General features: G+C 50.5%; 3 protein-coding genes across 7 annotated transcripts; 2 read left to right on the plus strand and 1 right to left on the minus strand.

Moving 5' to 3' along the window:
* Window positions 1-972: 972 nt before the first annotated feature.
* On the minus strand, window positions 973-15,101 carry LOC120763178 (protein argonaute-4). Its single transcript, XM_040086312.2, has 18 exons — window positions 15,059-15,101; window positions 12,376-12,541; window positions 11,597-11,717; window positions 10,466-10,647; window positions 9,924-10,060; window positions 9,709-9,843; window positions 9,456-9,543; window positions 8,878-9,025; window positions 8,682-8,801; window positions 8,337-8,465; window positions 8,053-8,186; window positions 7,398-7,582; window positions 6,987-7,146; window positions 5,699-6,014; window positions 5,020-5,154; window positions 4,166-4,267; window positions 3,752-3,951; window positions 973-3,659 (listed from the first exon to the last, which is right to left on the minus strand). The coding sequence occupies exons 1-18, from the start codon at window positions 15,075-15,077 to the stop codon at window positions 3,551-3,553; spliced, it is 2,586 nt and encodes an 861-aa protein (XP_039942246.1). The 5' UTR covers window positions 15,078-15,101; the 3' UTR covers window positions 973-3,550.
* Window positions 15,102-19,424: 4,323 nt separating this feature from the next.
* Window positions 19,425-33,147, plus strand: CLSPN (claspin). 4 transcript variants are annotated; one of them, XM_058423558.1, is made up of 26 exons: window positions 19,425-19,522; window positions 20,288-20,417; window positions 20,917-21,365; window positions 21,680-21,847; window positions 22,464-22,553; window positions 22,775-22,847; window positions 23,103-23,211; window positions 23,749-24,302; window positions 24,750-24,941; window positions 25,363-25,565; window positions 25,941-26,143; window positions 26,302-26,366; window positions 26,730-26,935; window positions 27,455-27,615; window positions 27,713-27,939; window positions 28,135-28,249; window positions 28,911-28,998; window positions 29,306-29,400; window positions 29,979-30,143; window positions 30,238-30,359; window positions 30,630-30,757; window positions 31,061-31,163; window positions 31,244-31,326; window positions 31,500-31,661; window positions 31,865-32,000; window positions 32,742-33,147. In XM_058423558.1, the coding sequence occupies exons 1-25, from the start codon at window positions 19,484-19,486 to the stop codon at window positions 31,976-31,978; spliced, it is 4,044 nt and encodes a 1,347-aa protein (XP_058279541.1). In that variant the 5' UTR covers window positions 19,425-19,483; the 3' UTR covers window positions 31,979-32,000; window positions 32,742-33,147. The 4 variants fall into 4 exon arrangements, with proteins under 4 accessions (XP_058279541.1, XP_039942061.1, XP_039942063.1 ...); XM_040086127.2 differs by having other exon boundaries at window positions 31,865-33,147; XM_040086129.1 differs by having other exon boundaries at window positions 28,917-28,998; window positions 31,865-33,147.
* Window positions 33,148-47,751: 14,604 nt separating this feature from the next.
* C25H1orf216 (chromosome 25 C1orf216 homolog) lies at window positions 47,752-51,339 on the plus strand. Of its 2 annotated transcripts, XM_040086272.2 has the most exons (3): window positions 47,829-47,845; window positions 48,859-48,912; window positions 49,013-51,339. In XM_040086272.2, the coding sequence occupies exon 3, from the start codon at window positions 49,029-49,031 to the stop codon at window positions 49,836-49,838; it is 810 nt and encodes a 269-aa protein (XP_039942206.1). In that variant the 5' UTR covers window positions 47,829-47,845; window positions 48,859-48,912; window positions 49,013-49,028; the 3' UTR covers window positions 49,839-51,339. The 2 variants fall into 2 exon arrangements, with proteins under 2 accessions (XP_039942205.1, XP_039942206.1); XM_040086271.2 differs by lacking the exon at window positions 48,859-48,912 and having other exon boundaries at window positions 47,752-47,845.
* The last annotated feature ends 8,216 nt before the right edge of the window (window positions 51,340-59,555 follow it).

Raw genomic sequence — 59,555 nt, forward strand, 5'->3', positions numbered from 1 at the left:
CAAGTTTTAATTAAAAGTTAAATAGTTTAAGACATTTGTTTACAGGCAACAGTATTGGTTGCTCACTCTGTACATTGCATTTATTGGACAGCAATAAGGAAAAACAGAACATTTGGCACGAGAATGCCAGGGTTTTTTTATTATTATTATTATTTTTGGACACATGAACACAAAATATCCCTGCAGGCTAAAAAAAAAAAAACAAAATACATTGCAATTGTACACGACCAGCATCTTATTTTGACACGGGGCTGTGAGCCCCAGGACAGTTTAGAAAGTACCTCGTATTGCTAGAGACATACATCCAGTCCAAAGTTAATAAAATACCATTTGAAACATTACAAGTCTAACAATATAGAAACCAAAAAATTACATCAGAAGTCAAACTGAACAAATGCAAACATTTTACACTGAAGTTGCAGCCTCTAGACATAGAAATATGAAAACGTCAATAGCAAGGTCTAAGAAAATCTGTAAGTGATATTTAGTGCAAGACCTTTCCTCCAGTGCACAGGGAAAGAGCCTCGCAGTGGATCAGGATCGGGATGGATCCAACGCCCTCCAGCCCTGCCTTCTGAAAATGAAAGCAGAGTACACTCCCTCGCTATTGAGCAAGAAAACTCCTACAGCACATCCACAAAGGGGTCGGGGGTGTCAGACACCAGCTCTGAAGCAGGGCCCTTCCCCAGCCGCAGGGCCGAGCGAGGGTGGGCACAGGACATCCCGTGCACCGACCTCTGCGCCCTTGGCATGGAGCTCCGGGCGAGCCTGGGGAGCTCACAGCAACACAGGAGCCACACTGGTGGAGACAGGCTGACCAGGGATTGCCAGAGCTTGCTCAGAACTCAGCAGGGACAAAGCAAGCAGAACCGGGTGGAAAACAGGATTTCTGCCCCCTCCTCCCCCCTTTTTTTTTAATATATATATATTTTTTTATATATATCAACCACCCCCCCCCCCCCCATCCCCAACTCTTTGAACTTTGCTACATTTAAAATCTTTCACACCACAGAGCTAAACAGTGGCCAACAGGCTTTATTTATAAAAAAACCCCAAAAAACCAAAAAAAATCAAAACACCCTAAAACTACAGCTACAGAATGCACATCTTCCCATTGATTGACACATGCAGAACGAGTCACTCAGGCCCACAGGGCTCACCCAGGTCCTCAAGTCCTCCAGACTTGGGCTCAGACCTGCCTAGGGCAGCACTGCTGCAACTTGGATCCTGAACTTCAGTGCTTTTCCCCCAAAACTCCAGCCCTGTGCCCGGGGTGGGCTCACACCAGCCCCGCTCGAGTGCTGGCTCAGGGCTCACCAGGATGCTCCACCTGGTCTGAGGTCAAATATCCAGTCACAGGCAAACCAAGGAGAGGCTCTCCCTTCCCTCAGTCTCAACCAGGAGTGCTTGGCACTGGACAACGAATTGGTGATAAAAGTTCATTTTTATGCACCCTTGTTAAACCAGCCCCATTCCTAGTGCACAAACTCAAATCAGGGATCTTGGATCCTACCACCTCCAACAGGTGCTCAGGTGCTTTTCAAGGTGCCAAAGTTCTCCGTGTGTGTTGGGTCAGTCAAGAGTTCACTCTAAAAAGGGTTTTTGTGTCTTCTCCCTGAACGAGTACTGAGAAAAGCAGCGGTCAGTCTCCCACCCACATGTCCTGATTTTATTACACAAGTGAGGTATTCTTTAAAAAAAAAGTTAAAAAACTTAAAAGAATCTTTTTTTTTTCAATCTAAACCTGCCCTGGCACGTGCCAGGAGCAGGGTTCACTTCAGTCCCATTTTCAACAGAAATGAAAAGAGGTTAAACTTAATTTATGAGACGTACTACTGGCAAGGAGGTTATAAAACTGTTTGAAGATGTTCAGTGTACTGTGGTACAACTGAAAACAACAGCATTTAGAAATGTAAACTTTCATTTATTTACAAGCTTAAAGTCTGAAGGAAACAGCATTTCCTATTGCTGAAATTTGGAGGGGGCTGGTTCCTAAGCTTTGGGACAGCAGACAACTTAGCAGCAAACCCCACACGAGTATCAGAGACCACAGTGCAATCCTTGGGCTTCTCAAACTCCTCCTCAGTTTAGGAATAAGCTTTAATCTGCACTACCTCAGGTATACAGTAAGGAATCTAGTCTTAAATTACTACGTTCATGGGTTACAGGAATACCAGGGAAACCAGGTCCCTGTTCTGGATTACAGGTTGCAGCTGAAAAAAGCCAAGCAGATTAAAAACCCTAATTTCTAGGCTGGGACAGAATCAGCATTTGAGACTCACACGGGTTCAACATGCTGTAAATGCAGTTGTGTGGGCAACCCAGATTCCCAGGAAAAAAAAAACAGTTCAAAATGCTGGTAACAAGTCCTCAGGTTGCCTGTCACACAATACATTTCAACTGCACAAGTTGGCCTTTCCTACATGAAACACCCAGTTTCCAAGCTTATAAAAAATGTTGTAGACAGGACACCAACAGTGAATATAAAACAGTTAAAAATAATTCTTAAAAAAAGCATGGAAATGCGTCTTTTCTAATTTGTTTCAGAAACTGCCAAATTGCGTGTTCAGAAAACGACACGAGAATGTTGGTTAAACTCATGCACGATCCTCAGCTAGAAAATTACACTGTTTGGGGGGGCTTAAAAAACAAAGATTTATTGCCAAAGTTAAACCTTCTATGAGAAAAAAGTTTTAAAATCACTTAGATTTATCAAACCACACAGCAGCATAAAGTGGGCACTTTTGTAAAAGTTTGCAAAATACCTAAAAGCTAAATTTTTTTTTGTTTGTTTTATCATTTTTAGAGGGGGGAAATGATGGTTCAGTACTTGTTACGATACCATGGCAGTATTATTTATAACCATTATCATTAAAATCTACTGACAGGCATCACTATTGGTTATATTACACATTCACAGAACAAGAACCACCTATTAACTCGCAGTATAGTGCAATTGCTTTGCAGCCCAAGTCTGCAGAGATTAAAAAGATAATTAGTAAAACTGACAAAAAACTGCAATACCTGTGAAAGTCATGTTTGTTAAAAGGCATTTACAGTAGTGAAGTCTAAAATCTCCATTAAAAAATCTATGGCCCCACACGACAGAAGGATTACAGCGAGCTGGGTAAAACATTTTGCCATCACATCATACTCACGAAGCAGGGCACGGAGACAGAGCAGCAGTCACCGTCAGCTCATGGGATGAGGAGAACTGAAAAACCACAGCTAGCAAAAGATTTGATAGAAACCTTTCGTGCCAAGTCCTTGAAAAATTTCAGGATGATCGGCCTTTGCGCTTTGAGGTAAAAATTCAGTCCAATGCATCAGAAAAGACAAGTCTATGGATTTCTAGTACAGAAAACAATGAAACAAATGGCTCAATTGTGTTGGTGCATCAGACGTTGCAGTGAAGAACAGATTCAGTGCGACTGTCCGGAGCTGCTGGTAACGGGCAGTCCGAAATCCCCCCGCCCTGGACAGAGCAGGAGGCTTCCAAACGCTTCAGGACTGCATGGGTTGTTGTTTTGCCTCATCTCCCCAGGTGCTCTCAAGCGAAATACATGGTGTGCTGGGTGTCGTGGTGGATCTGCACGGCCTTGGCCAGCGCCTGCGGATCGCGGCCGTTGCTCTGCCCCGACACGTGGCTGCCCTCAGCGCTGTGAGCAGACACACACCCGTGAACCACTGGGACAAGCAGCACAGCTCAGCTTCACTACTCGCTTACCAGGATGACGAGGCCTCTCCTTACCTGTCGTGATCCTTGTCCACAAGGTGGTACCTGGCGCGAAAGGCCACCAGCCTGGCGTAGTAGGCGGGCGCGGGGATGGAGACGGAGCGCGTGCAGCGCACGTACGTGTGGCACAGCTGGTACGTCAGCAGCTGCAGCTCGTCCGCCGTGAAGCAGTTGTCATCCCACAACACCTGGTAGTGGGAGGGACGGCTGGTTCCCTGCAGAGAACGGGTGAGCAGTCAGCTGGAGAGCAACAGCAAGGACAGAGGTGGTACCTGCAGGCTGCACCTTCCAGCAGGCGCTGAGGAGTCAGTGCCAAGCAGGCACCGACACACTCTGAGCCTGCCGAGCGACAAACAGAGGTGACATTTCCCATGGGGACAGCTACAAGGATTTAGTCGCACAGCCTGAGCACAGTAGAGCTGACATTACCTGAATTCCTGCATGGCTACAGAGGTAAAAGTCAAATTCAGAGGGATGTGTGATGGTGCTGTCCACAGTAGTGCCTGCTGGTACGTTGCCACTTTTACCCACCTAGTGAGAAAGGTTTATTGTTAGTCCATGGGCTTTTTTGGAAGTGACCCCAAAATGCTTTCAAAGGTAGGCTCTATTGAAAGCTGCTGGAGGATTTACTGCTCAAAAAGGTGAAAAAATATTAAATTCCTTTACACAGGAGGAATGAAAATGTTCTCTGCGAATGCATTTTTAGAAACTTCACCAAATCCAGCTGGTGTGTCATCAGAAGAAAATAAAACCCTTGCCAGCACCATTAAAACTGCAGAGTGGGATAAAGCCTACACAATCTGAAAATGCAGGTTCCTGAGATAAATTTATTTCGTATCCTTGTTTGCTCTCGCGCCCCGGAGATCTGGGTTTTTAAGCAAACCTCAGATCAAGTGCTTCCCTAAAGAAGGTTCCTCAGCTGGCCTGTGGATTTGTGCCACAGGCGCATCTTAGATGCACCTGGAGACAGGACAGGGAACAGAGTGAACAGCCAAGCCAGCTCATCATCAGGAATCCTGGACTATAGAAACCCAGGACACATCTCCAGGTACACAAATACTGAGATACTGAGCACACCTATTCCAAAAGGGGGAACAAGCTGTTCCATCTGATGTAAAGCAATAAAAAAGGGAGGAACTGGTTATTCTGGTAGAGAAAGCCTGTTACCACCCAGTACTGCTGCTGCTTTACAGCTTTAGTGGGCAAGATGGATCCCACCCCACTGAATCAAACAATCCCACTTTCCTGTGCCATCACCTCCCCCTCATGGAGTCAGTACTCACCCTTTCAGTTTTGTCAGCACAGAAGAGCCTGGTGTGATGCCTCTTCTGCACAACAATGTAGGTTATTCCAGGTCTATAATCTTCTTCCAAACTAATGCAGGCCTTCCGGATGGCGATCAGCTCTGGCCAAGCTACCTACAGGCAGAAAATTTAACTATTATGTGATGAATTTAGTAGGTATTTGATTATTTTTTTACCTGTGTACAAACGTCACGTCGTAAGGCACATGATCAGACTGGTAAATGTACATTGTGCTTGCCCAGGACAATACAAGGAAACTGAATTTTTCCAACAACAAATATAATAATTCTCCAGCAACTGATAGAATGAGAGGACACAGTCTAAGCTGTGCCAAGGGAAATACAGGTTGGGTATTAGGAAAAAGTTTTTTACAGAAAGGGTGATAAAATATTGGAATGGTCTGCCTGGGGAGGTGGTGCAGGCACCATCCCTGGATGTGTTTAAAGGAAGATGGGATGTGGCACTGGGTGCCGTGGTTTAGTGCAGGTGTCAGGGCTGGGTTGGACTCGATGGTCTTGGAGGTCTCTTCCAACCCAGCGATTCTGTGATAATCCAGATAAATCAATACATTTTTTCAAGAGCCAATCCCTTATAATCCTATCACATAACTATATATCGACCTCCTTCCACGAGCGACAAAAAAATTATCAGACAATACCTGTTTCATCTGTCCTTCCGACACTCCCCCTCTGTAGTAAATGATCCTGGTGGGCTTGAAACGAGTGGATTTGTAGAACTGGATCAACAGCTCCCTCACCATGTTGGTGAGGTCCTGGATCACCTCCTGGCTGTAGAGCAGCTCCTGGGAGGTCTCCTGGCGCGAGGTCTGCACGCGCACCGTGGCGCAGTAGCGGCTGGGGTGCCCGTCCATGCTGCCCACCACGGCCGCGATGGACGGCTTCTTCCCGTCCCCGGCGGGAGGGTGAGTGACATCTGCTCCCAAAAAGATCACTGGCTGCTGGAACACCGAGGGCCTGTTTGAGAAGATTAAGGTTTATCAGTTGGAATCGCAGAATTTCGGATGGGTTTGGGTTGGAAAAGATCTTAAAAGTCCAGCCAGTTTCACCCCCTGCCCTGGGCAAGGACACCTTCCACTATCCCAAGGTGTTCCAAGCCCTGTCCAGCCTGGTCTTGAACACTACCCAGGGATGGGGCAGCCACAGCTTCTCTGGGCACCCTGTGCCAGGGCCTCAGCACCCTCACAGGGAACAATTTCTCTCTAATCTCAGTGTACTCTCTTTCAGTTTGAAGCCATTACTACAGTCCCATTCCGGCCTCCTTGTTGGCCCCTTCAGACACTGGAAGCTGCTGTGAGGTTTTCATACAACCTTCTCTCCTCCAGGTTAAATAACCCCAACTTCCAACTTCCCTGACTGGAGAGGTGGCCTCTTACTAACTCATAATAATAAATAAGAACAGCAAAAATAAAGTGGGCCAGGAACAACAACAACAACAACAAAAAATTTACAGCTGAGGAAGGTGCATCCAAAGCACTGAACAGAACTAAAACCTGTGAGAGTCTTTAAAGGCAAAATTCTCTGCCTCCAGCACTTACAGTCCAGAAAGAACAGAAAGTGACAAGGACAGTATCAAAGGCAGTCCAAGTTACAAGCATCGATTCCAAGTCACTTCTCCTCGCTCCTTCTCTTTCAATTTGGATGCAAACACAGGATGCTTTTGAAGGTTGCAAGAGGAAAAGGGACATCGAGTGAATCCAAAGGCAGGAAAGAGACAGGAAAAAAACCTTGGTGAGTTTGGTGGCTCTGAACTTCCCTTGGCTCAGGGCTTACTGGGAACACTCCAAATGCAGACATATCCTCCACTGTCCACTCCAAACTGTGGGAATTTCTAAATTGTGTTTTATTTTGAAAAGTATCATTTTAACAAATACAACAAAACAACACCATGTTCCTTGATATTACAAAGAGCTTTTGATTGAATCTCACCTTTGATGAGGTACCAACACATTGTTGATTCCTCCGAGCTTGGCGTTGATCTTCAGACACAGGTTGGACAGCGTTTGTGGTGAGGTTTTGACCACGTTCTTTACCTGAACACACTGTGTGGCCATGCCTAGAAGAGTATCTCCGACCCGCTTGACTTCAGCTGTGACAGAAAATAAGGAAGTGGTTCCTGCTTGCTCTTTTTTTTTTTTTCAATATTACTGTAATTCAGATCCTTGAAACGTAACTGACAGAGATTCAGTTTCCTATTTGGTAATACACAACTTCTCCAACCAGGCCTGACCAACCAGCTCCAAAACACCCTTTTAAAAGACAACCATTGCCTCCTCTGCCTCCTTCCTGCCACCCACTTGCAGTACAACTCCTGATCACTTCACAGTCCCTTCTCCATACCATACACAGGCGTCTTCCCTGGCAGAATCACCACGATGAGCTGCAGGCCGACATAAGTCAGCTTTAAGTGCTTGAACATGGGCTCCACACTGTCTGCACCCTGGGCATACTTGCAGAAGCAGGGCTGGCCCTGGATCGGCATCCCGGCGTCCTTGGAGATCTTGCGCAGCTGGTCTGTGAAACTCCTGAAATAGAAGTGGATTTGTTCTGGCCTTTTCACTACGGTTCACTCATCAGTTTTATCAACCAGATCTAGGCCGTTTCTGCTATTTCACAGCACTACTGTAATTATTTTTTAGCAATTCTATCCCCGTCAGGAACTCGCTAATACGACTGTAATCCTCTCTGAGGAAGGTCATCAGCTTCTGTAATTTTACAAGCCTTACAGAAACAGACATACAGAGATGAACATCCTGAGGCAGACTCCCAAACTAATACTGATTCTCTGGTAAATTTTTACTTATCCACCTAATTTATCTGAGCATTATTGCAACCATGATTTTTACCAATCAGTGCTTCACAGAACCTCTTTCTTTAGGACTCTGTAGAGTAATTTGAAGGGCAGGGGAAAATCAATTTATACCAAACATCACCTTTCAGAAACATGAGATAATACACCTTGAAATAGAACCTGAATAAACAGGAAAATACTTACTTTAGCAAGTCTTCCCTGCATTGTTTTTGAGGAGCAAAACAGGCAACAGCCCAAACTTTAATCTCAATGCCAGCATAGAACTGTTTCCCTCTCATGTCCCACACGCCTTGGTTTGGTGTGGCCACAGTCTTGTTCTAGGTAAAAACCAAAAGCAAATCAGAAATCAAGGGCTGCTCCATTTTGACTGTAGCCCACTAGAGGAGGCCTCATGAGAAGATTCACGAAACACTTCATGAATTTCAATAACCTCAGGATAAGGAGTTTTACAAGACATGGACACTCACCCTGCCTCCATACTGCAGCATTGGGGCTGGCAGAACTCTGCCTGTCAGCTCCGTCATTTCGTTATGGACAACAATTCCAAACTCCTTCAGATACGGATCAGGCCCACCAACCATACTGTTACTCTTCACCTGGGGACAAGACAAGTACTGATGTGACTAGACAAAAGCTTCAGGTGACTCTGCCCTTTGTCATCAATGGCCTTTCTGTTTAGAAGGATTTGTTTCAACCAAGACAGACTTTTGAACTCCTCTCTTAGTCATGCTGCTCAACATCACCTGCTCCAATGCACTGGAAAAGCCATGAGAAGTGACAAACACAGACTATGCAACTGGAAAAACACTCACCAATCTGCTGATCTCCTCCTGCCTGTCTGGGGCAGACCTGGCTGTCGCTTTTATCATGGTCGATGTCTGATTGTCTGTGAGCTTCTTGATGCACCTCTGGCCAGCCACAATGTTACACACCTGCACAGGAGCAGGGGGAGGTGCTGTGACACTGTTTAACAGAGGACACCCCACAGTGCAGGACTCGGATCCTTACCTCCAGCGGCAGGTACGTGTGTTTCTGCTCCTGTCCCACTTGGAGACAGGGCAGGTGGGGGTATTTCAGCTGCAGACTGTACTTCTGCTTAAAATACTGAGCTACTGTGCACTCCATGGCCTGCCCATTCTCCAGCTGCAGAGGGAACCTACAAGTGACATTTGCTCTGGTTAGACTTCATCAGATTTTTTTAAAGGAAAAAATGGTATGAAAAACCTATTCCAGACTACCTTTAGCAGATCTCTTTTTTCCTTAGTTACTGGATCTCTCCTCTATGAAAATATTTTAGACTATATACTGAATTTCTTGTATTTTAGCTGTTTTAAAAATAGGAGCTTTTGATAACTGTATTTAAAAGCCAGGATACAGCTCGGTTTTCCTGGGTGGAAGGAAATAAAACAGTTGTCAAAACCCACACTATTCCTCTACTCCACTAAGACTAAACATTCCTGCAAAGCCACACAGCTGCTTCATCTCCAAAATCAACTATTCCTGCATAAACAATATACCAAATATATCCCAGATATATTTAATAGGTTGAAGATTTTAAGAACTGTCAGGCAGGGCTTGATACATACGTCTGGTGACTGGCTGGTCGCCGGGTAACATTGCAAACTCGGTATTTTCTCTTCATCTGGCCACAGTGGGTAACCTCTACTTTTAGACCTAAAAACCCAACAGAAAATAAATTCAGGGACAGGAATCAACTTCAAAGAGGATGAAGGCAAGAAGAAACAGCCCAGTTCTCCTTGTGCCTTGCAAATTTTCATTACAATATAGTATGGGCAGGTTTCAGTATTTTCTTGCAGCAGCTTTAGGACAAGCTTTTACCTCTGATTTCTTTGGTAAACTTGACACGCTGGGAGTCTGTCAGAGGTTTGCTTTGTTCACTGATGTTCTGGATGTCCAAGACCTCGCACATGAACTCAATGATAGGCTGGGCACGATAGAAAGCAGTCGCTGACACTAAGATAAAAAAGATAGGACAATTAACTGGGAGGCACAAAGAACTCTGTTACATGAGTGAGACAGAATCTCCTACACACCATCGATGTTGAGCATCATGTTCCACATGGCAGGACGGACCGACTGGTGGAAGCCAAACCAGACCTCCCTGCCCCCTCCCAGGGGGTGGTAATAACCTTCAGGAGGGGAGAAAAAGGAGCGACCCACAGGGGTGTACCTGCAAAAAAAAAAAAAAAAAAAAAATTAACACTCTGATCATTTCTTTCTGATGTACTTTTTTACATTCATACCTATGGTGTTTAAAACACATTTCTACAGCGTGTTATAACTGTCAGAGCTGACTTGTGGCAAGCACACAAAGCCTTTTCTGACAGTGCAGCTGGAAAGGGTACAGCAAATTCCTGTTAGAAACATGACCAGCAGACACAAGGCCTTAGTTCAGATCACATTTCCCTATTCTAGTGCAAATTTGTAAGGCAGGAGTTGAATTACATGGCTGTATCCCTCATCCCTTCTACCACGGGAGTGTAATGGGCAGCAGAGCAGCAGCAAGGAAAAATGAACACAAATGTTAAGATGGAGAGGAGACATATCCAGTCAGGAAGGCCCCACAGGTACTCACCTCATGGAGGGAAGGTGCCGTGTGATTACATCCAGTGCCTGTACAGAATCTTCAGGAACTTCATTCAAGTGCCCTGCCAGAGCTTCCAGCAGCATCTGAAGGCTGACGACTGACACCCACTGAATGGAAACCTTAAATGTCTGGTCCTTCCCCTCTCCTGGAAGTGTAACCTCCATATCCACCTGCCACAGGCACAAGCTTTTGTTATGGATTGCAGACAGACACAACACTCAGCAGTGGTACAGTTTTCTCCTAGGTGTCCCTTGAATCTGTATTTTTGATTATTAGCTTGTTCAATGACCTTAAAATATTAGTTCCCTCAAGACTTTGAAAGTTTGTCATTTATTCATCTGAGAAACTACACTGAAGTATTTTTAAATGTAAATTTTAAGCAGTAATTAGTATGGTGACATCAAAGCTCTGGAGAACGGTGAGTCATTTTTTTAAGTCAGCCAATTAATAACAAGATGTTTTATGAATCAAATGGGAAGGCAAGAAAACCTTTTGGTCAAAAAGGAGACTCACTGGGAAACACAAATCTCAGAGTTCTGGCACAGCACTTGGGATGATTCTCACACCCCACAGCGCAGAGGGTAACTGTGAGCTCATCCTGGACATCCCCCAAGGCACAGCAACCACCAGATCCCTTGGGAGATCAGTAGATGGGGTGAAGTTTTGTTTAGAGCACTGGGGACCACATGCAAGGCAGGAACAGCTGATCTGGTTGTTCCCATGGAAGAGGAGGATGCATCTCCACAGCACAACCAAACCCAACCAGAGTCATTGTCAGCTACAACAACTTCATCATTCAGCAACAGAATGAGGGTCAAAACAGGGAAAAGGGAAGTTCCCATCAAGGTGAAAGAAAAATAGTCTCCTTACAGCTGTAAGGGCACAATGTAGTTCTCATGTCTCGTGATATTCTGTAGCTGAAGAATTGGGAATTGGAAACCCAAAGACACAAACTTAAATAAAACACCAGTGAGCTCCTAGAGACCCTGACTGGTCATGTCTGCCATTTCCAAGACTACACCAATAGGTGTGACAGTGTTTTGGGTTTATGTCAATAAAAGAACACTTTTCAAATGACACTGTGAGAGTTTTCCTGTGGAAACTTAAAGCAGCACTTACTCTGTCCCTGCCAATGGGTAAGGGGTGTGCCGTGTACATGTTCCGCTTCCCATCGTACCCAGGCTGCCGATCCCCAAATATCTGCATCTTGAAGTGCCTCACCATTGTATCCACCACCTCCCTAGGCAGTGATTCGTTAAGTGGAAGAACAGAAAATTCAGCAATAGGCTTACACAATTTAAAATTATTTTCTTCACTTTTTTTCTTAAAGGAGCAAGACATGAAAAACAATAATGCACAAAAGCACCACCAGGTCACCCCAGAAGCTGTGAATGTCACCTCCAGGTTAAGACACCCAAGTGGCACACAGAGGTGTCTGTACAGGTATCTGTGCTGTCAGCAGAGCCACAGCCAGAACAAGCAGAGGAACCTGGAGAGTTGTTCAAAAACAGGAGCAGACACAAGCACCCGCCTTGGGGTGGGTGGGAGCGCTCTGTGGATTGATCTACGTGTGGACTCCAAAATCTACAAGCTGAAATGCCTCCCCTCAGCTACTACACATGTTTGTGTAACAGACTGTGGAACAATTACCAGGGACATTGACTTGTAGACTGTAAAATAAAACCAGCTGGAGGTCAATGCTCAGGACATTTCCCAGAGCCTTCCAGATTACAGGCCAATTGCAAGAATATTATAGTTCACTGAAAAGCAGCTGCTGACCACAGTACAAACACAAACGGGCCTTTAGCAGATGGAGAATTCCAAGGATGCAGAGCTTCCTTACATTCAGGTATATACACTCAATTTCAATCAATAAACCTTTATTAAGTAACTCCTACCTGTTGACTCTTCGGGGGCGTTTCTCTGGTTTGATATCGACATCATAGTGATAAACATCAATCTTGGGGATCTGAACCTGGAAGTGGTTGGCCAGGAGCCGGATGGGTTTCCCAACAGTGCCCAGGCCTGGGCGACGGGGTGGCTGGAAAAGGCTTGTTGGGGGCCCTAGGAAAGTCAAATAAATACGTATGAGATGTGACAGCTCACTCCACGCACCCCTCAGGTGTGCTATGGGTGACTTTTGGGCTGGGCAGGAAGAAAAGCTTTCTGAGGGTGCAAACAGAGGCTCAGCCTTCCAGCTGCTCAGAACTTCAAGGTAAAAAAGGTGTTCCCTAAAGCATGTATAGGTAGGTGCCATAAATCATTCTTAAAATTTTAGTGGCATTTATTCATGACTGTGGTTAAGAACTTCACAGAGTCCTGAGAGGGAATGCAACCATACAGATATTATGTATTTTCACGTAATGCAAAGACAAATACATCCCTACCTCCATTTCTCAGAGAAACCAACAGCCACAAAAGCCACATTTTGTCATTGTTTTCATTATAGGCTTAAAGTTCAGATGTCAATGATCCAATTTAAAATTCCAGTGTAAAGACAGGAGTGAGGAAAGGTTTGGGCTTTCCTCCAAGTAGAAGGATAAGGGAGAAAGCATTAGGTATGGACTCCTACAGACATGGAAGTGATATTTTGTTGGGACAAAAGAAGAGCTTTAGGAACAGATCTAAGGAGGAAATTATTAGAGGCCTGGAAGCATTACTCACATGCAAGCTAGTCACTAGGGAAGCCTTTAGTTACCCTCCTCAAAGTGTTAAGATCTGAGATACCACGTTAACGAGATTAAACTGACTATTTTTTAAATCGATCAGAGCCTCAGCTAACACTGCACATAAAGCAAATGACATTGGTATATTTTCATGGGTTTGTCTATATCTGAGCAGGGCTCAATGTGATCAAAGTATCTTCCCTCTGTTGTAGAGTAGCAAAGGAGAGGGCAAGCAGTCTCACTAGAATGCCATAATAAACCTATCATAAAACTTAGGGCAAATTTAGCACTTCAACCTGCCAGCATCCCTGTAAGACAAAGTCTCAGAGTTTGTACCAGGAGGGAGAAGAGGTGGGTGACTCCTATTTGGGCACACTTCAGGGTGCAGCAATAAACTTTAACACAACCACAAACTAAACCCAGGACCAAATCCCAGGAGATTCCATGCCGGATTTAAAAGCCATCCATTGGCTGCTACACTACCAAATAAAATTACCAACCTGAGGACACCACCTCTGGAATATTTTTAAGCACGAGGAACACAGAGCATGTAAGCAGCTGAAGCCCACTGCCATGTCAGCTCTGCAAAGCTGCAGTGGCAGGGGGCTGCTGGGGACAGACACCCCACAGGACACGTTCCTGGCTCTGCACCCACCTGATGGGATCACGCTCTGTCACGCTCAGACCAGTTATGGGGTACAGTTAGTGTTTAAAAAAACTACAGCTGCCTTGACAAGCATGCATCATTGAGGGCAATCAAAGTTTGCTGTGCTTATTTGGATACGAGAGATGATCCATTAATCCTATGCTAATTAGTCTGAAGGAAGTGCAGGCACTGACCTCCTGCAAGAGATTAAATGACAACTATATTTACCCATTTTCCTCCCTTGGTATTGACAAGTTCTGCAAACACTCACAGCAACGCTGCCCTCTGTTCTGACCAAAGGAGACAAACCTTACATCTCCTCCTTCCCAAAGTTATTTCTTAAAGGATTCTAGAAAATCAGCTAAAAATTGTTTCCCCATTCGAAGCCCAGCTGCCCTGGCATCACAGGATTTTTATCTGATCAGTCTGACTAGGGTTGTATGCGCTGTTATATTTTAATTTCTCTTTACCTCACAACCATTATGTACTAAGCATCTCAACCGAATTGCTTCAGACAGGAAGCAGTTTTCAAAACTGAAAGAGGATCTGCTTCTCCAGCTGGAACTCGGGGAGGCCACGATACATCACACACAGCAGGCTCTGAGTCAGCCCTCACTACCTCAAACTCTGGATTCTTCTGGAATTGCACCTTTGTGTCAATAAACGTTTCCTATCACACCAAATTTAACATCACTTCGCTTACACCGATCGTTTGAATGGGAACTTGACGGGTCAGGTGTACAGGCCACTGAGGGCTAGAAATACATCCCGCAGGCATTTGATGGGAGAATAATCATGGAATAAGACACAAGCAGGAAAGCACCACATGAAAAACCCACCAATATTTTAGCGAAGTTTGTTAAAAGAAATAAACAGCCGTATTTTCAGACAGCATCCCCTTAAACTCTCAGAAACGGCTCAATGTCAAATATAAAACTTATCCCTGCACAGGTTGCAGGGCGCGCACCGCTGTGACACGACAGCCCTGCCTGTCCCCGTCCCCGCGCCGTCGCTGTCCCGTTCCCAGCCCCGTCCCGTTCACCCCGGGGAGGGCGAGGCGCGTCCCCCGGCAGCGGCGGGGACCGTGAGGGCATCCGCAACCCCCGCGCAAAGTTTCGCGACCCGCTGCGGCTCCTCCGCACCGGGCAGCGCCGGCGGCTCGCATCGGGCCCCGCCGCTGCCGGGGAGCCCCGCCGGGCCCGCGGCCTCCTTCCCCCGCTGTCACGGCCCGACAGGCCGCGGCCCCCGCGCCCCCCCCGCGGCTCTCACCGGGTCCCAGCGCCTCCATGGCGGCGGTGGCGGCCTCGCTGCTCTCGCCGCCGGCCCCGCCGCCCGCCCCGGGCCCCGCCGCCGGCCCCGCCGCCGCCGCGTAGCGCTTGATCTCGGGAATATTGGCGGCGGGGTGGGGGTCCGGCGCGGACACGAGGGCGGCGGGGCGGGAGGCGGCGGCGGCCGAGGAGGAGGATGAGGAGGAGGCAGCGGGGGCGCGGCGGGGAGCGCTCCCCGCGTTCCGCTTCCCCGAGCGGCGGCGCGAACAATCCCCGCGCTGCGCCCCCGCCGAGCCCGCGCGCGCCCCCGCCGCCGCCAGCACGCGCCCGAGCGCGCTCCCGGGACGGGGATGAGGAGGAGGAGGAGGAGGAGGAAGAGGAGGAAAAGGAGGAGGAGAAGGGAGGGAGGAAGAGGCCGCTCCGCGCTGCCCGGCGCCGCCGGCTCGCGCACGCGCGCCGCCCCCCCCGCCCGCGGGAGCGCGCACGCCGCCCGCGCGACCCCACGGCCGCAACAGGTGACGGCTGTGGATCACGGAATGCCGGAATCCCGGAATATTTAGGGTTTGAAGGGACCTCTGCGAATCATCCAGTCCAACCCAAGGCAGGGTCACCGGAGCAGGTGACAGGAACGTGTCCAGGTGGGTTTGGAATGTCTCCGGATAGGGAGACTCCACAACCTCCCTGGACACCTGTTCCAGTGCTCGGCCACCCTCAACATAAAGGAGTTCTTCCTCATGTTAAGGTGAAATACTGTGGGTTTGTTTATAGCCATTGCTCCTCATCCTGTTGCTGGGCACCACTGAAAAGGATCTTTTTTCTGGTGCCCAGCAACAGGGTGAGGAGCAATGGCCATAAACGAAAACACTTCCTCAGCATAAGGATGAACTTTCCACGAGGGTGGTACTGGAACAGGATGCTCAGGGAGATTATGGAGTCTCCCTGTCCAGAGAGATTCCAAAGTCACCTGGACGCATTCCTGTGGCACCTGCTCTGGGTGACCCTGCCTTAGCAGGGGCGTTGGACTGGATGATCTGCAGAGGCCCCCTCCAACCCCAACAATTTTGTGATTGTCTGGCACCATTCTCTTGGCACCTGACTTTGAGATATTGGCATGGATTGATGGGATCCCCTCTCAGCTGTCCCTTCTCCAGAATAACCAGGCCCTGCTCCCAGTCTCTCCTCAACAGAGACACGCTCCAGATCCATCATCTTTGTGGCCTCTGCTGGACCCCCTCCAGATTTTCTTGTCCTGAGGAGCCCAGAACTGGAGACAGCATTTCAGACAGCCCTCACTAGGGCTGAGTGTCAGAATTCCCTCCCTGACCTGCTGGCTGCTCCCAGGGTGCATCTCAGACATGTTAGAGGAGGGAGCTGCTGCCCCTCGGGCACCAGGAAGGAGGGGATTGTCTGTACCTCTCCTGTTCTGTCCCAAAACCTGACACCTGTTTGCAGGTTTAATAATTAACCCAGAACTCCAGCACGCTCCATAACAGCTACCCTGGTGGTGCCTGCCTGCCCACAGTGGATTCACCAATCCTCCACTGCTCCCCAAAACCAGGGAATTCTCCCTGCTCAGTGAATGACACCCTGAATAACTCCCAGTACCAGCTCAACAGCCTCAGTGGGGTTTAAAACACCTGACAAAACAGGATTTGTACAAGTCAGGTGAGCCACAGCGCTGAACCTCTCAGGGTGGTGACCGCCAGCCCGTGAGGTGCTCTGTGGACACAGAATGGCTGATGATCCATGGGGGAGCTGCCTGGGACAATAAATTTCTCCTCTGTTAGAGGGACGACACTTCCAGCCATGTTCCATTAAATAAAGGGCCTAGGGACTTTTTGCCTTTTTAAGCAGTTTACGCTATTTTAGCGAGCTGCTCCCTTGTGCACCCACTGGGTTCTGTTTAACCAACAGCTCTCTGCTGACTCACCAGAAAATCAGAAGTCAAAACATTTTATAAATAATAAATGCTGAGTCCACTTTATTTGCCTTTTTTAACCTCTGGGGCAGATATTTTCCAAGTTGAAACATCAAAATCTATTTTAAAATGAAATTAAATCTGGGATTCTCATATAGATCTGAGATTCTCTCATAATTCCCCAACAGCAGCTGATGAACACCTGAGGAAAAAAAGTTTTACCAGACCAGTAAAAAACTCCACAGCATCTGGCAACATTTCCACGCTATTATTCAGCATATCTATGTATAAAAACCACGTGTGTAGGGCTACAAAAATAGTACTTTAAAAAAACCAAACCTCCCACCAAAGATACAATCTCTGCCTCAAGAAATCTGCAACACAAAGGCTCAGTCCTGCAAGATGTTGAGTGTGATAACTAAAGCCTTTACCCACTGCATTATAGATTCAATTAACTTGAGAAATATTACACAGATCTTGAGAAATCCCAACTGCCACAGCAGTCAGAACTGTATTTCTCTAGGTTAACCCACCCTTACATTGAAAACAGCCGCATTTCCAGGGACAAGACTGGATTTGGGAATGACAGATCAGAGTTATGCCAGGATTAGTTCTGAGGATTTCCTTCTAAACACCTCATCTGCTACAAGCTGGGAAAGGAACGTGTTGTTTAGTAAAAAACAGATTCCTAAATTAGCTTTTACAACTGTCTCAATATGGAGCTTGATCCAGTGCTAAAAGTCTGTATTACATTTAGAACCTCCTTAATGGTAAACATTTTACCTGTTCCATGGCTGCCTCTGTTCCAGGTATGAGTAACAACCCAGCATCAGAAATTACCTAATAAGGCAAATCCTTTTGCCACCTTTTTCTCGTCAGCTGACTCTGACTCTCACCCTGGTGCAGCAATGAAAGCACAGCCCTGAGGAGGTGTGTTTGTGCAGAGCCAGCATCTGTCCCCCTGTTACTAAACCCTGATTATTAAATTAATTACTGCAGTTCCTGCAGCAGCTAGAAGAAAGCAGAACTGTGGTGTTTGTGTTGGGTTTCATGGACGTTTGCTTTTCTCACTTCCTCTGTTCTCAGGCTTGTTGGCTCCATGTGAACTGTCAAGGTAGATCAGTCCATCTGCCTCTTGTCCCTGACAAAATCATAGCTGGTATCAAACACCCCCAAAACACCAAAACACTCACCCCAGCTCAGGGCTCTCCCTCCAGCTACTTGCAAAAGAACTACAGAAAATAAACGTAGCAAAAATGGATAAAGCAGAATATTTTCATACTTGGATTGACTCTGTACTAGAATATCCCTGTATATTCACCTTCCAGTTGGACTCGATGATCCTTGTGGGTCCCTTCCAACTTAGAATATTCTATGAAATCTCTGAAGTATGAAGACATTTTCATCTGTTGAGTAGTTCTTCATTTGACTTCTGTGTTTTCAGTAAATTTTTCTGGCTTCAGAAGCCTTTCTTTTCTTCCCTTAAGGAGCATTAAGCAGCAAGGTTGAGTAAAGGAGTCATTAAACAACTACATAATGAGACTTGATGACTTATGAGAGGTAGAACTTAAAACCTCTGTAGGTAGAGGAAATTTTCAGAAATTCAAGGGAGAAATTGAAAGAAATTGAAAGAATTTACCCAAAAGGTTCGAGCCTTCATTCATCTAACACGAGTGGGGTTGGCTCAGAGTATGTCTGTACAGCAGCCAATGGAAAATGCGTGTATTTTATTCTGTAAATAGGACACTGCTGACAGTAATAGCTGCGTGTATCTAATAACCATGAGCTCGACTCGTGTGCTCTCACCCGCACGGTCACCCGGAGACACGACATGTAGCGTATCCCAAAGATCAAAATGAAACATAGGCTCTGTTTAACCCATGAAACAACGTGAAATATTTTGGGAGCAGAGCTCCGTCCCCACAATGTCGATAACTGACAGAGCTGTAAATCCCCTCCCAGCCCCTCACTTCTCCTCACGTCCTCTCTCGCTCCCTCATGAACCCTCTTGGTGCTTCACGACGGCTCTCGTGCCCTCACGACTCCTCTCAGTCCCCCACGTCCTCCTCAGCCCCCAGCATCTCCTCGCGTCCCCTCTCGTCCCGTCTCGGTCCCTCACATTCCCCCTCATCCCCTCTCGACCCTTCGTGTCCCCTCATGTCCCCTCATATTCCCTCATGTCCCCTCATATTCCCTCGTGTCCCCTCATATTCCCTCGTGTCCCCTCATATTCCCTCGTGTCCCCTCACGGTCCCGCCTCAGCCCGGGCGCGAGGAGCACCCCGTCCGCCAGGCGGCGCAATCGTGAGCGCGGGCGGCCTGAGAACGGGAGCCGCGATTGGTCCATGCGGAGGGGCGGGGCTCCTCGGAACCCCGCCCAACAAGCGGGCCGGGGCGGGGCTCACGGCTCTGTTCTGGGCAGCCATTGGGTAATGTCGGGGCGGGGCGGGGCCAGGTCAGCGCGCGAAGGCTCGAAGCGGTCCCCGGGCGGCGGGAGCGCGGGTGGGCCATGGCGGCGGTATCGGTAACAACGGAGGGTCCCATTGAGGTGAGTCCTGCCGCTCCCCTCCGTTCGGCATGACCGGCAGGCTGCTGACGGCGGAGACAGCTCGCGGCTGCCTGCGGCCTTGCCGTTCCTCGGGCTGCGGCGGGGTGGAAGGCCCGGGAGGGACAGCGAGGGAGATGGCGGTTCCAATAACCCTTCTGCTACGGTGCCTTTTCCGGTCGCAGTGCCGGTGGCGATGCCAGTAGCCACCAGCCACCCGTGCCCGCCGCCCTTGATCGCGGGCTGTCCCGCGCCGTCACCTGGCTCGCCCCTCCTGGCAGACTACAGCTCCCAGCATTCCCCTTGTCCGCCCTGCCGGCCGCGGGGCACGCTGGGAAGGCCGCGCTCAGCCGGCCTCCGCGGATGCGGTGCATGCCGGGAGGGCTGCTGGACCCGCGGTGACGGGTCTGAATAAAAACAATAATTAAAAAAAAATAATAAAACAACGAGTTATGGTCGTTCGTTCTGAATACAGTCACGTCAAGCAATGTCAGTTGTGCTTTTGATGTGCAAACTCGCAAACTACCCTATAGGAGGATAGTCATTTGTATTGATAAATATGGTAAATATCAATAATAATAACAAATATTAATAAATATGCAAATATCAACATTGATAGTTAGACTATAAGGCGAATGCATGAATATGAGGCGGACTTCATTGTGTGTGAGGGCTTAGCCAAGGTTTTGGAATGAACTTAGATGCCAGCAGTCAGGATTCCATTAAAAATATTTACCCCATTTAGAAAAATCCTATTTTACTTCGTAGCTTCCCCTGCCGGATTTGAACCCAGACTTGCAGAAACCCCTGGACAGCGACTCTGACAGTGGCCAGGGCAGCTGTGAGACAGCCTCCCCAGGTCCCCTTGGCAAGAGCACAGCATCCTTTGAGGACAGAGGTCTGTAACACTTCCATGAATTGTTTTCTCCCAACACTACATTTTTTTGTTTCATAAATACTTTTTAGGAGGTTGTCACTGCTGCAGGAATCCGAACTCTTGTTGTTGCTTGGAATGTGGACAGGCATCTTTAAACCTCGGAAGAGTGTTTTTTGAACCACAGAAAGAAAAAGACTGAATGGGATGTGTCTTAATTACTTATTCACTTTTTTTCCTGTTTTGTTTAATCTATGTAGTGTAGTTTTTATTACTATTTCAAGGCAGGACACTACAGTGAAGGGGTTTCATCTTTCCCTTTTTTTTTTTTAAGGTTAAAAACATTTCACATCAATTTGGGTTAATTAAATGCTGTTCTCTGGGGAGAAGTGGATTTTGAAAAGTCGAGTTCAAGCTCATTTGCTGTAGATGGTGACATATGTCAAATTTAACCGATGTAAATCTGGTTGTTTGTTAATTAACTGGTGGCGCCTCCCTTTTTTATTTTCACGTGTTTCGCCAGATTCAGAAGAAGAAATTTTTGTGCGTAAGAGAGCAAAAAACAAGAAGGTGCTTCAGGACAGCGAGAGCGAAGAGGGGGAGGATGGAGGCTCATCTGTGCAGGAGGATGCTTTGGGTGGAGACAAGGAAAATGGGGAGGAAAAGGAGAACGTTGCTGCTGAAAAGAACAAGAAATCCCATCGTATCCGCCCAGCTCTGCTGGACAGTGATGACAGTGACACTGGTGACCGGTTGCAGATTGAAAACCTTGAAACAGGCAGGAGGTCTGGCTTGCTAGAAGAGGAGAGACCTCTAAAATCTGTGAAAAAGTACAGGAAACATAAACATAAACATGACGTTGAGGAGGAGCCAGCAAAAGAACCTGTAGCAAAATCCAGAAGAAGGAAGCAGAAGGAGAAAATTATGGAGTCCATTAAACAGCTGAGAAAAGAAAAGAAACCTGTGGCAGAGGTGGGTATTTTGGCAGAAAACCTCAGATAATTTCTCAGCTAAGTTCAGTTTATTATTGCTTGTGGTTATTTCCAAAGCTTCAGTGTTGTGTCCTCATTCCTGCAGCAGGTTTGAGATCCACAGGGATCCATGGAACATCATGCAAGCCTAACCTGCAAAGTCTGCAGATTCATTTCAGTTAAATTACATTAAATTTGCAGTTTAAGGAAGTACAACACCTAATGCTTGATGACTTAGTGCCATTTCAAGTTAATGTCAAAGAACCAAAGGGACCTTCTGAAGGGAATCACATGAATGTTTTATTCTTCTGGAAGCAGGTGGATGGTGGTGAGAGGCTTCCCTTCAATGACAGTGGATGTCTTCTGGATGACAAGGACCTCTTTGATAATGGCTTGGAAGAGGAGAATGATCAACCCCTTGAGGATGAAGAGTCTCTAGAATCCATACGAGCAGCCATGAAAAACAAAATAAAACAATACAAGGTACCAATTGACTGTGGTGCAAAATTATTGTAAATGTACTCTCTTTCAAACTGATAGAGAATAGGTTTAGATTAGATATTAAGAAGAAATTGTTCCCTGTGAGGGTGGGGAGGCCCTGGCACAGGGTGCCCAGAGAAGCTGTGGCTGCCCCATCCCTGGAAGTGTCCAAGGCCAGGTTGGACATTGGGACTTGGAGCAGCCTGGGACAGTGGAAGTGTCCCTGTCCATGGCAGGGGCTGGAATGGGATGATCTTTAAGGTCTTTTGCAACCCAAGTCATTCCATGATTACTGGATTTTGTAGGAATTTGTATCTGAGCAGGTTCTAAAACTCTCTTTGACCATGGTGGAGCTGTAGTGCTGTGGCAGAAGAGAGGAGAGCCTTCTGGGGTTTTTTGTTTTTAAAGATGAAGGGATGTTGTCCTGGCAAGTTAAAAAGATGGTGCTGGAGTAGGAGCTTTGGAATCTGCCCTGGTGTAGGGTTTGTGCTGATTTATGAGTACATTTGCTGGATTTTCTGACCTGTGCTAGTTCTGTACAGTTATTTGTGATGTGTTTGCCCTTGATAGCACCAGTGTATTGAATAGAAATCATTTAATTTCTTCTTATGCTCCACAGAACAAAGAACGTTTTCCTGACAGTGAAGGCTACAAACATGTATTTGATGAGGAGAATGAGGAGCCTGTATTAAAGGAGCCAAAAAGAAAGGTGAAGTCTTCATCTTTTTAAAGCTCTGTACTGTTGTTTGTCGTGACTAAAATGGTTTTGTATGCACAGTGTGGTTTTGTTGTTTTTGGTGGGCTTTTTTAACTGGATGATTTATTCTGACTCCTTTCTGTTTGAAAGGGGAAAAACAATCTATTTAAGAAGTAGACAGAGCACCATGTTTTGTTTCCTGGCTTCAGAAGCCTTTCTTTTCTCCCCTTAAGGAGCGGAAAGCAGCAAGGTTAAGTAAAGAAGCCATTAAACAACTACACAGCGAGACTCAACGACTTATTAGAGGTAAAACTTAAATTCTTTATGTGTAAAGGGGTATAAACTGTTCAGAAATTCAGAGGAGAAATCAAAATATTTACCCAGAAGGTTAGAGCCTTCTTTGACATAACCTGACTTATTGAGGGTTGAAGGGTGCAAGATCATTTGTATTGAAGGACCTGTTAAAGGTATTTTTGTAACTAATGAAAATAAAGATACTTGTTATCAAATAAAGGGCTCAGATGATGTTTTAAATCTTCTCTCACCATCTTTCTCTGGCAGAATCATCTGTGTCACTCCCATATCATGTGCCTGAAGCTAAAAGTGTTCACGACTTCTTCAAGAGCAGACCTCGACCAGCATGTCAAGGAAATGCCATGGCCCTGCTGAAGTAAGGGCTTAAACCTTCCTCATGCAATTTTTTCATAAACTTTAAGCATCTCTAGCTTTTCCTTTGAGGATAACTAGACTTTCTTAGGCTCCTTTAAATCCATAAAAGCAGGAAATGAGGAGAATGTCATTGCTAGCACCAAGCAATGCTGCTCTCCTGACAGAGTCATACTATTGATGTGGTCAGGGCCAGGAGTAACTCATGAAGGAACTTGCTGGTGCAGAGTTACTTTAATGGGATTTAGGCTGAACTCCAATATTTTCCTTGGTCTGTTTCTTCTCTGAGTAATGTGTAGTAAAATACTGAAGCTACATTAGTCACAAAATCCCTCAGGAATTTCATACTGTGAGACTGTAACCAGTACAAAGCTTTTACACTTCCTTAGGTTCTCATGATTAAGTTTTCCAGATTTCTGTCCTTCACCTCTTTGTACACATTAATGACAATAATTAGGAAATGGTTTCTTCCACTCAGTTTGTCTTCAGCCTAACCCCATTTTCACACTAACCATGGGTGATGTGTTTCTGCCTTTGTTAGGTCCTCTAAATACCAGCTGCCCCTAAATGAAGGATCTGCAGCCATTGGGAACTTGAGCAAGGATTGCAAAGATGGGCCAGTGGAAGGTGATCAATCAGCAGCTGCTGAACCAGAAGTGAACCTGGGCAGAGATGTTGATGCTTCTGTGACTGAGCCTCTCGCTGCTGAAGGGAAGGACTTGCCAGACGATTGTGCTGAGCAGCCCAGGCAGGACAGGGAGGATTCTCATGCAGTTACAGGGACTGTAACTGGTGATAACACAGAGGAACAGCAGCTCTCCAACTGCCTGAGCGCTGACTGTGGTGGGCAAAAGGAGAGTGAAATTCCTCCAGCATCTGGAGACGCCCTCATGGAAAGAGGGGAAACAGCACCAGATGTACAAGGTGAAACAAGCAGTCAGCAAGTGGGGCCTGGACTGGTGGCACAGCCTGAAAAAGGGAGGAAATCCAAGCTGGATAAACTTCGTGAACTGGGAATAGACCTGTCCATCCAGCCAAGAATCTGCTCTGACAACAAATCCTTCATAAACCTCGATGAAGCTGAATCAAATAAAGGTATCACTTGTGTTGTAGCCCTAAGCACTGTTGATCTGAGCTGGGCTGGAAAATTCAGAAATATTTAGGTGATAGAACAGTCAGGCACATTCACTTACTGGTGTGGATTCTTTAAGAAGAAATTGTTAACAGAAATTTAGAATTGCCTGGGAGGCTGGGCTGGAAGTGAATTGATGTCTAGTGGACAAATGGTAGTCAATGTAAGATAATTTAATACTAGCTGATATCAATTAAATATAAGCTACAGCAAAAATATTCTGTGGTGGTTTATTATTAGTTGAGTAGAGTGGTTTTGAAAATATTTTGGTATTCAAGATTTGGCTTTTAAACTTAGCTTTGAACTAAACTTTGGGGGCAGAAGAAGCTCAAGACCTACTCTTACTACAATTTGTAACAATCAATGCTTTTACATGCTATCACATTGATTTAATTAATATGTATTTAAAGAACTAGAAGCGCTGAAAGCACGGTTCTTGAAGCACAGTCTCCAGACATCGAAATCCAAAGCGGAACGGGCCATAAATATGAACATTATCCGTAAGGAAACGACATCTGATGGGAAAGAGGAGCTGAGAGCAGACGTGGTGCCAGCAGTTTTGGCTGCAGAGAGCCTGGAGGAAGCAGTCCACACAAAGCCAGGTTGGTGTGGGAGAAGAAGAGACGAGGATTGAATTGGAAAACGCTTTTGTTTGTATTTTCCTCTCTCGTGCTCTGTTTCCCAGTGCTGCCTTACAAAATTCAGGGGAAGGGATCTTCATTTGTAAGATTACTGTGTAGATTCCCTCCCTGTTTTAATAAAAAAATCTTGGTAGAGCACTTCAATAGCAGTGGCCTGTGTAGGACAGCCTCAGTCAGATCTTTCTGACTGGTTCCTTAGATTTCTCATGTTTCCATGAGGAGCTTTGGCTGCCCCATCCCTGGAAGAGTCCAAGCCCAGGTTGGACAGGGCTTGGAGCAGCCTGGTCTAAGGAGGGTGCCCCTGCCCATGGCAGTGGTGGAACTGGGTAATCTTAAAGGTCTCTTCCAACCCAAACCCTTCCCTGAATCTTTTCCTGTGCAGGTGAAAAGCTCCAGGCCCTGAAGGCCAAGCTCCAGGAGGCCATGAAGCTCCGCAGGAGCGAGGAGCGCCAGAAGCGGCAAGCGCTGTTTAAGCTGGACAACGAGGAAATGCTGGAGGAAGAGGAGGAAGAGGAGGAGGAAGAGATGACAGATGAGTCTGAGGAGGAAGAGGAAGAAGAAGAAGAAGAAGGAGGTGATCACGAGGTCTGTATGAAACATTTTTCCATCACCTCATCAGCTTCTCCATTCTGCTTCCTCTCCTCAATGGAATGGGACTTTTGTACACTACTAATCAGGGAAATTGCCAAGAATTCTAACCAGAAACTAAAAAATCGCTGTAGTTGGCATATTCAGGGTTTGGATTGTCTAACCTTGGCTTCATGAGTATTTTCTTTATTTGTCCAAACACCGTTCAAACCGAATAGAAATGTTTAAAAGATTTCAATGTCCCTTCCTCTTTTTAAATAAATCCTTGGCTCATTGCTGGCTGGGCCAAACAGCTCACGTGCCTCACCTGGGGTAGGGTTTGCCATGACAATAATCATTGTATCTGTGCTGTGTTTGGGGATGTTTTTTTAGAATTCAGAATTTCAGCTTGATGAAGCAGAGGAAGAGAATGAAGATACAGAAGAGAAACACACGGAAGATGTTGATAAAGAAACTGACAAAGAATCAATTGATGGAGAAAAGGTGGAGAAATCTGAACATGGTGATTCTGTTCTAAAACATCCTTCAACAGAGTCCACATTGATGCTTTTTAAGGACAGCTCCTCAAAAATGGGGTAAATAATCCAAAAAATGGCAACTGAGAATTTTTAAATTTGATCAGCATGTGTAGATTATTTTATTTAAAGTGCCTTTTATAAGTATTTTTGTGTTTCCTTCGGTTTTTTTGCAATTTGTCCTGAATTTATTAGCAATTACCTTTTATGAATTGCAGCTATTCTCTTCCTGATGAAAAACTGGAAATGGAAGAGACTGTAGACAAAGGACCTACTAAGTTAGGTAAGGTAAAATTATTGCCCTAGATAATTGGAGTGTTTTATTTGTTTGCTTTTGTTTTTTACTTAGCACATATAAAAGTTCCTGTTAAAGATGGTATTCAGTATTTCTGTTATTTCATCACTTGTATATAGTAATATTTTTAAAAATATTTTTCAAAATAATACTGGAAGCAGCATGGAATGTCAGAAATCAATAAGAAAAGTAAAAAAGTGTAATAAGGTTCCTATAAGAAGAAGGAAATCCAACATGACCGCAAAATAAATTTTTAGCAAGGTGTCGGTGTTGAAAAATATTATATTGAGCTTTTACTGGATTACACACATTAAAAAAAAAGTTCAGCACTATTTTTTTTTTTGTTTCCAGAGGATGATGATTCATTTTCTCTCCCAACAATGGTGAAGGAGAACAGCCACAACAGCAGCTTTGAGTTCATTTGCTCCATGATCCCATCCTACCAGCCCTGTAACAAACAGGCCTCGAGGGGAGGGAGCTTCTTACCTGCAGCAGGGGGGTTCAGGTCACCCTCCCCAGGTTTCCTCAAAACCAGTTTTATCAGCTCCACTTCCAAGGTGAGATTCTCAGTCCTGTTCACGTCTTACACTGACCAGTGGAAAGTAAATAAATGTATTTCACCCTGATGGTCAGATCTGTCAAAAGAATCAAACCAGACAAATGCTTTGGTGTCAGTGAGAGCAAACTGCCCCTCGGGTTTGTGCCCACGTTGGAATGGATAAAAATGACACTATAAAACTTGTATTCCAAAGCATCAAAGAAAAGATGCTATCATCTGGCTTTTATATTTAAAATATGTGCACCATAAATATGGTTTTTAAAAACGCTTACGTGGGCTACACAACTGAGAGATCTGATGTCAGTGAACTCCTGTGGTGTGTTGGAGCAGCATGGACATCGTTTGACTCCTGCATGGTTTGGGTTGGAAGGAGCCTCAAAGCTCATCTCATCCCATCCCTGCCACTGTCCCGGGGATGGGGCAGCCACAGCTTCTCTTAAAAGTCTGTTGCAGTGCCCCTTGCATTTAAATTCAGGCTTGCTAAATGACTTGTGTATTTTTGTATTCCCTTGACTAGAGCTCAGGAAAGACCTCTGAGCCTTCTCTTCCCATAGAAGATTCCCAGGACCTGTATAATGCCTCTCCTGAGCCCAAGAGTTTATTTCCAGGGCCTGGGGAGTCAAGGTTTCAATTTTCCCTGGAAGATGACACTCAAAGCCAGCTGCTCGATGCAGATGGGTGAGTGACGGCTGTAAAAGGATGATGCTCTGTGCCTGTTAACAGAAACAGGATGTGCACACCAGCAAGAGTTTTCTAACCACAGCCCTTCTTTCAGGTTCTTGAACGTTGGACAACACAGGAATAAATACCAGTCCTCAAAGCACCAGCTGCCTCTGGCTAGCATGGATGAGAATGCCATGGATGCCAACATGGATGAGTTACTGGACCTGTGTTCTGGCCAGTTCAGCAGCCAAGCTCAGCACGTGCCAAACACCAGCAGCACCAAAAAGCAGAACATGGAGGAACTGCTCAATCTTTGCTCAGGAAAATTCGTGTCTCAGAGTACGTCCTCAATTCTCTTTTCAGCTCTGCTGCTCACTTGATTTAGAAATTTTTAGCTGAGGTAACTTCAGGTCTGGGCACTGCTGCCACGTGTGGAATTTTGTTTTTGTTTTGGAGCATGTGCAGTTTAATTTCTAGGGTGTTCTCTGACACTTTAAGAGCAGGAATAAGTTGCCATCTTCTTGCTTTCTGTAGCAGGCTCTCCAACATGGGCTTCTTCAGTGTTTTCCAAGGCAGAAAAAGACAGTGACATAGAAGATCCAATGGCAGAGGCTCTGGAGCTCTGTTCAGGCTCCTTTCCCACAGACAGGTGAGCATTGCTCTCCTAAAATTCACTGAAGTTAATTCTGGCAGCTGTCTTGTTTCACTCTTAGAAGTGTTTTCTTGTTTAACATCAATTTGCTGTCAGTGAAAATGTGCTTTGTTTTGGAGGTGAAGGAATATCTAAAATTGCTCAGCAATTACTCTCTAATTGGCAGCATAAACTGTTTCCCACAGCTACTGTGAAGGGGAATTCTTTGTCTTTCACTGATAGTGAAACAGTGAAGAACTTTGGTTAAACTGAGAAAAGATGGTTAAAAGTGGGACTTTTGGAGTCTGTTCTGGGCTGCTGCAACCAAATGTAAAGTTGGATACCTGGAGGTTTTTATTGACTAAATTGAAAAGTGTGTGGCTGCCTGACAAAAGGATAGTGAGGCTTAATGAGTGGGAATGTTAATGAGATCCAAGAGGAGCTTGAGAGGGGGGAAAAAATTGGAAATTAGTGCTTGTCCCATGGTTTCTGCCAGTGAAGACCTGAAGCCAACTCTAATGGGGATTTGGGGCATTTATAGCTAAATGCTGCTGGCAGATTGTAACTCTGAGCACTCACAGGAAATTGCCTGATAGCAGCTGAGGTGCGTGTTGAAATTTTGCTTTGATTTACTGAAGGTAAAATGAAAATGCCTTTCTCCCATTTATGTTTTCCCTAGGGAAGAGGAAGAGGAAGAAGAGGAGGAGCAGGAAGAACTCGGTGGTTTTCAGCTTTTAACAGATGATGAGGCCTTGGCAAGTGAAGAGGTATGAACTGATGGAGCCAGGCAGCTGCTGGATAAAATGGATAATTCCATTTATCTTCCTAGGTTTTTAATATACCCATCAATGCAAAGTACCACAACTTCCATAACAGGCTACTGAAACATTTTTCAGAGCAAACTTTGGATCATTTAAAAGATCTCTTTAATAGAATGATACAGTGAAAAATGCAAATCCTCTGAAATATGCCTGATGTTTTAGTGTCTTGTTAATTGAAGAGCAGACAAATCTGTTGTTACAAAGCAATCCGCTCTCAGAAAATCCTTACTTCTGAAAACTTTCTCTTTGACAGGATGAAAAAGGTGAAGATAGTGCTGCTGAAGAAGCAGAAATGAGTGATGAAGAAGAAGAACTGCTGAGGCATAGACCAGGCTTGAAGAAAAAACTGTAATTATTTTTTTAAAATCTTAATTACCAGAGAGAATAGAATAGCACTAATAGCACTAGGAATTTAGTCTGGAATTATTCCCTCTCCAGTAGATGTTTATATGGTCTGGTTTTTTACTTTGGTGCTACCATGTTGCATGAATTTAACTGTGTTACTTGTTATAGGTGGTTTCCATAATAATTTTCATTATAGATGGAAATCAAAAAGCTGCAATAAAAGCAGTGCAACACTTTTTTTTGACCAAAAAAAAGGGATGCAAGAATATTGTTGTCATTCCTCGTGTCTTAAGATCTTATTTGTCCTAACAAGTAAAACACAGAGTTGATAGTTATTAGATCATCTTTGGAATCTGATGGATGACAATGATTTGGGGTGGTACACGATGTTAGGCCATTTGTGGAAATGTGCAAGAACTCGAGGCTTAGTCTCTCCAAAAATTACCTGAGAAATTACGATACATCCTTAGGAAATGCATTCATTTCATGTCAAAAGGTAAATCCTGCTTTCAGAAGATTTCTGTGATGGCCGTTATGCTCCCAAACTGAACCCTTTCAACTTTTTTGGGTTTTTTTCATAGAAAACTGCAAGATTTCATGGAAGAGGAGGCAGAGCTGTCGGGGAGCGACGTGGGAAGCGAGGATGAGTATGACGGCGAAGACCTGAACGAATACGAAGAGGAGATTATCGACGAGGAGCTGCCGGACGAAGCGGAATTAGGAGACCAGATACAGAAACTCCACATGTCAGTGCCACTCTCAGCAGATTTTTGGGGGGCGTTTGGCCCTGGCTCTGGGGCAGAACCTGAGCTAACCTGTCCCTGTCTGCTGTGCTGGCAGGAAGGCGATGCTGGACGATGACAAGCGCCAGCTCCGCCTCTACCAGGAGCGGTACCTGCTGGATGGGGACCTGCACAGCGACGGCCCGGGCAGGACCAGGAGGTTCAGATGGAAAAACATAGGTGACCCGTGATCCAGAGTTAATAGAGGGGGAGAGGGATTGAAAACAGAGCTTGTGTGTGCGTGAAGTAGCTCTTAGTGGTCCTCAGGAAAGTATTTCGGGAATAAACTGGAGGGGGTGATTCTGGATTTTTTGTTTGGATGGTTGTTTTTTTTTTTTTTTTTTTTTTGCCTTGTTTGTTTGATTGGTTTTGGTTTGGGTTTTTTTTGTTGTTTTTTTACTAGCCTCCGTTTTCAAATTTAATAGCTGACTGTCTTGTTTTGTTGCCTAGATTTTGCTTCGCAGATGGACTTGTTTCAGAGAGATTCGGACAACGAGGAGGAGAATGAAGAGTTTGATGAGACAGAAGTGAAGTGGAGGAAGGAGCGATTTGAGCGAGAGCAGTGGCTTCGTGAGCAGGTACTGGTGAGCTGCTAGAAAGGCTTGCTCAGACTCTGCATCATTGCTGGGTGTGAAACTTTATTCCTCAAATTAAACTTCAGTATTAGGTCAGATTTCTCAGCTGAATGTGATGCTGTTCATTAATAGAACAAGGATGATGAAGTATCTGAGAAATTGCAATAACCTCTTACAGCAGAAAGTAAATAAAATTAATTTACATAAAGAAAATAATTACTTAAAATACTGAAGGAAATGTCTATTTGCAATGTGAAATTTTTTTCATATTTTTGAAATATTTGAATTGTCTTCTCTCTGCTACAGAAGGAAAAAAATAAAGAGCAGGAGGAGGAGGAAGAAATTGGTGGACACAGCGAATTCATGAAGCTGGCAAAAAAAGTGACTGCCAAGTCCCTGCAGAAGAAAGGTGAGCTAGATTTTTATTGAAGTGACAAGAAAAGGAGAGAAAGAGTTCAAAAACTGATCTTTCCCCCATGTCTCTGGCAGCCAGCCCAGCAGTGGTGGCACAAGACACAGCTCTGTTACCCAGGAACCCCTTTGAAGCCTTCAAACCTGCTGGTGACATCCAGGTGGGTGCCAATCCTCAGAAATGGCATTTCTGAACCCAGCCAAGTCAGCTGCCCCTGAATTCTGAGCACTTCTGGTTTTAGTTGTTGTAATGAGTGGAGAGGAGAGTAACTCACTAAGCAAACCTGCCTTGCTTCCTGAGCGTGGTTTGATGCAGCTTTTCTTTGCCTTTCAGATAAAAAATGGGTCACTCTTGAACAGACCTAAAGCTGTCCTTCAGAAGCTGGCAGCTATGTCAGATCTTAACCCAAATGCCCCTCGAAATTCAAGGAATTTTGTCTTTCATACACTTTCACCAGAGAAGAGTGAAGAGGCAAAGGAGAAATCAAAACCTCAGGTAAAGATCTGGGCAGCAGGAGCTGCCAGTTGTGGGGATTATTTGAATATACAGGCACTGAAATCTGCCAAGCAGTTAAGAGCACTGCTGTCTTAAAAATTCCCTTTGTGCTCTCACGCCAAGTATTTCTCTCATTGAATTGAGACTTTGTTTTGGACATGTTGTGTATTCTTGTGTATTCTAATATATTTGCCTGCCCTCAGGTGAAGAAGAGAAGCCCTTCTGCAGCAATAACATCAGCAGCAAAGCGGCCCAGAGTAGAAAGCTCAGAGGAAACCAGTCAAAGCAGGAGCATTTTCCAGTACTTGGAGAGCTGAATATTCCCGTTTGGACCCAAAGGTTGTGTCTCCTCTTTGCCAGCTCCAGTTTATTTTGCCAATCTGCCAGAAATCACCAGGGTGCCACCTCATTGACAAGTTCCAGTGATTTCCAGGCAGTGGTTTTGTGCTTTTGTTTTTTTTTTTTTTTTTTCCTCGGTCCTCTGTGGCAAATGGGAGCACAAAATCCATTTCCTGGTTTGGAATGAAATGTTCACTTGGTATTTCCCAAGCATTAAGGAAACTTCCACTGCTGTGGGCTGTCCTCACAGGTGCTGCAGAGGTATCAGTTCCAGCTGGAAATGCCATTTGTGGTAGCTGAAAGCACAATAAAAGAAGAATTTCTACAGCTCTGGGAGAGAATGAAGCAGTGTTGGCCATGGCAGGACACTTGTTTACATTTGCAGCACAAAATTTTAGCTGTGGCTCCCTCCAGTGTCTTGTTTTCTTTAATGTTGAGCATTTATTAAGTTTTGCCTTTTTAAGAAGCTCTAATTTATCCTTGCAATGTTTACTTTGTGGAAAAGGTCCTAGTCTCTTCTGAGGCAATATGAGAAGGGTTCTTTCCAAGTTTTTATTGCTCTTGATGTCCTTAAACTTGCCAGATGGATGTGTGTGAGGAGAGGGAAGAATGAGAGTAAGGTGCGGGAGAGGAAAAGGAGTTTTGGGGGCTTTATTTGCATTGGTGGGGGAAGTTGCTGGGGCTGCTTTGATTTGCCCAACTTCAGGCTGTCTTTAACCATCCCTTCTGTTTTCATGGAAGCTGCACTCATCCAAGAGAAACCATCCTTTGCTGAGCAGCCAGTAAGGAAAGGGCTGCTCCAGAATGAGGGAATGCGTAAGGAGCCGTCATTCACAGCTGCTCTAAACAGTGTGAGAGAAACTTGAGCCAGGGTGTCCAGCATTCCTGAGGACTCTGATCACAAGCTGAACACGGTGCAGAGCAGATAAAGGTGCCACAGGGTCCTGCTCCAAAGCTAAACATCTCTGGATTGTCACATACTTGAGGTGCCGACGCGGTCCGAGAAGTGTCGGAGCTGTAAATTTTGTAACGTCCTGAGCACACGCCCGGTGTGCTGTGTGTAAAATATTTTATTGTACAGTATGTTATGAAGACTTATGGTACTAATCGAAGTGCAACTTTACAATAAAACGTGGTTTTAATTTTGGAGGCAGTTAGAATTCATTTACAGGGTTTCGCTCAGTTGTATGCGTGTCTTGGGTTTTTTTTATTTCTGTCTATTTTTTGTTGCTGCTTTATTTTTTTTTTTGTAGCCACAACTCAGCCCTTCACTAGGAACAGCTGCAATAATATTGGAGTACAACAAAAACAACCCCTTGTGTTTATTGGAGCGTGGATTTTCAACTCCTCAAGTCTTCCACTTGGGTTTGCATAAAATTCTTGGCCTGAAGAATATGGGTTTTTTCCTGCTTCAACAGTTTCAGATTTTTTAGTTCCCAGACAAAACTTTCTTTATCCTTAAGAAGTGTGTGTTTCAGTTCCCCGCAGCAATTCTAATGATAAGTGTACCTGGATTTGGGATGGGAGGTTAAGGAAGAGGAATTACCTTTCCTCCTCCGTTATCAGACTCTTCTTGAAGGCCCATGTAACTAAAAGATTTCTGAACGCCCCACTTCATTCTTTATCAGTGTTTCACTGATAGGAAAGTTTGTACGAATTCACCACGGATTTGTTGGGTAAAAACATTCAAGCCCCAAACTTGAGCATTTTCCCTGAATTTTGCTCCTGCTCTGCCACTAGAGCGCAGCAAGAGAATGTGCTTGCTCTGCCACAGGGGCAAGGCAAAATCATTAAAGCTTAAACTGTGTCTTGACTCCAGGGGAAATTCTTGCCGTTTTCCATGCTCTGGCATTGCGAGGGATTAAATTTATAGAGACCTATAATTGCTACATTTTTGCATTAGAAAGTGGTAGCTTGAGGAGCACCTTTAGAGGGTTGGCTGAGTCCTGGTGGTTTCCTGGCTTCTCCTCAGCACATGCCACTAGCCATAATTATGCCTTTTATTTTGCTTTCCCTGTAGAGTTTTCCCTTTAAAATACATTTCCCTTGTTCCAGAGCCAAGGGTAGAAAAATACTTTTGAGCCTGACAAGCCTTATAGATTGAAATACGTGGAAGGGGAAGGTTTCTGACTGGATTTCCTCCTCGACAACTTTGCACTGCTTCAGGGTTTGTGAGCTGCTGCTGCAAGCTCTGCGTTGCACCCTAAAAACTCCTTGCCTGGGAGCATATTCCATACCAGAGGAGGCCAGGGACAGGTTCTGTAGGAGCTGGAGTATCAATGGGAGAGTGGAGCCATGCGTGGAAGATGCTGCTGCTCTCATCGTGCCAGACCATCCCCAGAGCTGGGGGCTTGGGCCTGACCCTCACCTGTGCTCCTGCCCTGCTCCCATCCCATCTCCTGGCTCCAGCTTTTCCAGGGCCGCCCCCCTGCTCCTGTCTGGCACATTAACTCAGCTTTGCCTTCTCATTTTCAGGTATTGATTCAGCTCCCCCCTCCTGGCACGGACACGAGGCCGCCGTGCTAACGGGGAGAAAAATCCTCCCCACTGCAGCTGGAAGTGCCCAGAGCGGGCTGGGATGGAGGGAGGGAATGGCTCAGGGTGGAGAGGGGTGGGGATGAGCATCCTGCACTGCTGAACTCAGCCTGGGCAGAGGCTGCTCAAAGGTTGGACTCCATGATCCTGGAGGTCTTTTCCAGCCTCTGTGATTCTGTGAAATGCTGTCTGCAGGGTGTCCTGGGCTGAAGGAAGAGCTGATTCCACTTCTTCCACTTCCCTCCCTTTTTTCTCCCCCATCTGCCTTGGGATAACTCGGAGCAGTTACAGCTGGGGGTGGTGATCAGTGATGTTTGGGTTCGACTTTGGTGCAGAAGCGGCTGCAGCCTGAGATTTTCATCTGAGCGGGGCAGCTCTAATAACACCACCTGTCTGTGCCTCAGTTTCCCTTTCCCACGCAGGGGACAGGAGGAATGAAACCCACGGGCTCCCAGTTCCTGATCCTTGACTGCGCCACGGGAGCTTTGATAAGAGCAGCGCCGCAAACACACGACGTTATCTGCTGAGCTTGCAGAGAGAACGAGCCTTTGGGAACCCAAACGATAATGGAGAATTTTTTAAAAAAGGACTTAAAAGCGGCGGGAGGAGCGGCCCTAGGTGTGTGGTGAAGGTTGACATTGCAGACACGTTTATAATCCCAGCTCCCGCCGCCGCGCGGCTCCTCGGGGCTCGAGGCGCTCACTGAATTATGTTTTCTTTCCCTTTTTTGCCAAGAGACCCAAAAAGGGGGGAGAGAGGGAAAAAAAAACCCAACCAAACTATTTGTTTGTCTTGTCTAATTTAATTTATGTTATTTATCAAATAGACAGGTTATTTGGGAAACCAGATGGACCCAGGCTAAAATCATCTGTATTTCCAACGTGTGAAAAATTATGTTGGAGTGGACACATGAAAGGCAGCATGGAGCAGGTTTGGTGAGCACTCACCACGTCAGCTCTGCACCTCATCTGTCCCGGGCCTCTCATCAGTTGTCCCAGACCCATTATGAGGGTTAAAGGACAAAAAGACCCCCAGGCACCCACGGGGTTGTCTTCCAGAGCAGCCATGTCACAATTATTTACCTTCCCTGGCTTTCACTCTGCTCACTGACTGGTGCATCCCTTCCCCAGGGATGGGCTGGGTGGGATTTTGGGCCTGAATAAATGTTTTAGTTGGGTTTAGGAGCAGAGCAGGTGACAGTTTTTTGGTGCCTGGTTTTTCTCCCTCCTTTTGGTTTTCTTGTTGGAAAAGGAAAAACAGGAGAGCAGCAGGGATGGCTGAAAGGGAACAGATAATGCAAGAAATACAGAACTAAAAAAAGAAATGCAATAAAAGCAGGAGCCCTCTGTCACTAATGGGTTGGACACCCGGGTTGCTGCCGTGTTCCCAAGAGCTGCTGGAGCAGCCCCTGTCACTGACCTTCGCTGTGCCCCAGGGCAGCACCCCGGGGTGCTCCTGCCAGCGCAGGGTCCAGAGAAGCTCTGTGAGACCTGCAGGGTTTAGCGGGTTTTTTTGACCTGTAAAGCAAAAGTTTCGTCCTGTATTAACTATCAGTCATTAACATTAATTCCAGCGCTGCGCCTGCTCCGTGCAGACAGACGTTCAGTCCTTGGGGGTTCTTATTTTCTCTTGTATCATCCAGAAGCCCAATTTAGGGCTGACTCCAGCTCTGCTTCTCCAGGCAGCAGAGATCTAAACCAGCTGTAATTAAAGAAAACGACATAAAAGATTGCAGGGTGTGTGTGGGGAGGGGGGGGATCAGCAAATCTTACAGCTTTTCGAGAGATTAATTTTATTTTTAGCTAACATTTCTCTCTGCTCCTCAGGGCTGTTTTCATGCAACGCGCTCCGTGCCGCTTCCCTTGCAGTGGCCCATTGATTTTCAATATTTGATGGCGTTTGTGCACGTGGCCACGGGGGATCAGTGTCCAAGGGGCCCCTTCACGTGTGTCCTCCCACCCTAAAAGCCACCTGTGGCATCCCAGCCCTCACCTTTGCCACGGGGGTGCTGCACAGAGCCCAGAGGTCCCTCTCCATCCTGGCATGGCTGGCTGTGGCTGCTGGGGTTCAGCCCTGAGGTTCCAGCTGGAGGGGGACACAGTGCAGCATCCTCCTGCACTGCCCAATTTCCAGCTGCTGCTTCACAGACACTCGTTTCTGTGCAGGAAGAATAATTCACCACCAAGGCTCTAATGCCACCTTTATGGCAGCTCAGGGTCCAAAGGTGGCATTTCCACATTGCTGCTTTACATGAAGCCTGGAGGAAACCCTCAGCCTTTCCCAAACAGCCACCAGATTAGAGAAAAAGTGGCTTTTCCTTCCTTCCACCTGCTCCTCAGGGAGCCTGGATGGGGCAGAGGGGCCTGGGAATGTGAAGTTCGGGAGCTGCCACTTGGGGTGGCTTTTTCCCAGTCCCAGCTCTAGGCTGGCACTGTGCTGGAAAGGGACACTGCTGTGGCTCATCGAGACACCCCGAGCCCCTGGCTGGCAGCGTTGGGGTGCCTCGGGGTGCCTCAGTGAGCCTCTCTCAGCAACCTCCCAGTCAAGGACCCACAGAGAGATTCCAAGACATCTCCCATCCCAAACCATCCCATCCCACCCCATCCCATCCCATCCCATCCCATCCCATCCCATCCCATCCCATCCCATCCCATCCCATCCCATCCCATCCCATCCCATCCCACCCCACCCCGTCCTGTCCCATCCCACCCCATCCCATCCCACCCCATCCCATCCCATCCCATCCCATCCCATCCCATCCCATCCCATCCCATCCCATCCCATCCCATCCCATCCCATCCCATCCCATCCCATCCATCCCATCCCATCCTGTCCCATCCCATCCCATCCCATCCCATCCCATCCCTTCCCATCCCATCCCACCCCGTCCCGTCCCGTCCCGTCCCGTCCCACTCTGTGGTGACCGCAGCAGGCATTCCCAGCAGGATGCACATCCCAGCTCCACCAGTGCCAGCACAGACCCTCCAACCAAAGGCAATGCCACTGCTGTAAGAAGATAATTAAATCAACAAGCAATTAAACTCTCCGTGTGGTCCCCATTTTGCAGGACGCGAGGGCGAAGCTGGCGGTGCAAATCTCCAAGCGAGGCGTCCGGGATGAGCTCACAGGCAGCCCTGGGCTGGTTTGGGTGTCCCCTGCTCCACCTGCAGATTTGCTGAGGGTGTGGGAGCCCCGAAGTATGATAACATCTCCCGAGGTGTGAGTGCAGCCAGCCCCCACAGCCTGGCCCATGGGGGTTGCTCCATCCCTCCCCTAGGAAAAGGAAAAGAAAAGGAAGGGAGGATTGGATGGCATCGGTGTGGTTGGCAAAGAGCGCTGAACATCTGCAGGGGTACAGGCAGGGCGGGAGGAGCTGGGTTTGTACCCCTCAGCCAGCACCCAACAGCTCGAGCCTTGGGGCTGGGGTCTGTCCCAGTGGCTGTGAGCGACGCTGCTGGAGTCTCCAGCTCGGATGGAAACTGGAGATGCCAAACCAAATCCCATCGTGGGGCCAGTGATGACCCCAGTCTGGTGAGGCTGGTGCTGGTGGGCTGGCAGGTGAGCCAGGCATCGGATCCACTCCCTAAAGCCACAGCTCCATCCCGAGAGCTGTGCCACGGTGGCCACGGGGTGTTTTTAATTCAAAGTGCGGGACCTTACAGCAAGATCCTCACACAAATTTTGGCAGGGCCGCTATTGAGTGGCACGGGGCCGACGGTGTCCCACTGCCCTGGGGGCCAGCGTGATCCCCAGCGATGGGGGACAGCCAGGAGGGGACACTGCTCCCCACTCTGCCCCGGCCCCCCGTGGTCCCGCAGCTCTGGGGTCGGGGCCGGCTGGGCCGGTGTTGCCGGGAGCCACACGCACATCCTGCAAGGGGAAGAGCCCTGCTCCCAACATCTGCTTGGCGTTTGTTTGTCTTTCATTCCCATTCCTGCCCTGCCTCCCCCTCCGCTTTCATCCCTCCATCTGCACAGGCCTAAAAATAGGGCCGTGGCCAGCCTCGGTCTGTGCCTCATCAGCCTGTCGGGATCTTGGTATGATCCCATTTGTGACCCGGCAAGGTGGGGACGGGACCCACCAGTGTCCCTCAGACGCCACTTTCCTGCCACAGCTGCCAAGGAGCTGTTCTGCCCTGGGTGCTGTTCCCTGCTCCTGCCCCAAAATGCTCAGTCCTGGGCATGGGGGATCTCGGGCTGAGCCTCGTGTCAGCCCCTGCAAAGGAAGAGCAGAGAGGTGACCCCAACCCTCAGCTTGTATTCTCCCCAAAAGTGCCTGGGGTGAGGAAGCGGAGCCGCAGGGACACGCTGCTCACTGCCTGGGGCTGCAGCGGGACCTGGCTGTGCCACAGCTCCTTGTGGGCTGCCCGGGATCCCCAGGAGCTGCTCCGAGATTTCCATCCCATCCTGCTCTCCAGGCAGGCTCATCCCCTCAGCCTCCCTGCAGCGTGGAGCAGGATGAGCATCAATTTGGCACGTCCTCCTGTCCCCTGCCCGTTCCCCAAGTTGCTATGAATAAATCATTGTTTTATTAAAGAGTAGCAGCTGCTTTTTTTCTTCTCCTGGTTTTTTATTTGTTTTTTTCTTTTTTTTTTTGGTTTTTTTTGACACCCCATCCGTACCCACGGAGCCCTTTGGCACATGCTCGAACGCTGAAGCCCCATTGAGGGCCCCCAGAGCATAGCAATTGATACACAGAGATCCCCAAATCCTATTCAGACCCCGCTTTTCTGCACGAGCAGCCTCTGAACAGCTCATTCACTGCTCTTTTTGTCGCCGGGGTTAAGTGGTTAAGTGTGTGTGGATCCCATAAAAGGCCTTTACTCCATGAAAAGCTATATTTACATTGTAATCACCAAAGAACTGTTTAGGCAGTCAATAGGCTCGGCGGTTTGTCCCTCACCTCTCCCGCTGAGCCCCCCGGAGCAGGACTTTTGTGGGATTACGTCCCCCCACGCCAGCTGCCGGGGGCCGCGGGAGCCGCCGCTCTTTGTCTCGGCACGGAGCCGGGCACAGCCCAAGCTCCTGAAGCTCCTGAAGCTCCTGAAGCTCCTGGAGCTCCTGGAGCAGCATCCTGTATCCCGGTGGCCACGGTGCCTCCGGCAGGGACAGCTCCCAGGAGGGCTGGGATGGACCTGGTGGGATGAATCCGGTGGGATGAATCCGGTGGGATGGACCTGGTGGGATGGATCTGGTGGGATGGATCTGGTGGGATGGACCTGGTGGGATGGACCTGGTGGGATGAATCCGGTGGGATGGACCTGGTGGGATGAATCCGGTGGGATGGACCTGGTGGGATGGACCTGGTGGGATGGATCTGGTGGGATGGACCTGGTGGGGTGAATCCGGTGGGATGGACCTGGTGGGATGAATCCTGTGGGATGGACCTGGTGGGATGGATCTGGTGGGATGGACCTGGTGGGATGGTGGCTCCTGGGTGAGCCCTGTCCTGGGTGTGCTGGTGCCAGAGGACTCGTGGCCATGAAAGCGACTTGTTGAGCTCATCCCATCATCGCTGGAAGAATTAGGCTGGATATCAGGAAAAGGTTCTTCCCCCAGAGGGTGATCAGGCACTGACTGACCAGGCTCTCCAGGGAATGGGCACGACCCCAAGGCTGCCAGAGCTCCAGGAGTGTTTGGACCATGCTCTCAGGCACACCGTGGGGTTGTTGGGGTGTCTGGGCAGGGTCAGGAGCTGGACTCAGTGATCCTTGTGGATCCTTTCCAGCTCAGGATATTCCATGATTCTGTTCTGTGATTAACCAACCTCCTGGCTCCAGGAGCCTCCCTGGTACCCCGTGAGTGAAGTGTGAGCTAAAATTTTATCACTCTAACAAGATTAATTGAGCACAGCCAAGAATGGCAAAAGCAAAATGAATTCACCGAGAGCAAGGCAAGGGCTTCCCTTTCCACCAGCAGCGATTTCCATGTAATCAATTAGATGATGTTCCAGCTGATATCCCTGTCGGGAACGCGCCTGCTCTCCCCACACGGGAGCAAATATTCAGAACAGCAGCACTTGCAGAGTAAATATGGGAGAATTCCCCCCATATTCCCCTGGAAACCCCCGTGAGGTGTACCCAGCAGGGATTAGCACTGAAACAGCCAGGGGGAATGGGAGGCTGCATCCCTGGATCGGGATGGAGACGGGGGTGAGGTCAGGATGGAATAAATGGGGAGTGGGGATGAGGGGATGCTTCTGCCAGACACATGCCAGCAGAGATCCCCGATGAGGAGCAATTCCAAACCAGCCTGGTCCCATCACAAACCACAGGGAGTAAGGTGGGCACAGCCCATGGGACTTGGCCACCAGCCCCTGGGCGCTGGAGCGGTGGCGGGTGAGCTCCAGTTGGTGGGGTCCCCCTTTCCCTGCTCTCTTTGTGCAGTTTGCTCCTGAAAAACAGAAATTGGGATGTTTTCACCGTTCTGTTTTTCCTGGTGCCTCATGTGAGCTTTGTGATATGAGAAGTTTCAAAGTCTTTTACTGCACCCTCCTGCCCAACAGGAATTGGAATTGCGGGGCTGCACACACCGGTTAAGTGAAAAAGGTGACTTTGCCAGAGGGGCAGAATCCCCATGGATGGCATTCCTGGCTCCAGCACAGCCTGAGGGGTGACATTCCCTGCACAGGAGCTGGGAGAAAGGTGCCTGGTGCCCTGCGTGCCCCTGTGCCGTGCCCTGCACTGCCAGCACCGTATTTCCAGCATCGTGGTTGGAGCCCGTGGCACCAGCACCGGCTCTGGTCCCGGCCCTGCCTTCCCCAGCCATTTGCATCATCCCAGGGTTTTGTTTTCCCTCTGGTTTGGCTCCTGCCTGGATTTTTCAAAGGCTCCGGAGCAGCGAGCGCCCTTCCTCCCCCGGCCGGCGCACATTGTTCGAATTAGTGCCTAAATGAAAGGATATTGTTGGTTCCTGTTGGGAGATAATAACCTCGGTAGCGGAGGGAATTTCACCCATGCAGAGAGAATTTGCCGGGCTGTTCCCGCCAGCAGAGCCCCTCGCCGGGGTCCGTCTCGCTGGGACGATGGCTGATGGGAATGGATCTGCCAGGAAGCCAGGGTTTATCTTGGCATGCCGCTCTAATTGCTGAGAACTCGGCTTTCTGACCTCAAAAATGTGCCACCGCTCCCCGTCTGGCACAGGGGCACCTCGTGGCACAGCACAGCCGGGATCAGCGCCGATAGCAGCGGTTGCCAGCCATGATCCCCGTGGAAAAGGGCTCCTCTTCCCAAATTCTTACGGGATTTCGGTTTCCCCTCTTCCTTCCCATCCGTCTGCCTTCTCCCATGGTTTAAGGAGACGTGAACCCCTTGCTGTGCCAAGTGGAAGTGGAAGAAAGGGAAAGGAAAACGTACCCAGACAATGGAAATCCCAGTATTTCCATTTTTTTACTAAAGCACAGAGGATTTCAAACATATGGAAAACATCCTTGTCAGCCCAAAAGGCACCTTCTGCTCCATTTTTCTCTTGTGGGGATGCCAAGTGGCTCCTGCTGCCTCAGTGGCCATCAGCCCCATCCCCAGGCTGCTGTGGCAGGTGCTGGTGGTGCGGAGCTCACAGGGACACAGGGACAAGCACAGTGGCACCTGGATAATGGGAGGGGATGGGCTGTGGGACCCCCCCATGGGGACCCTGCTCCTTGAAACCTGTGCTGAGCCCACGTCCAGCCATCCCACCTGGCTTCAACCTGGACAGTCATTTCATTTTACACCCCAAATTTTAAATTTTTAAAATTTTTTTCTTTGCCAGCTGTGCTCTGATTGAATTTTTAACAGATGTTTTGACTTGTTATAGGCGAAGGGAAAATAACTCAGAAGTGTTTCTTGATTAGAGCTTGTTCAAAGTTCTCTCGTGGAGCCGTTTCCACACCAGAAAATCCTGACTATGTGCAATCAAACATTTAATTTCCATGCACACAATATAAGAGGATTCCTTCAGGTTAGAATCTGTTACAGTTATTAATCAAAGCGGCGCAGCTGAAATGAAACCTTTTATTGAATGTTGTGACAAAGGGATAAATTAAAGCATTTCTGGAATGTATCAGATTTGGGTCCAAGGCCGAAATTTCAAAATCCTGACGTTTTTTTCTGCATTATGAGGTCCAAATGTGGAGCCTTTCCGTGTCGGAGCAGGCGTGCAGCACTTGGGGAGTGCTGGGAGCTGCTCTGTCACCGCTCCATCAGCGGGAAGGGAGGGGACGGTCCCGTGGCTGCCCAGGGACAGGGGCTGCACCATGTCCCACATCCCCTTCCCAAACATTGGCACCACTGTCCCTTCCAGGGACACACTAGTGAGGATCCTGCTCGCAACAGCCAAGGGACAGCGTTCAAATAAAAAAAGATACGCTGCAATCTACGGTGAGATTTTCATCGCCGAATCCTCGCGGAGAAATAGATGCGTGCTCTGGAGAGCTCTGCCTGCAGCCAGATGGGGCTGGGAGCGTGGCTGGAGCAGATTTGAGGAGCCCAAGGCAGGGACACGCCGAGGGGCAAAGCCACCCAGAGGCACCGGCTGTCCCTCCCCCTTCCTTTCCATTTCCCAAACAATTTCCTAATCAGACTTTTCTGTCTGGAGTTTATTAGTGATTCACAGGCCAAGAGGAAATGGTGATTTTTTGGGTCCTGGTCTGATGGAAGGGGTGGAGTCGGCAGCAATATTCCCTTTTTGTGGCTCAGCGGCGGATAAACCGCAGAGGAAACATCAACGGGAGCCAGCCCCGCTCCCCTGGCAGAGCCCTGCTCCCTTGGCCACGAGAAATCCATTTTTGGGGCGGTTTTAGGAAAGCAGAGTGAGGAGGATTCCTTTGGCAAGGGGGGGGTCTCTGTCCCCCGGGTGACAGAGCTGCATGTCCCCACCTTCCCATCACTGGAGGGTCACACCTCAGCTGGGCTCCCGGGCCCCTCAGCTTTTTCCTCCTCCTCCTCCTCCTCTTCCTCCTCCCTGTACTACCCAAAGGTTGATTTTGGGGCTGGGAGCTGCTGCAGTGAGCAGGCTCTGACCTCCGGTCTGGTGCAGCCTCCGTGGGATTCACAGCTCCTCTGAAATCCAATCTGCCCGCAGATTCCTGGCATTTTTCACCAAACACGGTGCATCTGCCGCTGCTTTTGATCCTGATTGAAAAGGAATAAAGGAATTCGAGGTACAGGTAGACACCAGGCAGCAGGACCGGGCAGGGGCTGGGGATGAGGGAATGGGGACACCTGGATCCAGCCCCCTCCGCCCCTTCCCCAGCCCTCAAGTGGTGTTTGCTCCAGAAAATCCTGTGAGAAATGCAGGCTGTGGGATGCTGCACGTGAGAGCTGGGGCCAGGGCTGGGGCTGGGGATGAGGATGAGGATGGAGCAAGGCCAGGGATGGGGCTGGGCTGGCAGTGATGCTTCCTCCCTCCAGACCTGCGGCTTTTCCGGCCCCTCTCCAGAGAGGAACGCCAGCACTTGTACAGCCTGGGGTTGCTTTTCTTTTCCTCTGCCTAAAAACATGACCTATGGATCTATGAAGACAAGAGCGTTGTTTTTAAATTTTGTGAGGCCAAGAGGACAAACCTGTTAAAAGCATCCTCCTCCTCCTCCTCTTCCTCCCTCCATCTGCAGGACCTGCCACTGCTCCCAGCCCCAGCTCTGCAGTCACAGGGCAGAGTTATGGTCCTGGCTCCTGTTCCCACTGTCAGTATTGGACCTGGATCCTCACAGCCCTCGGTCCTTGCGAAGCCCCTCACAGCCAGGGACATCCACATTGCCCAGACACGTCACCCCCGCCTTCGACCCAACGCTCAGCCCCAGTTTCAGCTTCCCCAGAACCCCCTCCCTCCCCTCCCCTTGTATTTACCCGAATGTGTTTACAATTACAGGGGATGCCAGGGAACGCAGAGCGCCGTGGCCAGCGAGTCAGCGTCGGGGCACTGCGGGCTGGAGGTCAGCACGCTGTTTACTTTAATTTCTCTGAGAGCTTTTTGGGAGATTTCCCTCCTCCATTATTAAACTCAGATGAGCCGCTGGGGAGGTTAGGTCGCATGTGGTTCAGGGCACTTTCTTCTTTTGTAATTTTTTTTTCTTTTTTTCTTTTTTTTTTTCCTTTCTGTATTTGCAACGTTTTGCCCTTAACTCTTTCGGGACAAGCTGCCCATCTCAGCACTGGGATACCAAGATGAGCCCATGAGTGGGATGGTGGCTTCTGGATGAGCAGTGTCCTGGGCTGGTGCTGGAGCACTCAGGGCTTGAAGATGCCAGCACAAGCCCATCCCAGCATCACTGGGAGGTTTAGGCTGGCTACCAGGAAAAAAATTCTATCCCCAGAAAGTGGTGGAGCACTGCCCAGGCTTCCCAGGGCATGGTCACAGCCCCAAGGCTGCCAGAGCTCCAGGAGCACTTGGAAAACGTCCTCGGGGACATGGTGGGGTCCTCAGGGTGTTTCTGTGCAGAGGGCACGGGGGCTGCAGGCAGAACTGAGGAGCAGCAGAACCTGAGGAGCAGCAGCACCAGCACTCGCCTGCTCCTGCAGCCCCGGCTCCCGGCAGGGCCGTGCGTCCCCAGCCCGGCTCGCAGCGGGCGGGTTTGAACTCCGGTGCCTCCATCCCGGCGGAGGGAGGGGTCGGGACCGGCCGTGGCCGCAGCACGGGGCTGATGTCATGCAGGCACGGGGCCAGGTGCCAGGGCTCCTTCTGGGACCAATTTGGGTGGAAGGCCGTGGCGCGCTGCGGCCGTTAGCGGGACGCGGCAGATGAGGAGCAGACGGCGGCTTCCCTGAGCGGGATGAGCGCAGGGAGCGGGGAGCTGGGCCCTGGGCTTGAAGGATGATTTCCTCCATGGCCGGTGCCACGCTCCCGTCTCTGGCATGTCCCTGTGATGCAAGGTCACAGAGGCTCTCCCAGCCAGGACAGGCCCTGGGGCCGGGGAAGGGCACGGCATCCAGGCCCTGGTGCAGTGATCTGGTGCCAGTGCCTCCTGGAGAAGCTCCAGTGGGTCACCCCAGCACCCTTCTCCCTTCCAAGCTGAGCGTCCCCAGCTCTAAAACCCCAGCGCATCAAGTCCTGTGCTCAGACTTCTTAAATAATTTTTAATTTCCTGGAGGGAAAGCTTTTAATTCATTTCTGGAACAAAGTGGGGGAAGGGAAGATGACTCTGAAGTCCATCACTAAGTCCTCTCCACTTCCAAACCTTCCCTTTCCTACTGTCCCCAGCCCAGCTCTCCCTGAGTGCCCATGTCCCCCCTATGCTGTGCCCCAAGCTGGGGTTCCCTGCTCTGGGGTTCCCCACAGGCAGATCCTTGCAGCGAGGGACAGCTCTGGCTGAGGGAACACTGGCTGGCAGAGGAATGGAACTGTTTTCACAGAAAGAGCAAATCCTGCTGGTCTCCACCAGACACAGACGATGCCAGGAGCTGGGCTGAGCCTGAGCTGCACCAGTGCAAAATCCCAGTGAGACAGACCCCTAAAAACACTGCTTCTGGGTCCCTCAGTGAACCCAGAACTTCCCTGGCTCCCACCAAGGCTGGCACTTGGGAGAAGAACCCCAAACCCCCCAAACCACTGGAGCCAGAGCCAGGGCAGCAGGTTTGCAGCAGGCTCCAGCACACGTTGGTCTGTGGGGATTCCTGGGGTGGGGACAAGCAAAGCTGAGAGAGGAGCAAACCCTGTTCTGCCCTGGAGCCAGGGCACTCGTGGTTTTCTGTCTCATTGAAATCTAAACTGGAGATGGAAAACGCCTGTTTGGGACGTGCCTCTTGGTAAACCGGGGGAGAAAGTCCCTGAATGAGTCAAAATTCCCTCTGTGCTCTCAGCGATGAAAATTTCACTCTGTTTGAGTTCAGGCCACGATGGGAGTGAAGCCCAGAGTAGCACAAAGCAAAGGCTGGGCTGATGGCAAAGGCTGAGCTAAGCCCATTGTGTGGCTCCTGTTTCTGTCCTGCCCATCCCCAGATGCCTGAGTCAGCTCCTGCCTTTCCTGTGTGACGGGAAGGGTTTGTTCCTTTAATCCCAGGTTTCTCCTGGAGCTGCAGCCCAAGTGTCCCAGTTACAGCTCTTGGTCCTGCCCTTCTTACTGCTCCTCCATGGAGTTGTTGAAGCCTTTGGAGCAGCCGTGAGCAGGAGAGGCTGTCGAGGGGCCTGTCGGGCAGAGGAGAAATTAAAACACCTTATTTATCCCTCACATATTCCACAATGTCATGGGGGAACATCTGCATTTCTCCCTTACATCCCACCTCCAGTGATCCAGAGCTTTCAAAAGGATCTTTGTCCACCCCGAAAGCACCTCCATCCCTCCTTCCTTCCCCTCGGGGCAGGTGAGAGGTGCCGAGCCCAGCCTGGGCTTGGGATGCCGATGCTTTATTCGTGCCACATCTATCCCAGAGCTCGCACAGGATGGCAGAGGAGGCCACATCGCGTGATCCGGCAGGAGATGGGACCATCCTCGCCCGGGGCAGCTCTCTGGGTGTTTGGGGGACTATGTCCCAGCCCCACAAAGCCTCTTTATCTCCCGAGACGTTCCCGGTGCTTCATGTGACCCCCGCGCCGGGCGGGGGCTCGTGGGAAGCGTTTGATGTTCCTGAGGCTTTTTCTTTCCCAGCGAGGACAGCCCGGCTCCGGGCGAGGGGAATAAAGAACCCACTGAGCGCTCAGCTCCATCCCCATCCCCACGGGGACCTGCTGAGCCTCACGGGACCCCCGGGCCGGTGGGAAGGAGCCAGAGCGTCCCAATGCGGCCACCCCGCCCGTGTCGGGCTCTGCGTGCCGGGGCTTCCGGCTGCTTCTCCCGGACACGGGTGGGAGTTTCCCCTTTCCCCTGGTGGGGGTTCCTCGAGGGGTGCTGTGGGTGAACACGGACCCATAGGGATACACGCAGTCACGGCAGCCGGGGGGCACCGGGCAGGACCGGGCAGCCTCGTTCACCCCGAGCATCCCCGCTGCCTCCGAGCATCCCTGTCCCCCCAAAACATCCCTGTCCCCCCAAAACATCACTGTCCCCACAACTTCCCTGTCCCCACAACATCCCCGTTCCCCAAGCATCCTTGTCCCCCCCAGCATCCCCGCTGCCCCCGAGCATCCCTGTCCCCCACAACATCCCCGTCCCCCCCCCCCAGCATCCCTGTCCCCCCCAGCATCCCCGTGCCCCCCCAGCATCCCCGTGCCCCCCCAGCCGCCCGCCGGCGCCGTCGGAAGTGCTGCCGTGACACCTCCCCACGCGGGGCCGCTTCCGCTCCCGCTCCCACCCGCGGCGGCGGCGGCGCACGGAGCCCGGGCTGGGAGCGGGGCTGGAGCAGGAGCAGGAGCAGGAGCAGGAGCAGGAGCAGGAGCAGGAGCAGGAGCAGGAGCGGGGCGGTGAGTGCTCGGGTCCGGCCGGGCGGTGCGAGCGCAGCGGCGGCTCCCGGGGGTCGCGGTCCCGCCCCTGGCCGACCTGCGGGTTCAGGGGGGGCTCTGCGGGGGCAGCGGGACCCCCCGGCGGGGCTGGGGCTCTGCGGGGGCTCTGCAGGTCGGGGATGCTCCCGGCTCGCCCCCAGCCCGGCCCCTGCGGGGGAAGCGCTGCTCTGGGCTGCAGCTCTTTTGCGGGGTGCAGCGGTTTTGCGGGGTGTCACCCAGCCCTGGAGCGAGCAGATGTCAGCGCGGGGGGCTGCGGGGCGGGGGTCCCGGGGTTCCAGGCCTCTGGCAGCACCCCGAGCTGGGCACGGGCTCCTGCAGCACCCCTCCTGCTGCCCCGCTGCTGTCCGGGGTCAGCCCGGGACACACGATGGGTTCCTTCCTGCCGCTCCTGTGAGCGCGTCCTTGTAGGACAGAGCTCGGAGAGCGCCTCTCGCTGCCAGCGAGCCGGCAGGGAAGGCTGGGATAAGCTTTCCTTTTCTGGGCCGCTCTGTTCCCAGCCCTGCGGAGAAGGAAGGCCATTGGGGTCACCAGCTTGGGCACAGGCAGAGGCCAGCCCCACCTCCTGATGCAGGGCCGATGGCAGAGGTTGTGCAGAGGAGCCCAGGCAGTCTCAGCTGCTGAAAGACATTTCTTGCTGTTGGGAAAGCGTCTCCTTCCCAGCACACCTTTACCAGCATGGAATTAATTGCGTCTGCCGCAGCCAAAATGCTGCTGGCAGCACGCGCAGCTGCGTGCCTGCGCCCCGTGATGCCCTTTGGCATCGCCCAAGGGATGCTGCAGGAACATGGGCTTGGACTGGAGCTCTCAGGGAAGATGGATGGGATGGGAGGTGGCTCCTTGAGCCTCTGTATCAGGTGGGAAGATGCCCTTGGATGGGCGGCATCCCATGGCAGGGGGTGGGAACTAAATGAGCTTTAAGGTCTCTTCCAACCCAATCCATTCCACGATTCCGTGATGTCGCATGCTGAGAGCAGCAGCCAAACCCCAAGGAACGCTGACCCCGTGGTGGGTCCAGTACCTTTAAAGAGGTAAACGAAGCTAAGAGCGTGTTTTTCCCTGCCGCAGCTGCCCTGAGCTCCGGTTGTGCCAGCCCACAGGCGTTGTCACGGCCCCGTGTCTCTCTTGCAGGCAGGACACCGGCGAGATGTTCGCTGTCTGCCCAGCAAACCCCCGGTTCCAGCAGGGCCGGGGGGGCCCAGCGCCGGGCACGGCCGTCCCTGGGGCGCCGCGTGGGCCGGACTCCAACTCCAACTTCGTGGGAGAGGTGTGTGACAGCAACGAGAACTGGAGCCAGCCAGCGCCGGGGTCCCCGCCGGAGGAGGGCTCCAGCCGGAGCGAAAACACCACAAATCCCTCTGATAATCTGCTGTTATTAATGCAGAGACAGATGGTCCAGGGCCGGCTTAGGGACAGCGCCCCGGGCCCGGGCGACGCGCACCCCGAGCAGGGCGTGCGCAGCCCCCCCGAGGGAGCCGAGGGCAGCGGGGCAGGGGGACAAAACCCAGCCGAGGGGGCGGCCGGGGGATGTGTCAAACCCCCGAGCTCCCCCGCAGAGGACAACGGCTACACCAGCAGCTCCCTCAGCATCGACAGCCCCGAGAGCACCTGCAGCACCACCTGGGACCCTCCCGCCTCTGCCCCCCAGGCCAGGAGCCCCCCTGAGGCAGGACCGGCCGAGCCGGAGCTGGGGACCCTCTTCCCGGTGCTGGCAGAGGCCGTGCAGCACCTCCAGGACAAGGAGCGCTTCAAGGAGCAGGAGAAGGAGAAGCACCACATCCAGCTGGTGATGTACCGGCGCCTGGCCCTGCTGCGCTGGATCCACGGCCTGCAGCAGAAAGTGGTGGACCAGCAGAACCGGTTGCAGGAGAGTTTCGACACCATCCTGGATAATCGCAAGGAGCTGATCCGCTGCATGCAGCAGGGCCCAGCCTGCCTCGCTGCCCCCGGCCCCTGAGGTGCCACCAGCGCAGCCCGGCCCAGCCGTCACCCTCCGGATGGTGTGGGGTTGGCTGGTGGCATCTCCGTCCTGTGCCAAGCACTCACCGGGCCCCTGGGTGCCCACCCTGCCCTTCCCGTCTCTCTCTGACCCAGCCAAGAGTCCCCGAAGCGTTCATCTCCATTATCCCTCTGCACTGGAATTTGTTTTGTCCTGCACTGGGCTGGGTTGACCTCAGGCCCTTGGGGTTTGCAGAGCCCGAGGTGACCAGGCTGGTCTTTAAACCTAATCTAGTCGATTGTTGAGCCTGGCTTAGCCACACCCGTGCTGGGATGGCCGTGCTGGAGCTGCAGGGCAGTGAGGGCCCCAGGGCAGTGAAGCTTTTAAACCTCCCTGGGCAAAAGCACTTCCAGCATGTGCCTCATCCCCACATCCCACCTGCAGCCACAGCCCAGCCCCTTGCTGGTGAGAGTGAGGTGTCCTGGGCTGGGAGAGAGAGAAGAAATCATTCTGAAAAGCGACCTCAGAATGCTGAAAAGTGAATTTAAGTCGAATGATCCAACAGCAATCTATGTTTTTAATGTCAGTAGTAGAGAGGAGTTAATTCAGGTCTATGCGTGTGTGCACGTCTGTCTGCTGTGGGCGATGCTCTCGCTCAGTGCATGATCCCAAAGCTGCTCATCAACTTGTGGTGTTGGTGTTTACATTAGTTTATCATTTGAGAGCAAAGAGGGGTTTTTTTCTTTTTTTTTAATCTGCGTTTTATCCTGCCAGAGCTGTGCACAGAACCCAAAGAACGATTGTCTTAACTAGAGATGGGAAAGGAGCTGCTGTGTGTGTTTGCTGTGCTTTGCTATGGGACACACATTCCATGTAAGTGCTGGTGTGGAGGAGCAGCAGTGGGCAGTGAGGGCTCAGCCAGAGGGGTCTGCACTCCCTGTCCCGCCCCAGTGACCAATCAAAACCGGGCACTGATTCCATTTCTCATCTGCAAAGGAGGGAGGTGAGGGAGATGAGGTGAGGGAGATGAGGTGAGGGATTCCAGCGCTGCCGTGTTCCTCCCAGCCAAACTGCTTCCTGCCATCGGAGGAGCCACTTCACCAGGACCCCAGCAAACAGCGGAATCTGGCAGCCTGGTCAGATCCTGGCACCCAGCGCCCACCAGATGCTCCTGGACTGTGGATAAACTTGGATAACCAAGCCCACCAGTGACCCACCAGCCTCCTCCCGCCCCACACGGGGCACAGCCGGGCTCTGCTCCCCCTGGGGCTGCTGCCAGGGGGTGAAGTGAGGAGATCCACAAAAATCCTCTTCCAAAATGGGCATTTTGGTGGCAAAGGGTGCACTCAGCTCAAAGCATCCTGTGCCAGCGCTGGAGGATTCTGGCAGCTCCCCCCGAGGCTCACGCTGCCCTCCCCTCCCTTCTGCTCGCTCGTGTCCAGCGCCTGCTGCCTCTGTCATATCCCAAACCTGTGATCGTGGGCATGTTGCACAGCTTAATAAAAGCCTTGGAGCTGAAGGAGCCGAGCCCCAGCTGGATTTGTTCCTTTCTTTCCCTTCCCAGGCCTGCCGGGGCTGGAGCGAGCGCAGGGGGCACCGTGGGTGAAAGGCAGGTGGAGGGCACAGGTCTTGGCACCTTCCTCCCATCCCTGCATCCCTGGGCACGCTGGCCTGCTGGCAGTTGTGCCAGCGCTGGCAGTTCATCCAGCCTCGATTTTTAAAGGGTTTTTTTAAAAAACTCGGGTGTGTGTCGCTCCTCCCCTCTCTCCTCGGGGCAGCAGGGAGCCGGCGCTGGGGCGCAGTCTGAGCGCAGGATTTGCTTTCTGCCCCAGGAGAACGCGGCTGGAACCGGGGGGACCGGATTCCCAGATTCCTGGCACCCTGCCCTGCGGCCCTGCTCGTGGGGAGGGCTGGGGGCAGCTCCGGGTGATGGGGGTGGCAGATAACAACACCTGAGTGTTGACCCAAAGGTGACTTTGCCTCAGGCTTCACAGAGATTAACTAGAGATGAAAAACCGAGGCTGGAGCAGCCCTTTGAACCCTCCCTCACCTTTCCCCCCACCCTTTCCTGCTTCTCCTTTCCAGCCTCTGCGTCTGTGGGAATCCAGGGATGCAATTCGGGGATCCATGTGCAGACACAGCGAGGCACGAAGGGCAGAGTGGCCACATTTTTCCATCCTCAGCCGTGCCCTGCAGCCCGGGGCTGCCGGGAGGTTTGTCCCAGCCCTCGGGGGTTCCGTAGGATTTGGGGGTGCTTCTCTCTGAGCCCGTTTTTCATCCACTTTCCATGGAGCCCAAGCTCCGTCAGGTTTGGGGGAACAGGAGCCCTCCCAGCCCCGCAGCGAGACTGAGAGATTCTCTGTTTATCTTGGGCGAATGCTTTACACAAATAATTATTTCCAAGGTAAATATTGTGAAAATCCAGATTATTTGCTCAAGAAATGAAAGAATAACTGTGGGGGCACATCAAAGAGGTGGATCTGCTCTGGCAACAAGAGGCTTCCTCCCTGGTTATTGGGAGCCCGGTGCTCCTGCCCCAGGACCTGGCTGGAGATGGCCAGAACTGATTTGCAAAATCAACTTCAGACAGAGCTTTTCCACCCCCAGCTCCCGTGCCTCAAATGAGATTTGGGAATTAATTAAAAACCCAACCGATTGCGAGGAGGGGGGAACAATAAAGACACGAAACGTTGCAGGGTTGAGCCCAGGCCAGCTTGGAGGGGGCAGGGCCCCACCCTGGGACACTCTGACCCTGCATCCTGTGCTCAGCCCCCTCTGGGTGCAGTTCAGGTGGGATGGGTGCCACAGGCAGGCACCAGCACGGGGCTGGGACAGCGATCTGACCCAGGACTCCATGGCAGGGATTTCCCCGTTCTCAGGGATTGCCAAACCCCCGTAAAGGGGTTGAATTCTCACCTCACAGAGGGATTAACTCGGCTCTCGGGGCAGATGCTCCAGCCCCAGACATCCCCAGGTCGGTGGGAGTGCCACCAGCAGGATCTGCATCCAGCCATTGGTCCGAGCAGAAACCTGGAGCCACGTTGGGGCTCCCCCCCAGCACAGGGGGATCTGAGGTATGGACCCCACGGCATCTGAGCCTGAATTCCCATTCCTGACTCACAGCCCCTTTGGTTTTAAAGCCTCCTCTGAAAGTTTATTATTACTATTATTTCAAATCCCTGTGACGCTGGGCCGGTTTTACTGCACGGAGCAAGGTTTGGCAAACGTTGCCTTGCTTTGTAAGCTAAAAGAATGGCATTAAACCAAAATCAAGTATTTATGAAGCTTTGGAGGGAAATATTTTACCTTGTAATTGGAATCCACTCTGACCCTTTCCAGTATTTGGTGGGCTTAAAAAGAAGCCTTTAAAAATAAAATCGAATGATGCGATAACGGATGCAATGAAAGTACAAAAGAGAATTAATCATCTCAGTCCGTTATGCAGAGATCCAGACCGGGACACACTTAAAGCACCCCAGGATCCCCTGTTTATTGTGTCTCGCAGACTTCCAGATCCCACGTTTGGTGTGCAGTGGGAAAAGGGCTTTCCTTGCTCTCAGCTGGGAAGACGAGCACAGCCAGAGCTGCTCCCCTCAGCCCAAATGTCACATCCAGGCAGCACCCCGTGTGCTGAGGGGTCCCACTCCCCTGGGCACCCCTCGTCCCACCCTCACCATCCTTCCCCTGGGAAGGATGCTCCCTGGGGCATGGAGGAGTGAGGCTGCCCGGAGGGATGAGCTCAGCCCTTACAGGATCCATAGGTGCCACCGTGCTGGGAGCACCTGCCGCTGCCTGGGAGGTCCAGGAGGGTGGTGGGGAGCAGGGGAGCTCTGTCCTGCTGCTCCAGCCTCTCCACAGAGGGATCCTTCTTGTCCATCCAGGCTCCTTTTTCCTGCACCCTTGGAGGAGTGGCACTGACCACGGGAGGGTTGGATCCTGGGAGTTCACGTGTGGCCCTGGTGCATCCCTCCTGTTCCTGGGGCATCCACCGGGACAGAACCACCACTCACAGGATTTTTCAGGCTATACTCACTCCCTGATGTTTGATATTTATTTATATTATATTTTTTATTAAAAAAATATACATTGTATATTTTTATATATTTATTTATTTTATATTTATTTATATATTTCCTTTTAACCGCCTCACGCTGACAGAGTAAATACAGAAGAAATCCAGTCACCTCCTGCCTGAAACAGAGCAGAGTGCCAAGAGCTCGGGGTGGACAAGGTGGAAGGCAGGATCTGGAGTGGCAGGATCTGGAGTGGCAGGATCTTCCCCCCACCTTGCACTGCTGAGGTGTCAGGACACAAACCCTGATACCTTCCCAGGATATTTCTAAAACCTTGGAATGCATTAAAATCCGGCCATCATCCCAGCCTGGAACAGCCAGGAACACGAACCTGGAGCATCGCTGCCCATCCACAGGCAGACCTGGACCACGCTGGGATGTGACCAGCATCCTCCTCAGCCTGGCTCGGATGGACGATTTTCCAGGAGCCCTTTTCTGCTCGTCCTTTCCAGCGGCGTTGGGATGGGCGGGACCCCGAGCGCCGGGCTCTGCCCTTGGTATCTGATGGAAACGCAGTTTGAGCCTCCCTTCTTTAATGATTCCCTTTGAAATGTTGTTGCTTCCGCACATCCCCCTTCGGGGTAGAATATTAAGCAAGAGCAACTCGGCTGGAAATTCAGATTGTTTTTGTGTCTGTTTTCATTTACATTTTAATGACAGAGGGATCGTAGCGATCGGGCTGTTTGCAGGGAAACGGGAAAAATCACCTGCCACCGCCTCACCTTTGCCCTCTGTAAACAGCGCCAGGGGGTAGGAATCACCAACTTTTGGCATGAAGGGGCTCTTTTTCCCTTTCTCCTGCCCAGGCAGGTGGGATTTAAGTCAGAAATGGGCTCTTGGACCCCTAGAAGGGGGGTTGGAGCATTGAGACACAGATGCACTGGGTGTTTTGGTGCTGGGGAAGGGGATGTGGTGTGAAGGAGTGAACACATGGATGCTGCCCATTTGGGATGCTTGGGTGCTGAGGCTGAGGGTGCTGGTGCTGCTCCAGGAGCTCGCTGCACCTGCAGGAGGAGGGAAAAAGGGGTCCCAGACATCATCCTCTGCTTTGGACAGAGGTGGGGCAGGATTTCCCCGCCGAGAGCAGAGCCCCATCCCAGGAACAGCACTCAGTGCCTCGCCAGCAGCCCGTGGCTCTTCAGATGAGGCACGGGGATCCAGGCCTCCCTGAGAAAACAGCTGGGAGTAAAGATCACTGGAAGAGAGGCAATCAACTCTCGGTTATTCTTCTGCCAGGGAGGCCAATCGAGCTGCAAAGAGTGCCTCAAGGCCAGCCGTCCATCATTATTTCCTCGCGCGGTCCCGTGTGATGCAGCGGCTGTCTCGCTGCAGGGAATGCCTTCCCGGTTTCCAGCGTCAGCACTGGCATATCTGGAGCCCTGGAAGCATCGGGTTGAATCCCAAAAGCCCCGATGCCGCGTTTTTATTCCTTCAAGACGGTAATAATCCGAGTGCCTCGCACACGGCCTGTCCACCAGGGTTTGATTGAGGGCTGAAAACAAAGGTTCTGCCTGGGCAGCCCCAGGGGCTCGCTGGGGGGGCTGCTGGCTCCTCCTGGCCACCATGGGGGGACACCGTTCCCCACAGGCTGCTGCACATTGGGATGGTGCTGGGGGCTGCCAAGGATGGGCTCCAGCTCCGTGACACGGGTGGGATGCAGCGTCACCACTGCAGACAGGAACCCCTGGGGTCCAGACTGGGCCCAGGTTTCAGCCTCTGGGATGGCCAAACTGGTCTCCAAGCCCTCCGTGGACCACTGGAAGTGGATGAAAGTTTAGGTCAGTGTGGTGGAGTGAGGCTTCCAGCTTGTCTGTGCTTAAATTGAAGTGCCTGGCTTGGCTCCATTCACAGGCTCTATCTATGTTTTCCATCTTGGAATCTCCATTTTCCTCTGTCCTGGCTTGAATTCTCTGCTCCGGACAGAGCCGGAGGGAGAAGACAGCTTCCAGCTCCCAGTCACGGATGGAGGCTGCATTTCACACCAACAACAAAGTGAAACAACAAAGAAATGCATTTGGGGTTTTTTTAAAGCCCGTTGAGGGCTTGGCTCATTTTGCTTTCCCTCCCCAAATCCTCCTTTCCCGATGGCTCCAGCCCTGCCCTGCAAGTGGCACCGTCTGTATTTTCACGTTTGGGTGCTGCTGGAGGGAGGAATGGCACCGTGGCACCGGCTGTGCCAGGACCCAAGCTCTGGATGCGATCACACGCCGGCCCTTTCACCTCCTGAGCTGCGGCACGCTTGGTTTCTCAAGCCATCCAAAAACTTCCCAGAGTGAGGAGACCCAAACTGACTTTCTGCCTCCTTTGTTTGCCCCAGGAGGACGAGGAGGAGGATGCAGAGCCAGCGCTGGGGCGCACGCACCCCAGCAAACCCGCCGAAACCCGGGAGAAATGGAAACTTTTTAAAAATTCATGAAAACCGAGGAATACAAAGCCGAATTAGGAGAGCCGGTAGTGCTGGGCTGAGTCTGTTTGGTGTTGATACTGTGCAGAATTAAGTCAGACTGGTCTTTCTTGTGGCCAGAGGGTAGGAAAAGGGCTCCCAGTGGAGAGGACCCGGCCCGGCGCTGGCGATGCTGAGTGGGGATTGATAACCCGGCACAGGGGGCCACGGCTCCGGCGGATGCTGCTTCGGGCCCAAAAGCTGCATTTATCCCAGCGATAGCAGCCGAGCCAGAGCTGCAGGCCTTGGGGGCAAAAAAGGCTTAAAAACCCATCCTTCATTCATCAGGCAGCTGAGACAGAGAGGGGGAGGAGGGGGAGACAAAAATGATGGAGAACGAATTAAGAATTGGAGGAAACATGGAGGGGGAGCTGCTGTGCCCCTTGCCCACAAAGCCAGGAATGGGGCGGTGGGGGGTGCCCAGGAGGGCATCAGGGCATGAATCCCACCTGAGGTGTCGCTTCCCAATCCCCAAATAATACCCCTCTCCAATCCTGGAGCCACCCACTGCAGATGCTGTTGGGTGGGAGGCAGAAATGGGTGCTGAGGTCTGGGGTCCCCTTTCCAGCGTCGCCCTCCGGTGCCCTGGCAATGCCAGGTGGCCACTGGGAATTTTGCAGAGAGGGGAATGGCAGGAGAAGGTTCATCAGTCACTTCTCACGAGCAAATAATGCAACGTGACACTGAGGGGCTGCGAGGGGCTGCAGAGACCCCTGCACTGAGGGAAACCCACCATGCAGAATGTGCCCAGCAGCGTGGGCAGGGACCTGCCAGAGCAGGGATCAGTGTGGGCAGAGAGGGAACGGGGGGCTGGAGATGCTCGTGGCTCAGAAATGCACCCCAAAATCTTTCACCTGCTGCAGGAGGTTTCTGCTCTGCCCCCAGCTCCTTGGGACATGCAGGCAGCTCGCCGTGGAAAACTTTCTGAAGGACTCGGGTTGGTTGCACGCTGGAAGAAAACCAAGTTTTAAAACCTTGAACAGTTGATGAACCAGTTGTCGTTCCCCAGCCAGCCCCAGTTCTGCACTCATCGGCTGCGGGGCCAGAAGGAACCATGACACGAATCAAATTTGACATTTTACCCAGCCCAGGCCAAGGAAACTCACCCAGAACCTTCTCCACCAGCCCCACAGCCTCTGACAGCAGCGTGGCTGCTGGGAAAGCATCTGTCAGCTCTGTGGCAACAAACGAGGCCGTAGGGACAGCAATTAACACCCTCAATATGGGGACACCCATGGCACGTCTGAGAGCAGATGTCAAATCCCCCTCCCCACTCATCTTTATGGATACCTGAAGTACATTTGGGAACGTGCTGAAGAGGGAAAACCCTCTCTTGGGTGTTGGGAATGAGCTGTTTGCACCCCACGGGGGTCACCTGATGGCCACACTGGTCACCCAGGCCAGAAGCAGAAGTGCCACCACCCAACATCTCCTTGTTGAGGAAGGAGTCTCCTGCCACGTTACTCAGTGGGGTCCAAAGCGCCAGGATTGCACTGTGGAAATAATTCAAATTAGGCATGCGTGTAATTACCGATATTTTATCCAAACAGGAGGAGCTGGAACATCCCTGGATATCTGGGGAATCATCTCACTAGATGCAAAGCAGGAAACGATGTGGTGGATGGGGGACAGGCTGATGTGGACCCTGCCCAGGGCTGCCTGGTGGGACAGGGGGACAATAAACACCCCGAGGACATACCTCCAGTGTGGGCATCCCAGCCAAAGTCCTCCTCTGCCGCCCCTTCCATGACATATCATGACATCCAGACGGTGGATATCCATCTCCAAGCGTCCTAGAGGCTTGGAATGGCAAGCTCTTGTCCCGCCCTGCTCATTTGCCAGCTCTTTCCAAGCCCTGTCAGAGGAGGCTGGATCACTGCTGGTGCTGCCAGAGCCTGCACCTCCCTTGTGCGTAGAGGATGAGGCTGAGGCAGCTCCCAGCTGTGGAACCTGGCAGGTGGAGAAGTTGGGTCCAGAGATCCCCAGGGACTGGGAGCCACCAGGAGAGGGGTGGATTGGAACCAGCCAAGCTCCTCCAGGCCAGCCCTGCTCCGGTTCAGCTCTGAGCAAGTTTTCCATGCCCTGAGTTTGTTTTGTTTTGTTTTGTTTTTGCTTGGAACAAGCCCAATGCACCGAATTTTGCATGATACTCTGCCTCCAGCTCCAGACTTTCCAGAAACTCAACCTCTTGGCTCGTGCCAGACGCCTGCTCCTGGCACTGCCAAAACTGCCCTGGAGGCTGCTCAGGAGTCACCAGCTCAAAGCCCAGGCACGAGCCGTACCCAGCGCTCGGCAGCAGCCCCACGGCTGAGGGGACAAGGTGGGGATGGAGCCCGGGGCATGGGCTCATCCCGCTGCTGCTGGGAGCGTGTCGGAGCAGGTCCCCGCAGTAAAGGTGAAATTTGCAGGGAGCTCCTCTGAAATGAAAGCAGCCTCTGGAGCAACCTTTCCCCAGGAATTACCCTGCTGATTAATCTCTCCTGAAGTCACCAGTGATAAATGAAGCGATTGAGGGACTGACCTGCCCGTGGGGCTGGACTTTTGTGGGGGTGGGCAGGGAGGGATGTTTCCCCCCCGCCACCATTTGGGCTTTTTACGGACCTGACACCTCCTAAATCCGCATCAGCAGAGCAGCCCTGGGTGGCTCTTGCAGCGGGGACTGGGCTGGGAGAAGGTCACCGGTGACCACCCAGGTCTGTCTCTGCTCAGAGGGGATCATGGAAATCGGGGAGAGGGTGTGGGGGCCAGAGTGACCTCGTGGGGCCGGGGGCTGGGGCAGAGGGCCGGGGGTGCTGCTGCTCTCAGCTGCGTTTGGTGGTCCCCGCGTGTACCAGGGGCTAATACGTGTGAAAAGCAGATTTATTTTTGCCTACGTTTCATATTCTTCACGCTCCGCGGCGGGAGACAAAGGATCAGCTCTTCAATGGAGTCCTAAGAATAAACCTTAAACCTCATCAAATCCAATCCGGCAATAAAAATTGCCCGAACAAAAGGCCGGGGACGGAGGGTGGCGGCGGGGCCGTTTCCCCACGATAACAAGTTTTCACAAGACTGTTTATCCGCACAATTTGGAACGACACTTAAAATCTCTAATCCCAACAGGCATGAAAGTGCTTGTCCCAAGCAAGCAGGTGGATTGTCCCGGAGCCGCCGCGTTGCCAATGCTGCTCGGTGGCCGCGGCGGTGCCCGTGGGGGTCACGGGGAATGTGCTGAGACGG

This window comes from Hirundo rustica, chromosome 25 (genome assembly GCF_015227805.2).
Source record: "Hirundo rustica isolate bHirRus1 chromosome 25, bHirRus1.pri.v3, whole genome shotgun sequence".
Classification (NCBI taxonomy): Eukaryota; Metazoa; Chordata; class Aves; order Passeriformes; family Hirundinidae; genus Hirundo; species Hirundo rustica.

Bases quoted from the DNA above. Each gene is read 5' to 3' on its own strand.
- LOC120763178 (XM_040086312.2), bottom strand. The intron at 9,844-9,923 runs GTGTGTAGGAGA...TTTTTATCTTAG, and splicing joins CATGATGCTCAACATCGATG to TGTCAGCGACTGCTTTCTAT. The intron at 9,544-9,708 runs GTAAAAGCTTGT...TTGGGTTTTTAG, and splicing joins GTTTACCAAAGAAATCAGAG to GTCTAAAAGTAGAGGTTACC.
- CLSPN (XM_040086127.2), top strand. From the start codon at position 19,484: ATGGCGGCGGTATCGGTAACAACGGAGGGTCCCATTGAG. The intron at 22,554-22,774 runs GTGAAGTCTTCA...TCTCCCCTTAAG, and splicing joins TAAAGGAGCCAAAAAGAAAG to GAGCGGAAAGCAGCAAGGTT. The intron at 30,144-30,237 runs GTCAGTGCCACT...CTGTGCTGGCAG, and splicing joins CAGATACAGAAACTCCACAT to GAAGGCGATGCTGGACGATG.
- C25H1orf216 (XM_040086271.2), top strand. From the start codon at position 49,029: ATGTTCGCTGTCTGCCCAGCAAACCCCCGGTTCCAGCAGGGCCGGGGG.